The 72,089-nt window shown below is 45.3% G+C and overlaps 2 protein-coding genes across 4 annotated transcripts; both read right to left on the bottom strand.

Annotated features, from left to right (window-relative positions):
* Positions 1–4,137: 4,137 nt before the first annotated feature.
* Positions 4,138–27,709, bottom strand: ccdc124 (coiled-coil domain containing 124). 3 transcript variants are annotated; one of them, XM_041205045.1, is made up of 6 exons: positions 27,448–27,498; positions 18,595–18,774; positions 16,965–17,137; positions 12,331–12,520; positions 11,058–11,169; positions 4,138–6,087 (listed from the first exon to the last, which is right to left on the bottom strand). In XM_041205045.1, exons 3-6 carry the CDS (start codon positions 17,121–17,123, stop codon positions 5,886–5,888), a joined length of 663 nt encoding a protein of 220 aa, XP_041060979.1. In that variant the 5' UTR covers positions 17,124–17,137; positions 18,595–18,774; positions 27,448–27,498; the 3' UTR covers positions 4,138–5,885. The 3 variants fall into 3 exon arrangements, with proteins under 3 accessions (XP_041060979.1, XP_041060980.1, XP_041060978.1); XM_041205046.1 differs by lacking the exons at positions 18,595–18,774; positions 27,448–27,498 and adding an exon at positions 27,620–27,709; XM_041205044.1 differs by lacking the exon at positions 18,595–18,774 and having other exon boundaries at positions 27,448–27,518.
* A 4,179-nt stretch (positions 27,710–31,888) lies between these two features.
* Positions 31,889–60,270, bottom strand: LOC121286808 (colorectal mutant cancer protein-like). The gene is made up of 15 exons (XM_041203858.1): positions 60,144–60,270; positions 58,869–59,035; positions 55,280–55,422; positions 52,786–52,937; positions 51,390–51,596; positions 49,940–50,083; positions 49,589–49,737; positions 44,199–44,339; positions 42,056–42,162; positions 40,151–40,307; positions 38,928–39,228; positions 37,034–37,213; positions 36,612–36,688; positions 34,259–34,381; positions 31,889–33,166 (listed from the first exon to the last, which is right to left on the bottom strand). The coding sequence occupies exons 1-15, from the start codon at positions 60,147–60,149 to the stop codon at positions 32,992–32,994; spliced, it is 2,229 nt and encodes a 742-aa protein (XP_041059792.1). The 5' UTR covers positions 60,150–60,270; the 3' UTR covers positions 31,889–32,991.
* Between the last annotated feature and the right edge of the window lie 11,819 nt (positions 60,271–72,089).

Raw genomic sequence — 72,089 nt, forward strand, 5'->3', positions numbered from 1 at the left:
CTCTTTGTGGAATGTGCCTTTGCAAAGGTGTGGAGAGAGATGCAGCGGTTTTTGTTGAGGTGCTGTGACACAGGACTCTGTGTTCTATGGGCTGTTCCCAGGGACACACACCGAGGCAAACATCAACTGCAGCTGGAGGATTATCAATTCGGTGAAAGGCGCTCCTTGGTCTGCCCAAAACTTGTTGGTCGTCCAGTGCAGAGAGTTGTCCCCGAGTGTTGTAGACTGGCATATTCCAAGGTCCAGGACTACGTGCTGAGGGACGCACTAAAGTTTGGGGAAGCCACTGCAAAGGTCCAATGGGGGAAAGTCACTGTTTAAGACCTTTCTGCCATAGTGCACCGAGGGGCTGGGGTTTGTATAGGCCCCTTGGGCTGTATGACTCACAAGGAATGTATGCAGTGAGTACTAAATGTATCATAATTGTATTGAAGCACCTCAGGGTGCAACATGATCTACGTCGATAACTTGAATACCATTGCACTGTCTGACTGTCTGTAATGACCATATTGAAAATGTCTGTAATGTACATTGATTGTATTGAAGCACCTCATGATCCATGTGGATAAGTTGAATATGATTGTACTTTTTTATGATGGCCATTTTGAAATGTTTTGTAACGTTCCTTCAGATATTTTATGAATAAAGTATATTTTTCCAAAAAAGAACTCTCCGTCCTTTCACCCACTTGCCCAGAGCCTGCTTTCTGTTTTTAATCAGTGTCTCAACAAACCTCCTAATCCTTATTAAATTTTACATAATTATGTTATCAGAGATAACATTCATGAATTATGCTAACCCCATCTAGGGTTACATATTCACATTCCATTAATTAAAAGCAAACTTTACATAATTAAAATGAAAAATAATTAGTGCTTTAAATCTCTACCCCGTATTTCTTAAATTTATTTTTAGTTTTATTTATTACTATTAACATTTCCAAGGTGAGTAAAGCAATTGTTTTTCTTCAAAGCTCTGCACAGTGACTACCTTGGGCTGCTGTGATATAGAGGGTGTTTTCTGAGTGAGTGGTTGGACTGCATTCTCCGATCTCTGCTCTCTCCAATGCCCACCCCCTTGACATCACCCTAGCTCAGCTCAGGGTGGTGAAAGAAACAACAACCCTGTATTGATGCTGCACTTTATCAGCCCAGAAACCTCCATTGTTATAGCACCATCACAATTTCAGAATATCTCAAAGTGCTTCACAGCCAAAGAAATATTTCTGAAACGTAGTCACTGTTGTAATGTAGGGAATGTCGCAGGCAGCCAATTTGCACATAGAGAGATTCCACAAACAGCAATGTGGCAATTGACAAGATAATCCATTCTAGTGATGTTGGTTGAGGGATCGATATTGGCCAGGACACTGGGGTCAAGAATGTTACCAACTGAGCCAAGCTGAGAGCTAATGGATTTAAATAGCACGCCAATATATTTAATAATTGCTGGAATGAGATGCAAAGGGTTACCTCCACACAATGATTACCTTGGAGCTGACTTTGGCTGAGTTTGGTGTCAAGGGTACTGACTGTCAGGTGATAACTCACCAAAGTGGCCAAGCCTCATGTTCAACCTGAGTGCCAGAGTACCCAATCTTGTCTTCACCCAGCACTCATGCACAGGCATACTGGCCACCAGGGGTCAGTAGCTCATACTCAGATACCAGCAACTCTAGCTGCTATTTTTTTCCCCGCCATAGTGCTTGGGCACTGAGGCCAACTGAGACACCGAAACTATTGCCCAAGCTGAGGTCTTTCTGTACAGAACCCAGCTCATAATTCTTTGGAAACTTGAGTGCAAGCTAGCAGGATCCAAGGGTTTGGCAGGCCCAGGAGGCACCAGAGATTTAACCTGCAAAATCGTAGACATGAATAAAAGAGTTTCATTTTGGTGGTATCCCTCATCACCCTCACAACATCCTAAAGCTCTTTACCACCAATGAAGAACTTTTATTGAAGCTTGTCACTGTTGTAATGTAGAAAATGCAACAGCTAATTTGTGCACAGCAAGATCCCACAATCAGCAATGTGATAATGATCAGAAAATCTTTTTTTAAGTGATGCTGGATGAGGATTAAAAATTGGCCCTAGGGAAAACTCCTATGCACTTTTCCAAACAATACCATGTGATTTTTATTTTGCAGCAACCTGAGTGGGCAAATGGTTTAATGTCTCAGCTCAAAAGATGGCACTTCTGACAGTGAAGCACTCCCTCAGCACAGCAGTGGGAATATTATCCTGGATTTTGGGCTCAAGTATTTGGAGTGGGGCTTGAGTCCACAACCTTCCACTTGAGAGGTAAGAATGCAGTCCACAGGGCTACAGTTGATATTTGACCACTCAGCTTATAAAGCTTGGACTATTCTGATTGAACAGATTTATGTGGAATCAAGGGAAGATTCCTAACCTTCAGATTACTGCATCAAATAAATAATGGCTTGTCCATCATCAATTAAACCGTGGAATATTGCTCAGCTACAGATTGGCATTGATGACCAACTCTGCTCCAATCTAGACAAATACGTTAGTGTAGTGGTTATGATACTGGTCTGGTAATACACAGAATGTGGGTTCACATGCCACCACCGAGAATTTGAATTCAGTTCAGAGGCCTTGAGGCTGTCGGACTGTTGTAAGAATACAACTAATTCACTGCTATCCTTTAGAGAAGGAAACCTGCTTACCTGACTCCCACACCACAGAATCACAGAATTGTTACAGTACAGGAGGGCACCTGTTCGGCCCATTATGTCTGCACCAGCTCTCCAAATGAGCAGTGCCAGTGCCCCACCGTGTAACCCTGCACATTTGCTTCAATTGAACTTACAACCACCACATTCTCAGGCAGTGCATTCCAGACCTTCACAATCTGTTTGACTTTTAGTCACCCTCTGTAATGACCTAGCAAACCACTATAGTTGGATTAAAGTTAGACAGCATTTCAAAAAAGCTCACGATCACCTTCGTGGGGCAACTAGAGACAAGCAATAAATGCTGGTCTTACCAGTGACACCCACATTCTGAGAATTAATCTCTCAACAGCAAGTTACAAAGGACAATGGCAGCAGATGCATGGGAGCATCACCACGTGCAAGTTCCCTCCAAGGCATTCACCATCCTGACTTGGAAATATATTGCTGTTCCTTCACTGTCGCTGGGTCAAAATCCTGAAACTCCCTCCCTAACAGCACTGTGGGTGTATCTACACCACAGGGACTGCAGTGGTTCAAGAAGGCAGCTCACCACCACCACCTTCTCAAGGGCAATTAGGGATGGGCAATAAATACTAGCCCAGCCAGTGACACCCACATTCCATAAAAGAATAAAATAAAAGTTAGAGCTGCATTTCACCCCTCCACCACCCCCAATCATATGGGATGGAATGGGAGAGAAGGCAATGGATTGGAAGAATGAACTGAGGCAATTCAGCTGATACTGGACTTTGTGGCTGTTTTCCAACCATTGAAAGGTTTGTAGTGAAGAGGAAGGTGTCAGCCAAGCATCTCATAACAAGTCTGTCACTTTGCATTCTGCTTTGATGCTCAGTGGTCCATTTATAACTCAGAACACCCTGTAAATCATGTCACGTTTTATATATAATATATAGCTGATACCTCAGGCAATGTCCTGACATACATATCCAAGAATGAATGGTGATATTTTCTGGCCTCTTTCTTTTCCAACGTCTCATTCACAGCCAGCTGGTTCCAGGCAACAAAACATGAAAACAGCAACAAGGGCAAAAGGACTCGCACATGAAGTAAAAAGCAGCTATTCTGTATTTGGACCAGGGAATGTGTTCCATTACTTCACCGATTAGTTTAAAAGAATTCCACAGAACAGTTCAAAGACATTCTTTCCCACTTTCCTAACCCCATTCTCAATGCAAATTTACTCTGTCTAACCCATGCTGTACCTGCCCTGGGACTGTTTGATGGGACAATGGGCTACTGAAATGGGGACAGGGTTCCACTCTGCTGCATCAACAACCCTCACTTTGCCGAGTACAAAAATTTACCAGAAAACCTTCTGATTTGGACTGAAGATTGTGGTTCAGTTGTCTTTGTGTCTGATTTTAAGTGTCTCTTCATTTAGCACCTTCATTATGACATGAGCACACAAAAAGATCAATTTATTCACTTTAGTATTTAATTTCATTTAGGAATTGACACACACCAGACATTCTCCAATCTCCCCATTCCCCAGTAAGATTCAGCGAGATGTTCCACAATCTGGACCAATGCAATCACCTCATTCTTTGCAAACCCGTTGCATTCTGGATTTTGGCAACATTGATGAATTTCTTACTCACCAAAGCCCGCTCTGTGTATCAGTAGTTTGCTATTCCCTGCTCCTCAACCACGTTCTTATGCAGATTTAAATCAAGTGTCAAAAAAGACCCAGCACTCTTAGGGACTAACACAGCAAATAAAAAAACACCCAACAGGGGCAATTTAGATTCAGTCTCTACACAATTGCCTTGGTTTTGGTGGGGTGCAGGGCAAGGAGCAGATCAGGACAATAGTAAAGGCTGATAGGGGGCTGGGGAAATTGGGGTGGTGGGTAACAGTCCAAAGGGATCTGGTCACTCAAACTTTCAAACACAAGTTTTACCTCAGACTGGCCTCACCTAGAATCTGAAAGTAGAGTGAAACATCAGCTCCCCACTATCTCACATGTCCCCTGGTAGTCAAGTGATTTAGGGAGCCAATAAATTCTCAGCATCGGCAAAGCACCATTTAGAACTCAAAAACTTTCACCCTTGGGCTTTACCCCCTCTCTGACACAGCCAATGGTAGCAGATCTCAAAAACACAGCCCCCTCTTCACCTCCAGAGTCAGAATCTACAATCCTCCTGTGCATTCCCTTGCAGAGTCCCAGGGAAATCGCTTTCAGCCTCAATATCTGGGAAGGAATTGCAAAGTAGCTCATTAATCAACTTTGTGGAAGCTTTAGAGGGAGATCCTTCACACTGCAACCCAAGGTAAGGAAAGCCAATGGTGCATCCCCTCCAAACACTTCAAATTAAACCAAACTTGTGCAACTGCAGCCCCTGCAACCTCCACACCAGCCAACCGCTGACGTCTGAACTCTTCCAACTACCTCTGAACTGCCCCAACACTGACCACCCACTGATCCCTGAATTCTCTGTAAACCAACCACCCACTGACCCCTGAACTCCGAAACATCGACCATCCCGATCTCACCCAACCACCTCCTGACCCATGAAATCCCTGACCCCTGAAATCCTCCCAAACCAGCCACCCACTAACACCTGAACTCCCCCAACCTCTAAACTGCCCCCAAACCAGCCTCCAGCTGACCCTGGAACCTTTCAAGATCTGCCCAAGTTTATCTTTAAATTGGGAAATAAAATGGGAGTTTGGGTTAGCAACACATTCTGATGCAGGTCAGCTCCTTTAACTTTGCCACTTATGCCTCAGTTGTGTATCAGGGTCAAGCCTCCCCACTCCTCCTTCCCTCCGACCCAGCCTTCAATCTCATTTCCCTTCCCCCAACCCCAACCTCACCCATCCCAGCCGGGGTGGGGGGACATGCTTTGCCCAAGGAAATGGTACTGATCCTGAAACCAGTGCTGGTGTTTATGGTATATTGAGGGTGAGGGAGGGTGGAGAGTGTTTTAAATGGGGACGGATGTTTGGCAGCCACAAGTACACTGATGGAAGCTTGGCAGCAGAGGATGTCTAGGCTGTAAACAGATGGTTGTAAGGGAAGCTCAGCCACTGGGATAGTGACACAGTTTCTTTTATTTTATGCTGAATTTTTTTAAATGATGATGCCCAATTGATATCACATTCACGCTACTGACTCAAAGTTCATACTTGGGTTAAAGTTCACAAGAGACACTTCCTCTTGGGCTTGCTACTTGGTGTTGTAGGCTCCATGGAGCTGGTTCATAGGGTTCTCGGGTGATTTCATCCACTCCTTCTTCAGCATCTGCTTGAGCTGAGACAAGCGCATGTTGGGATTCTCCATTTTCAATCGCGGCAAGTTTGCCTCTTCGAAGGCAGCGAAGGCAGCTCGCAATCGTCGCTCAGGATGATGATCCACACTCTGGTCCGTGCTGAAACCACAGCAGGAACAATTAATAGTGTACATTTTGCACAGAGTACACGTGAGTGAGAGTGTGTGTGTGAGATTACTAACAAGCATTTGTAAGTGCACAGGTGTGTAAGCAAGTATGAGAGTGTATTTGCACAAGTATCACAGTATCTTTAGAGTGCAGGAGGAGGCCAGTTAGCCCATCAAGTTTGCAATGGCTCTCTGAAAGAGCATCTAACTAGTCCCACTCCCCTGCCTTATCCACGTAATCTTGCACATTCCCTCTTTTCAACTCTCTTTTGAATACCTTGATCGAACCTGCCTCCACCACCCTTTCAGGAAGCTTGTTCCAGACTCCAACCATCCTCTGGGTGAAAAAAAATTACCTCACATCACATTTACTCCTTTTACCAATTATTTTGAATCTGTGCCCTCTAGTTCTTGATGTCCCCTTGAGTTGGAACAGTTTCTCAAGAGTTACCCTGTCCATACCCCTCAGGATCTTAAATACGTCCATCAAGTCTCCTCTCAGCCTTCTTTTCTCCAAGAAAAACAGTCCCAACCTCTTCAATCTATCCTCATAGCTAGAGTTCTTCATCCCATGAGTCATTCTTGTGAATCTTCTCTGTACTCTCTCCAATGCCTTCATATCCTTTCTCAAGTATGGCACCAAGAACTGGACGCAGTACTCAAAATGAGGTTTAACTAGTGTCTTATACAAGTTCAACATGATCTCCTTACTCTTGTACTCAACGGCCCTATTAATAAAGTCTAAGGTACTATATACTTTATTAACTGTTCTCTCAACATGCCATCATCTTCAATGACTTATGTACGCATACACCAAGATCCCTCTGTTCCTGCACCTCCTTTACAGGCTCTCCATTTATCTTATACTGTCTCTCCATTTCTCTCCTGCTAATACAAATCACCTCTCACTTCTTAGCATTGAACTTCATCTGCCACTTACCTATCCAATCCACCAACATATCTATGTCCTTTTGAAGTTCAAAACTATCCCCATCACAGTTGACAACATTTCCAATCTTCATAGCATCTGCAAATTTTGAATACATACCCTGCACACAGTCTAGGTCAATAATATATATCAGGAGGACCAAGGGCCCCAACGCTGACCCCAAAGGACTCTACTACAAACCTTCCTCCAATCTGAAAAACAACAATTTATCACTACATTTGTCACTCAGCCAATTTCTTATCCAAGTGCCTACTTTCCTTTTGATTCCATGACCTAGAATTTTGCTCACAAGTCTGTTGTGTGGCACTGTATCAAATGCCTTTTAAAAATCCATATACACCACAGTGTGGAAGGATGAAGTAAAAATGGAATTTAGGAAAGCAAAGAGAGGATACGAAAAAATATTGGCAGGTAAAAAGAAAATCCTAAGGTGTTTTGCCAATACATTAAGAGCTAGAGAATAACTAAGGAAAAGGTAGGGCCTATCAGAGATGTACATAGTAACTTGTGGGTTGATGCAGAAAATTGGGCAGGATTCTCAACGAGTACTTTATCTCTGTCTTCACTAAGGAGAGGGATGATGCAGACATTCTAGTTAAAGAGGAGAAGTGTGAAAAATTAACAATAAGCATAGTGAGAAAAGAAGTACAGGAGGGACTGGCATCCTTGAAGGTAGATAAATCACCAGGGCCAAATGGATCGTATTCCAGGCTACTGAAGGAAGCCAGGGAGGAAATAGTGGATGTTCTGAGGATAATTTTCCAATCCTCACGAGATACAGGCAAGGTCCCAGAGGATTGGAAATCTGCGAGTTTTGTACCATTATTTAAAAAGGGCACAAGGGACAGGCCAGAAAATTATAGGCTGGTCAACCTGACTTCAGTGGCAGACAAATTGTTAGAAACAATTGTGAGAGACAGGATAAACTGTCACTTAGAAAGGCACAGATTGATCAGGGATAGTCGGCGTGGTTTTGTTAGAAGATCGTGTCTTACTAACTTAATAGAATTTTTTGAGGAAATAACAAGGAGGATTGAGGGTAGTGCAGTGGATGTTGTCTACATGGATTTCATTATGGCATTTGACAAGTCCCATATGATAGGCTAGTCAGGAAAATGAAATATAGGGGAAAGTGGCAGGTTGGATCCAAAATTGGCTCAGTGACAGGAAACAAAGGGTAATGGTCATTAGGTGTTTTAGCGAATGGAAAATGGTTTCCAGTGGTGTTCCACAGGGCTCAGTGTTGGGGCCTTTGCTGTTTGTTGTATATATTAATGATTTAGACTTAAATGTGGGAGACATGATTGGGAAATTTGTAGATGACACAAAAATTGGTTGTGTAGTTGATAGTGAAGAGGATAGCGGTCATCTCCAGGATGATATCAATGCTTTGGTTGAGTAGGCGGAGAAGTGGCAAAGGGAATTCAATTCGGAAAAGCGTGAGGTAATGCCTTTGGGGAGGGCAAACAAAGCAAGAGAATACTGAATAAACAGGAAGTTATTGAGAGAGGTTGAGGAAGTGAGAGACCTTGGAGTGCATGTCTGCAGGTCCCTGAAAGTGACAGGACAGGTGGACAAGAAAGCATACGGAATGCTTTCCTTTATTGGGCGAGATACTGAATACAAAAGCAGGGATATAATGATGGAACTGTATAAAACGCTGGTTAGGCCACAGCTGGAATTGTGCGCGCAGTTCTGGTCACCATATTACAGGAAGGACATAATTGGTCTGGAGAGTGCACAAAAGACATATACAAGAATGTTGCCAGGGCTTGAAAATTGCAGCTATGAGGAAAGATTGGATAGGCTGGGGTTGTTTTCCTTGGAACAAGGGAGCCTGAGGGGTGACCTAATTGAGGTGCACAACATTATGAGATGACCAAATAGGGTAGGCAGGAATGACTTGTCTCCCTAGCTGAGGAGTCAACGAGGAAAAACTTTTTCACCCAGGAGGTGGTGGACGTCTAGAATTCACTGCCCAAGTCGGTGGTTGAGGCTGAAATGCTCAACTCATTTAAGATACCCGGACCTGCATCTGAAGTGCTGTAACCTGCAAGGCTATGGACTGGGTGCTGGAAGGTGGGATTAAAATGAACGGCTAGTTTCTTTTTTCTCTTTTGGCCGGCACAGACACGATGGGCTGAATGGCCTCTTTCTGTGCCATAACTTTTCTATGGGGGGGGGGAGAGGAGGGCACACAATGTGTGTGTGAGTGAATGTGTATGTTAGGGTGTAATCATGAGTGTGAATGTGTGTATGTGCTGGTACACATGAGAGTGTGCACATGCACACACGCAAGGGTGCAACTGCGTGAATTTGAGACTGTGTGCGTTTATGTTCAAGTGAATGTCACGTGTATGTCAATGTGAGAGAGTGCTAGATTTCTGTTTTTAATAACCCACAGCATATGTCACTATCCCAATGGCTGAGCTTCCGAGACTCAGGGGAGGTGTCAGAGGACTGGACAATTGCAAATATTATACCGTTGTTCAAAAAATGTTGTAAGGATAAGCCCCGCAATTACAGACCAGTCAGTTTAGCTTTGGTGGTGGGGAAGCTTCTAGAAACAATTATTCAGGATAGAATTCATAATCATATGGAAAAATATGGGTTGATTAGGAAGAGCCAGTTTGGATTTCTTAAGGGAAAATTTCATTGAACTAATTTGAAGTTTTTTGAAGAGATAACAGAGGGAGTTGGTAATCATAATGCTGTTGATGTGGTGCACGTGGACTTCCAAAAGGCATTCGATTCAGTGCCGCACAACTTGTGAGAAAAGTTATAGCTCATGGAATAAAAGGACAGTAGCAATGTGGATACAAAATTGGCTGAGTAATAGGAAACAGCGAGTAATGATTAATGGATATTTTTGGGGCTAGAGGCTGGAGTTCCCCTGGGGTTGGTATTGGGACCCTTGCTTTTCCTGATATATATTAATGATCTAGATCTTGGTGTGCAGGGGACAGTTTGCGGATGATACAAAACTTGGAAACATTGTAAACTGTGAAGAAGACAGTGTAGAACTTCAAAAGGACATAGCCAAGTTGGTGGAGTGGGCAGATAGATGGAGTTCAATGCAGAGAAGTGTGAGTTGATTCATTTTGGTAGGAAGAACATGGATAGACAATATAAAGGGTACAACTCTAAAGGGTGTGCAGGAGCAGAGGGACCTGGGTGTATATATGTATAAGTCATTAAAGGTGCCAGGACAGGTGGAGAGAGCGATTAATAAAGCAAATAGTATCCTGGGCTTTATTAATAGGAGAAGTGAGAACAAGAGCAAGGAGATTATGCTGAACCTGTATAGGACACTAGTTAGACCTCAGCTGGAGTATTGTACATAGTTCTGGGCGCCATGCATTAGGAAACGTGTGAACGCACTGGAGAGAGTACAGAAGAGATTTGCAAAAATGGTTCCAGTTATGAGGAAAGATTGGAGAAATTGGACTGTTCTTCTCGGAGAGGGGAAGGCTAAGAGGAGATTTGATAAAAAGGTGTTCAAAATCATGAGGGGGCTGGACAGGGTCGATAAGGAGAAACTGTTCCCACTCATAAAAGGATCAAGAACGAGAGGGCACAGGTTTAAAGTGGTTTGCAAAAGAAGCAAAAGCGAAATGAGAAACAACTTTTCACACAACGACTGGTTCAAGTCTGGAATGCACTGCCTGGAAGTATGGTGGAGGCAGCTTCAATTGGGGCATTCAAGAGGTCATTAGATTATTATTTAAATAGAAACAATGTGCAGGGTTACTGGAAAAAGGCAGCCGAATGGCATTGAGCATTAATGCTCATTTGGAGAGCTGGTGCAGGCATGATGGGCTGAAAGGTCTCCTTCTGCACCGTAACAATTCTGTGATTCTGTGGAACCCCTAAGCTTTGTCTGACTGCCAAACAGCTCGAGATTGCTTCTGATCTCCGCTGCTTCCCTCACATATGAAGTTTAAAGCCAGGAAGGATACTGTAGATACTGATCTAATTCAGCTGACAAAACAGAACAACGTCACTCCACTAACCTCAATGCAGCAATGGCATCCTCGATGGTCCTGGCATCTACATCACCCTCGTTGGGTACAATACGGTTAATATTCTCCTCCAATGGCATCTCTAGGTGGCTGATCGGTTTGACTGTAATTCACAAATCAATAAGTACCAACAATCAGACCCTGTCCTCAACAGGTTACTTTAAAAAAAAAAGACATAAAATTCCCATACTCCCTTCACTGTACAAATTAATATTATGTTGACCACAGCGAGGGGTGCTGAATTGGGAAAATCCTCCCAAGGCATGTACTGCATGATTTACAGACAGAATAAAGCTCACTCTATTCTCCTCAGACTGGGTCATCTATCCAATTTTGTCTGGCGTTTTCATAAAAAACGCTGAGGTCAATCAGCCGAGGAATCCCTGGAACTATGTTCCTGTAGTGGTTCTGCAGACATATGAATAAATGCATTCCATCATCAGAAAGTGGAGGCAGCTCGATGAATCATTCAATAGGAAGGGAGAAATAAGCCCTATACTGAGATACAGCAGGCCAGACAGAGGAGGTGAAGCATTCTCTGATGACTGATCGGATGGTGTTACTCGATGCACACTGATTCTTCACCTCTAGCACCAGACTGGGTCCAGCCTCGAGAAGACAGCGCTGAACCTTGCGGCTAAACTTACATTTACATGACACCATTATTGTACTAAAATCTCCAAAGGAGTTTCACAGGTGGGTAGTCTGTTTGACCGTGAGCTGAAGGAGACATTATGAGAGATGACCAACAGCTTAGCTCAAAAAAGTGGAGTGTTCAAGAGTATCTTAAAGAAGGAGGGAAAGGTAGAAAGGCAGTGAGATTTTTTTTCAAGGGAGGAAATTCCAGAGTTTAGGCCCAGGCAGCTGAAGGCACAACTCCAGCGATGCAGCGAAAGAAATCTGTCTTACACAAGAGGCCAGAATTGGAGCAGCGCAGAGGTATAGGGGATGCAGTGAGATGTAGGGGTGAAGAAGGCTGCAGAGATTGGGAGGGGACAAAACCATAGAGGGAATTTGAACAAATAGTAGAGGCGTTTGTGGACGAATGTAGGCTCAGGGGGAGTCACACCTGTCCCAGACAGGGACTGCCTGGCCCATTGCTGAGCGTGCAGCACGAGATCTATCCCAGAAGCTATCATAATACCTGAAATAAAATCAGAAAGTGCTGAAAAAACTCAGCAGGTATGGCAGCATCTGTGGAGAGAGAAACAGAGTTAAATTTCGAGTCCATGACTTCTTCAGAGCTCCCCCAAAGCTACAATACCTTTTCCTTCCTCTGTGCTTTGCTCTACATTTTCCTTTTTAATTGTTTCCTCGATCTGGGCTCGTGTTATCTTGGCTGGTGTTATTGGTTTGGAGACTTTTGGTTTTATTCTGTTTCCCTCCTCTTCCAGGAGCCGTTGAGTCTCTTTCTTGCGCTCCAGCTGTTCCACTCGCTTCTTCTCCTTTTCGATCTATGGCCAGAGGCCAAAAGGGGAAAGGTCAAAATGCCAATCAGCCAACAACTCAAAGGACAATGCGGCAATAAAGGTCTAGAGGTCACCACTCATGGCAAGGGTCATTGGACACATGCCTCACTTGACTTGGGGGCTCGAGGGAGGAATAAGGTGGCCTTAAATTCCAAACAGTGCCAAGTGATAATTATACGAATATACAAGGCAGAAATAAAGAAGCAAAATAAGCAGAATTTTGGGGGGGTGACCAGAATGTTAAAAAAGTCACCAATAAATCCATTTCGGAATTCAGGAGAAACTTCATTATCCAGAGAGTGGTGAGAATGTGAGACTTGCTATCACAGGGAGCGGTTGAGGTGAATAGTATAGGTACATTTAAGGAAAAACTGGATAAATATGAGAGAAAGCATATGCTGAAAGGGTGAGATGTCAAGAGGTGGGGGGCTCATGTGGAGGATAGACACCAGCACAGACCAGTTGGGCTCAATGGTCTATTTCTGTACTGTAAATTCAATTGTAATATTTTCAGTTAAAAACAGAGTACCTAAGGGCTTCTCCCACACAAAGCACCTCTGGTCTCCCCTGACCCCTGGCATCATCACCATGATGAGTATAAACAATGCTCAGAATGGAAGATTTTCCATCTCAGGCACTCAATGTCCCATCAAACATTCCCAGGACAGGAACAGCACAGGGTTAGATACAGATTAAAGCTCCCTCTACACTGTCCCCATCAAACATTCCCAGGACAGGAACAGCACAGGGTTAGATACAGATTAAAGCTCCCTCTACACTGTCCCCATCAAACACTCCCAGGACAGGAACAGCACAGGGTTAGATACAGAGTAAAGCTCCCTCTACACTGTCCCATCAAACACTCCCAGGACAGGTACAGCACGGGGTTAGATACAGAGTAAAGCTCCCTCTACACTGTCCCATCAAACACTCCCAGGACAGGTACAGCACGGGGTTAGATACAGAGTAAAGCTCCCTCTACACTGTCCCCATCAAACGTTCCCAGGGCAGGTACAGCACGGGGTTAGATACAGAGTAAAGCTCCCTCTACACTGTCCCCATCAAACACTCCCAGGACAGGTACAGCACGGGGTTAGATACAGAGTAAAGCTCCCTCTACACTGTCCCCATCAAACGTTCCCAGGGCAGGTACAGCACGGGGTTAGATACAGAGTAATTAATCTCAATGTGCCCTAGTGTCTTTCTGCAAGGAGCTATTCCTATTTGACCTTGGGGGATAATCTCAGCAACCCTACCTCAGTCTCTCCAATTAGATTGACAATTTGGTGCTAAATTAGTTATTCTTGTACATGGGAACCAGGACATTCATTGAAACTGTTCAAACGCATTTCACATTGGGCTCTTACTTACAGGTGGTGAACAGCATTTCCTAAAAGCATTGTGGCGGGTTTGGAGCTCAGGCTATGAAAGGTCAGTGTCAGCTCACTGGGCATTCAGCCCTTCCAATACATTCTCGAGAATTCTTGCTCTACCCCTTCAAGATGCCCCCTATCTTGCTACTCCAAACTCAGCTCGTCTCCTTGAGTAGCACTCGTCTCCGAGTCAGATGGCAGCGATGGATTCTGGGACAGGAACCAATGCTCCAAGCTGATACACCCAGTACAGTACTGAGGGAGTGCTGCACTATCAGAGTGTTGTCTTTAAGGAGGGATGTTAAGCTGAAGTCATGTTTGCCCTCCTGCCCTCTCAGAGGGATGTAAAAGATCCAATAGTCACCATTCAAACAGCAGCACTGGGGGTGGGGAGGGGGCGAGAGAGAGAGAGAGAGAGAGAGAGAGAGAGCGAAAAGAGTTCTCCCTGGTGTCCTGGGGCCAATATTTATCCCTTAAACAATACTGCTAAAACAAATTGTCAGGTCATTATTGCTTTGCTTTGTGTGGGAGCTTGCTGTGTGCAAATTGACTGCTGTGCTTTCTACATTACAACAGTGACTACACTTCAAAAAAGTACTTCATTGGCTGTAAAGCACTTCTGGGCATCCCGAGGTTCTGTAAGGTGCCGAAGAAATTCAAGTCCTTCTTTATATATATATAAAAAAACTGGGGCTGGAATTTGAACTTGATGGATGATGGAAGCAACAAGCAGGGAAGTAGTGCCTGAGGATGGGTTAGCGACTCTAGAAGGGCAGAGTGCCCAGTCTGGGTTAGATTGCACCTTTTTAATTTGGTGAAGAGGAAATGTGGAGCGGGTTTGTTGGAATCTGCATTGTATATTCATGAAGGGAAGGATCAGTTGCACAAAAGGTTGGATGTAACATGAGACTCCTCTCTTGGATTCACTGCTTCTTAAACCCAAGACTATGGAGTGATTAAGGAAAAGCATTGGTCAAAGCTCATTAGCATAACAAGGAGCAGAAGGGGCAGCTTCCTGAAAAATTCAAGAGTGACACGGTTAGAGGATTGTCACTAGCTGTTTATTGTAACATGGAGCCAGCTTCCCCGCTCTATCTGGGCTTGATTGGATAGCCACTCTCCTCTGCTCTAGTTTCCAGCCTGAGAGCAGGCAGAACAAGTGCATTCTCTACTCCATTCCAGTGAGTGGATCTGCTTGGTGGATCCGAGCTGCACCCACTCTGAGCCGATCTATCTGACCAGCTGAATGCAGTTGTCCAGGTGAGAAGGGAAAATAAGCCAGGGTCCCTGCTCCTGGTCACTGTCCAGTGATCCTGGGTTTGAGCGGGAGGGGAAATTAACAACCTGTCTTCAGCCTTTGACACAGTTTGACCACACTATCCTCCTCCAACCTCTCTCCACTGTCGTCCAACTGGGTGGGACTACTCTCACCTGGTTCCATTCTTATCTATCTAATCATAGCCAGAGAATCACTTGCAACAGCTTCTCTTCCTGTTCCTACACCGTTACCTCTGGTGTCCCCTGGATTTATCCTTGGCCCCTCCTCGGCGACATCATCCGAAGGCACAGTGTTAGTTTTCACATATATGCTGATGCCACCCAGCTCTACCTCACCACCACCTCTCTCGACTCCATCACTGTTACTAAATTGTCAGACTGCTAACCTGGCATCCAGTACTGGATGAGCAGAAATTTCCTTCAATCAAGTGTTGGGAAGATTGAAGCCATTGTTTTCAGTGCCCGCTCCAAACTCTGTTCCCTAGCTACAAACTTTATTCCTCTCCTTGGCAACAGTCTGAGGTTAAGCCAGTCTGTTCATAACTTCGGTGTTACATTTGATCCCAAGATGAGCTTTGACCTCATATTCATGCTATCACTAAGGCCGCCTATTTCCCCCTCTGTAATATCACCCAGCCATGCCCCGTCTCAACTCTGCTGCTGCTGAAACTCTCATTCATGACTTCAATATCCTTGTTACTGCACTGACCACGAATAGCAGACCCTGCCAATGTCTTCAACAGTTGAAGCAGCTCTGCCACCCGGTGGCAATTGTCTGTAGCTGCAAACATGCACAAATCTGACTTGCAGTTAGTGATACTGCAAAGCCGATAGTTGCAGCAGTGGGTTTTCTTAACTGCCTTTGACTACTGGTGATCAGATGTGCTGCCTCCTGGCGTTTGTGTGCCACAGAGAGACTGTACTAAAAATACTGCAGCTGGCATGAAATGACTTACATTTATATACAGTAGCACCTTTCACAGCCTCAGGATGATCCAAAGCAGTTCAGGGCCAATAAGTTTTTTAAAGTCCAGGAGCTGTTATGCAATGCAATCATGGCAACCAAATGGGCTACAGCAAGAGCAGCTGAACGACGATGAGGGTTTTGGAAGAGGATGGTGCGGTCAACTGTGTCACAAACAGAAAATGAATGAATGTTTCAGTACTGCTGGTTGAGAAATAAATATTGACTTCAGGATTAAGGGGGATTTTCCCTGCTCTTCTTTGAAATAGTGTCATGAGGTCTTTTACCTCCATCCGAGTGCGCAGATGGAGCTTCAGTTTAATGTCTCATCCAAAAGATGGTGCCTCTGACAGTACAGCAATCTCTCTGTAACTCCACCTGTCCTGGGCGTGTTTGATGGGGACAGTATAGAGGGAGCTTTAATCTGTATCTAACCCCGTGCTGTACCTGTCCTGGGAGTGTTTGATGGGGACAGTATAGAGGGAGCTTTAATCTGTATCTAACCCCGTGCTGTACCTGTCCTGGGAGTGTTTGATGGGGACAGTGTAGAGGGAGCTTTACTCTGTATCTAACCCCGTGCTGTACCTGTCCTGGGAGTGTTTGATGGGGACGGTGTAGAGGGAGCTTTACTCTCTATCTAACCCTGAGCTGTACCTGTCCTGGGAGTGTTTGATGTGGACAGTACCACAATGGGTGAGATCAGTGAACCCAGCACAGACTGGAATCTGGGCTCTCAAACGTCGGCGTGAGGCTCAGCCTGGAAGAAAGGACACAATGTGTGAGGTCGGTGGAGTTTTGAGATCAGGTGATGCACCTTTCGCTGTTCTTTCCTCGCAACATGCTTGTCATCGTCTTTCCAGTAGGCGTCTTCAAGCTCCTGCTGCCGCTTTGCATCCGCTGCTGCCTTCTGCTCTGCTTTCCGAGCCCTGGCAGCTGCTGATTTACTGTTTTCTCCCTGAAACTTCTTGGGCATCCCTCCGCTGCCACCTGTTAGAAGGAAGGGCACAGGATTCAGACCAGAAACACTGGGGCTGGGGAGATAATGGGGAATGCTCTTTTGTTGTGTAGGGCACAAGGTCAGGGTCCATGGCTCACACAACAGATGACAAATGCTGTCTGATTGAATCAGTAACCACTGGGAAAAAAAGACGTGTATTTTTACAGCATTTTTCCTCAACCACTGGATGTCTCAAAGCACTTTACAGCCAATGAAATGCTTTTAAAGTGTAATCACTGTTGCATTGTAGGAATCATAGCAGCAAATTTTCACACAGTAAGCTCCCATAAACAGCAATGTGTTAATGACCAGATAATCGGATTGTGTGATGTTGATTGAGGGGTAAATATTGGCCACAACATGGGGGAGAACTCCCCTGCTCTTCTTCAACATCGAGGCTCTTTACTTCCACCTGAGACAGCAGACGGGGCCTCAGTTCTAATGTCTCATGTGAAACGCCACCTCCAACTCACAGGTCCAAGTCCCACCCCAGGAATTGAGCACAAAATTTAAGGCTTACACTCCCTCATTACAGCACTGGAACGTCAGCCTTGAATTTTGTGCTCATGTCCTGGTGTGGGACTTGAACCTAGAACCTCATGACTCAGAGGCAAGAGTGGTACCCACCGAGTCACAGCTAACACAAAATAACAGAAGTTAAAGCAACCGCACAGTTGGGGAGATCCAAAAGGATGCAGTGACATTCAGAACATGCAATCACTGGGTTAACCCCAGATTCTCACAGCTCACAAGGATGGTGGGGGGGGTGGGGGGGTCAGGAAAAGTCAGATCCTGAATTTAAAAAAAAATTAACAAGGAAGTTACAGCAAACTTTTTAAAAATCATCTAGGTTAGATCCCCACTGGATTAATGTGTCCAATTCTAGGCTTTAGGACTGGGAGATGTTGCAGTGGAGATTTACCAAAACTGTGCTAGGGATGAGGACTTCAGTTACGTAGAAAGACTGGAGAAGCTGGGATTGTTCTCCTTAGAGCAGAGAAGGTTAAGGGGAGATTTAATATAGACCTTCAAAACTATGAGAGGTTTTGATAGGTCAAGTGGAGAGAAACTGTTCTGGAATGTGGATTGGTAACCAGAAGAGAGATGAGGAAAGATTTTTTTTCACCTAGAGGGTACTTAAAATCTGGAAAGCAATACCTGAAACTTTGGTGGAATCAGATTCCACTGAAGCTATGAAAAGATGGATCAATAGAAATGTGAAGAGGATTAATTTGCAGGATTATGGGGAAACGCTCGAGGGAGGGACTAAATTGGATAGCTCTTTCAAAGAGCTGACACAGACACAATGGGCTGAATGGCCTCCTTCTGTGCTGCAATATTCTCAGATTCTACCTTTAACACCCCCTAAAATTCACAGGATCGGTGATGGGAAAACCTTCATTCACACAAAGCGTCTCAAAACTTCTGAAAATGATTACCAGATTACCTTGAGTGCAGTCACTGCTGTTACATAGGTAACAAGGCAGCCATCTTGCGTTGATGCTGGGTACAATCAGTAAGATGAATGACCACTTGTGCTGTCTTTGTTTGAGGGAGAAATGTTGGCCAGGGCACCAAAAGCACTCCCTGCTGCTCTTCAAATATTAGTGGGAGTCTTAAAATTCAACTGAATGCAAAGTCAGGAAAGGCGATATCATAGTCAATGCAGTGATTACTCAGGATAATAACCAGCATTTAAGGGGCACCTTTAAGTTAGTTAAACACATCAACAGCAGAGTGATGATTCATTAAAAGAGAAGTTGAGAAAAACACTATAAAAATGCAAGTCATTCGCCTTCCTGCTGCCTGAGAGAAGATACATAGAAACATAGAGAAAGGAGGCTTTTCAGCCCCTCGAGCTTGTTCCACCATTCTATCATGGCTAATCTACATTACAACTCCATGCTCCACATTCCTTAAAAGCCTTACTCAACTAATGACAATGGTCTTGAAAATTTTAATTGACCCATATCCTTGTGTGGAATGAGAGCTACAGAATTTCACTCCTCTTTGTAAATTAAAATATATTTCCTAATTTCTCCTGAAGGGCCTAAATTTCACTTTATGGTTTCTTCCTCTTATACTGGATTTCCCCCAGCAGGGGAAGTAGTTTAACTCTATCGACCCTATCAAATTCTTTTATCATTTTAAACACCTCAATTAGATCACCCCTCAAACTTTTAAACTTATCAAAACACACACGTGACCGAATAAACTCAAGTCAGATTCCAGGACTCACCAGGATCCGTTTGGAGGAGGAAGACAGCAGGAAATTGGAAAGGTTATAAAGTGTGGTATAAGACACAGACATAAATGAGGAAACTCAACAAACAGAGCTAGGTCAGACTGAAGCCAGGCAGCTCAGAATGAGTTGGCACTATTGACAAATCCAAGACTGAAAGAAGGCAGGGTGGGTCAAGAGGGCAAACATCACCAACCTTAGAGAATTTTAATTTAGTGTGCAAAGCACATACATCAAACATCATGAAAGAAATGGAAAATATAGGAACAGATGAATAAAACAATTTTACAGGGCAGGAGGACATTCGGCACATCGTGCCTGCGCTGGCTCGTTGAATGAGCTATCCGATTAGTTCCATTTCCTACTCTTTTGGGAGGGGATGGAGTGGTGGTGTTGCCACTGGACTAATAATCCAGAGACCCAGGTTAATTTTCTGGGGACCCGGGTTCAAATCCCACCACAGCAGATGGTGGAATTTGAATTCAATAAAAATCTGGAATTAAAAGTCTAATGATGACCATGAAACCATTAAGATAAAAAGCAAAATACTGCGGATGCTGGAAATCTAGAACAAAAACAAAAATATCTGGAAAAACTCAGCAGGTCTGACAGCATCTGCGATGGGGGGGGGGGGGAATACAGTTGACAACCGTATGACCCTTCTTCAAAACTAAGAAATATAGAAATAGTCTCTTTGGCAATCTCTTCTTGGCCTCCATCTATCACTGGCCCCCTATTGAGCTCTCCTGTCCCACCCCCTTCTACCAGCTTATATTTCATCTCATTTCTATATGTCTTAATTCTGATGAAGGGTCATACGGACTCGAAACGTCAACTGTATCCCTCTCTGCATACGCTGTCAGACCTGCTGAGTTTTTCCAGATATTTTTGTTTTTGTACCATGAAACCATTGTTGATTGTTGTAAAAACCTATCTGGTTCACTAATGTCCTTTAGGACCAGTAAGGTCGTCCTTACCTGGTATGGCCTACACGTGACTCCAGACCCACAGCAACATGGTTGACTCTTAAGTGCCCTCTGCAATGGCCGAGCAAGCCACTCAGTTGTAACAAACCACTACAAAGTCACAAAAAAGGAATGAAACCAGACGTCCACCTCGCATTGACCTAGGCATCCAAAAAGACAAGGGCAAACTCAGTCCTGTCGACCCTGCGAAGTCCTACTTAGTAACATCTGGGGGCTAGTGCCAAAATTGGGAGAGCTGTCCCACAGACTAGTCAAACAACAGCCTGACAAAGTCACCCTCACAGAATCATACCTTATAGATCATGTCCCAGACACCACCATCACTATCCTATGTCCTGTCCCACCAGCAGAGGTGTCAGTACAGTGGTATACAGTCAGGGAGTCCTCAACATCGACTCCGGACCCCATGAAGTCTCATGGCATCAGGTCAAAGATGGGCAAGGAAACCTCCTGCTGATTACCATTTAACACCCTCACTCAGCTGATGAATCAATGCTCCTCCATGTTGAACACCACTTGGAGGAAGCACTGAGGGTGGCAAAGGCGCAAAATGTACTCTAGGTGGGGGTTCAATATCCATCACCAAGAGTGGCTCAAAGCACCACTACTGACCGAGCTGGCCGAGTCCTAAAGAACACAGTTGCTAGACTGTGGCAGGTGGTGAGGGAACCAACAAGAGGGAAAAATGTACTTGACCTCATCCTTAGCAACCTGCCTCCCACAGATGCATCTGTCCATGACAGCATTGGTAGGAGTGACCACCGCACAGTTGTTGTGGAGACGAACCCAGCTTCACATCGAGGATACCCTCCATTGTGTTGTGTGGCACTACCACCGTGCTAAATGGGATAGATTTCAAACAGATCTAGCAACTCAAGACAGGGCATCCGTGAGCTGCTGTGGGCCATCAGAAGCAGCAGAATTGCACTCGAACACAATCTGTAACCTCATGGCCCAGCATATCTCCCACTCTACCATTACCATAAAGCCAGGGGATCAACACTGGTTCAATGAAGTGTGCAGGAGGGCATGCCAGGAGCAGCACCAGGCATAGCTAAAATGAGGTGTCACCTGGTGAAGCTGTAGTACAGGACTGCTTGCGTGCCAAACAGCATAAGCAGCAAGTGATAGACAGGGCTAAGCAATCCCACAACCAACGGATCAGATCTAAGCTCTGAAGTCCTGCCATATCCAGTCGTGTATGGTGGTGGACAATTAAACAACTCACTGGAGGAGGCGGCTCCACAAATATCCCCGTCCTCAAGGATGTGGGAGCCCAGCACATCAGTGCAAAAGATAAGGCTGAAGCATTTGCTACAATCTTCAGCCAGAAGTGCCGAGTGGATGATCCATCTCGGCCTCCTCAGGAGGTCCCCAGCATCACAGATGCCAGTCTTCAGCCAATTCAATATCAAGAAATAGCTGAAGGTACTGGATACTGCAAAGGCTATGGGCCCTGAAGACTTGTGCTCCAGAACTTGCTGCACCCCTAGCCAAGCTGTTACAGTACAGCTACAACACTGGCATCTACCCGACTATGTGCAAAACTGCCCAGGTATGTCCTGCCCACAAAAAGCAGGACAAATCCAACGTGGCCAAATACCGACCCATCAGTCTACTCTCGATCATCAGTAAAGTGATGGAAGGGAGTCATCAACAGTGCTGTCAAGCAGCGCTTGCTTAGCAATAACTTGTTCACTGACACCCAGTTTGGGCTCTGCCAGGGCCACTCAGCTCCTGACCTCATTACAGCCTTGGTTCAAACATGGACAGAAGAGCTGAACTCCCGAGGTGAGGCAAGAGTGACTGCCCTTGACATCAAGTGTGACTAAGAGTGGCATCGAGGAGCCCTAGCAAAACTGGAGTCAATGGGAATCAGGGGGAAAACTAGCATAACTAGCACAAAGGAAGATGGTTGTAGCTGCTGGAGGTCAGCCATCTCAGCTCCAGGCCATCATTGCAGGAGTTCCTCAGGGTAGTGTCCTTGGCCCAACCATCTTCAGCTTTTTCATCAATGACTTTCCTTCCATCATAAGGTCAGAAGTGGGGATGTTCGCTGATGATTGCACAATGTTCAGCACCATTCGTGACTCCTCAGATACTGAAGCAGTCCATGTCCAAATGCTGCCAGACCTGGACAATATCCAGGCTTGGGCTGACAAGTAACATTCATGCCACTCAAGTGTCAGGCAATGACCTTCTCCAAAAAGAGAGATTTTAACCATCGCCCCTTGACATTCAATGGTGCTACCATCACTGAATCCCTCACTATCAACATCCTGGGGGTTACCTTTGACCAGAAACTGAACTGGACCAGCCTTATAAATACTATGGCTACAAAAGCAGATCAGAGGCTAGGAATCCTGTGACGAGTAGCTCATCTCCTGACTCCCCAAAGCCTGTCCACCATCTACAAGGCACAAGTCAGGAGTGTGATGGAATAATCCCCACTTACCTGGATGAGTGCAGCTCCCACAACACTCAAGAAGCTGGACATCATCCAGGGAAAAGCAGCCTATTTAACTGGCACCCCATCCACAAACATTCACTCCCTCCACCACCAATGCACAGTAGCAGCAGTGTGTACCATCTACAAGATGCACTGTAGGAATTCACCAAGGATCCTTAGACAGCACCATCCAAACCCACGACCACTACCATTGAGATGGACAAGGGCAGCAGATAGATGGGAACACCACCACCTGGAAGTTCCCATTCAAGTCACTCACCATCCTGACTTGGAAACTTCCTTCACTGATGCTGGGTCAAAATCCTGGAACTCCCTCCCTAACAGCGCTGTGGGTGTACCTACACCACATGGACTGTAGCGGTTCAAGAAGGCATCTCACCACCACCTTCTGGAGGGCAAGTAGGGATGGGCAATAAATGCTGGCCCAGCCAGCGAAGCTCACATCCCGTGAATGAATGAAAAAAACATCCTGTATTTTCCTTTTCAAGTATTTATCCAATTTTTGAAAGTTGCTCAATTCTTTAAAGTAATGTCTATTCAAAGTTCAGTCCATTACCATCCAACCTGTGTACAGAACACAACACAAAGACCTCGTACTGTCTGCAGTGGCCTTTCACACTATGGTGCACTGGGGCCAAAACTTCCCAAGACTGGATCGAGGGAACACTCGCTACCACACTCTGTGCTTACACGTCCACTAACACTAGTGGAAATGGCTTCGATTTCGCACCAGCAGTCACACACTGGCCCCCGGTTCCTGTCAGGATAGGCTCTGAAGCAGGGAGGTGTCGGGTGCAACAGGTAGGCATTCAGCCCATTGTGTCCGTGCCATCTCAAACCAGCCTGGATTCAGGCCGCGTGCAGCAACAACTGCAGTTTCATTGTGAACAGACATAATTTAGCATTCTGGCAAAAGCGCAAGGGTACACAAAACCTCAACAGATCACCTCAAATTGGTTCCATGTCCAGTGACAGACCTGCCCCACCAGTACTGTTCCCCAGTGTTATACAATGACAGATCTGTCCCCACCAGTACTGTACTCATTATACAGTGACAGGCCTGTACCCACCAGTACTGTACCCCTGTTATCCAGTGACAGACCTGTCCCCACCAGTACTGTACCCCAGTGTTATACAGTGACAGACCTGTCCCCACCAGTACTGTACCCCAGTGTTATACAGTGACAGACCTGTCCCCACCAGTACTGTACCCCAGTGTTATACAGTGACAGACCTGTCCCCACCAGTACTGTACCCCTGTTATCCAGTGACAGACCTGTCCCCACCAGTACTGTACCCCAATGTTATACAGTGACAGACCTGTCCCCACCAGTACTTTACCCATGTTACACAGTGACAGACCTGTCCCCACCAGTACTTTACCCGTGTTATACAGTGACATACCTATCCCCACCAGTACTTTACCAGTGTTATACAGTGACAGACCTGTCCCCACCAGTACTGTACCCCAGTGTTATACAGTGACAGACCTGTCCCCACCAGTACTGTACCCCAGTGTTATACAGTGACAGACCTGTCCCCACCAGTACTGTACCCGTGTTATACAGTGACAGACCTGTCCCCACCAGTACTGTACCCGTGTTATCCAGTGACAGACCTGTCCCCACCAGTACTGTACCCCAATGTTATACAGTGACAGACCTGTCCCCACCAGTACAGTACCCATGTCATACAGTGACAGACCTATCCCCACCAGTACTGTACCCCAATGTTATAGTGACAGACCTGTCCCCACCAGTACTGTACCCCAATGTTATACAGTGACAGACCTGTCCCTACCAGTACTGTACCCCAATGTTATACAGTGACAGACCTGTCCCTACCAGTACTGTACCCCAATGTTATACAGTGACAGACCTGTCCCCACCATTACTGTACCCCAATGTTATAGTGACAGACCTGTCCCCACCATTACTGTACCCCAATGTTATACAGTGACAGACCTGTCCCCACCAGTACTGTACCCCAGTGTTATACAGTAACATAACCCTGAAGTACTTTGAAATATGTCTAGGATGTGAAGGGTGCTGTATAAATACAAGTTTGTTTTTTGTTTGAACATAAAAAATACCAAACAGGAGCCCATTCCACGCCATGGTGCTGGTCCTAGTGTTTGGAATATATTACGCACCGCTTTCTCTCGTTTGAATTGCATTCCCTGCCAAATACCTATCTCCTTTGTGAAATATTAAACACCATATGCCTCGCAAACATCTTGTTAAATAAATTCGATAGTTTTGTTAAAACCCTCCACGCAAGACACACCTGGGTGTCGTGTTTGTTTCCAAGGTGAGCTTCCTACCAGATATCGGCACCATCACTAAGGTCGTCCCCTTCCACCCTCTGTAACACTGGCAGACTCCATGCCTGCCTCAGGTCGTCTTCCCCCTGGCCTTTGTTACCTCAGGGCCTGACAATTCCAATACGCACCCGATTGGGTTCATCGAAAATATTGTTGCCCATGTCCTTACCCACACTGAGTCCTGTTCACCCATTATCTCTGTGCTCGCTGGCCTACACTGACTCCTGGTTAAGCAACATCTTGATTGTAAAATTCACATTCTTACTTACAAATCCCTCCATGGCCTTGATCCTTCCCCATCTCTGTAACCTCCTCCAACCACACAACCCCCCAAGATATCACCGCTCCTCCTATTTTGGCCTCTATTTTAATTGCCCCATTGTCGGTGGCTGTGCCTTCAGTTGCCTGGCCCCTAAGCTCTGGAATTCCCTCCCTAAACTGCTCCACCTCTCCTCCTTCAAGACGCTCCTTAAAACCTACCTCTTTGACCATGGTCATCTCACCAAATACCTTCCTATGTGGCCCAGCATCAAATTTTGTCTGTTAATGCCTCTGTGAAACACCTTGGGATGTAGAATTGTTAAAGGTGCTATATAAATGCAAATTGTTGTAATAAACTGAATTAGTGAAGCGCTGCAAGATGCTGGATGATTTGCATCAGTCCACTGTTAGAAAACGGGATCTTGCTGTCAACCTCCATGTGAGTTTCACGAAAATGCCAGATTTGCATTGTAAATTAGCACTCTTAAACCTGCAACAGAAACCTAAGGCTAGTATTTCACAGTGTAAGGACCTAGTTAATCAGGTCAGTCCCGCCACTTATCCTCAGAGGCCCAGAAAGAGGTCAATTGGAATTGTAAAGTCTCATTCCTGCAGTTAGGAAATTGTTCCTGGAAGATTTAAAAATATATATATTTTTAAGTTATTTATCTTGCTTAATTCAATCTTTCTTTATTTATTTCCCTTTCTGTATCTAATTTGAGTCTAAATCGCCCAATTTCCTTCTCGATCATTCCTCTGTTTCTTTCTCAATCCTTATATCTCATTGGTTAGGAGACAGACTGTTGGTTCTGTTGTTTACCAAGCACCAGATAACTTATGATCACACCTCCAACAAGTTATGCTGCAGAGTTGGAGCTGATGGGTGATGATTAAAATCCAACTCACGAACTGACCACCTCCAGAAAAATTTCGAGCATTGTTAGACTTCTATTTATCAATAACCTTAAAATAACAAATACCCAATAAGATCCTTCCTGAGCCTTATTATTTCCAGCACCAACATTTACTGAAGCAAACTGCCTGCTTCATAATTCATATTCCGATCTAAGGTTTGGTTGACCTTCCAACTTTCTCCATTTTTGTCTATTTCATCCGATTATGCCTTTGTGAAACACCTGGAAACTATTTTCTATTTTACAGACACTAACTAAAGACAAGCTGTTGTTTTAGAAATTTCCTGCAGAACCTGCTGCCTAAAAGGCAATGTGCTGTGGAATCCCAGAATTACTTGAAGTTTAAAGCACAGCCTTAAAAGAGCAAGGAGAAAGACTTTCATTTTTATAGTGCCTTTCACAAATTCAGGATATCTGAAAGGGTTTTACAGCCCATCATATTAGCATATGAGGAAACACTGCAGCCAATTTGTACACAGCAAACTCCCACAAACAGCAATGAAATCTGTTTTACTGATATTAATTGAGGGAGATTGGGGAAAAATCCCCTCCTCTTCTTTGAAATAGCAACCATTGGATCTTTTAAATCTACCTGCGACGGCAGACAGGGCCATGGTTTAACGCCTTATTGGAAAAAGGCACCTCCAGCAATGCAGCACTCCCTCAGTACTGCATTGGGAATGTTGGCCTAGATTATGCGCTCAAGTCTCTGCAGTGGTACTCAACCCCATAGCTGTCTGACTGTGAGGCAAGAGAGCTATCCAGTGAACAATGCCTGGTAAGTCTGAGTTGCAGCCAAGATAGGGAACTCATTGGCAGTCAGATATAGGGGAAGTGGCAGGTAGGCTCCTTGCCCCCTTCCCTAGCTGGACCACCTTTGGCATCTTGTAAAAATTGATGAGGTCAAACTGAAAGCTCCCATGCCATGCCAGGGTGGTGAGGAAGCAAAGAGGGTTCTGAGCTCAGCCCACCTGGTAGCCATGGCAACAACCTGTCCTCCATAGAGGGGCACTTAGGAGCCAAACCTGCTGATAGAACATATGATCCCAAAAGAATGACGTTTAAGATTAAAATCTAAAGTTACTAAAAGGCTAAATTACTCACTGGCTCAGTGCACCTCAGCATCCAACAGCTGACTCGCTGTCAATGGCGCCTGATGAAGATGTAATGAGCCTGTCTATTCTGCTGCCTGCGCCCAATAGCCACAGCTCAATAAAACAAGGCTTTTATTCTCAAACGTGTTTAAGAGCAATAAACGCAATTATTTGTTTTATACCTGTACTTTCGCTGTAGATTTGTGGATGGTTGTGAAGGTAACGCGGTGGTCACAAGTTTAGGTCCTCAGGAAATCTGCCGCTTAGTAGGTGGACGCCGTCGGTGGCCATCTTTGTGAGGGGCAAGTGTCTGAGGGAATTATATTAGGGAATTGGCGGCCATCTCTGTGAGGAGCTAGGTGCTTGAGCTTGGTCGCCACGTTTGGGAATTTATCGACATCTTTGTGAGGGTCAAGGGATCTGAGGGGAGCCACTATGTTGGGGCTTTGTGGCCATCTTTATGAGGGACAAGTTGCAAGCAACCCCGGGCTAATCGCCATGTTTATGAAGGGCAGTGCAAAGTGTCTTAAAAAGATGTTCAATAAGTCTCTACATCCTTTATTCCCAGTTTGAAGTAAAATTTATTACCCATTAACTGAACCGTTATTAATTATATGAACTTCTATTTTCGGCCTGAGGGTGACAAACATAAAGTGAGTAATTTCTTATTGTAGACAAGTTAAATAGTTTTCATTTGCCTAATAAATGAAAAACAACTCTAGACAATTGGCAGCATCTGCCATGTTTAGCTTCCCTTGCAAAAAGTAGACTTTTTTGTTCCATTGGAAGTTTTGTTCGAGCACTTCCGGTCGCTTCGCCCCGCACAAAGATGGCGCCTGTTTCAACAAACTTTATTGTCAGTCGCTCCGGCCTCGCCCTGGCTCGAGATGGAGAGGACAATGGAGGAAGACACGAGCAAGGTTGATGCACAAGAGGGTTCTAGGCCTCCCTGCAGCAATGACACTAAGAGGCACAAAGAGATGGAAAATGTAGCCCTTCAAACAAGCCTCAACTTAGGCCACAGGAAGGGTCAAGAGGAAGAGCAGAGGCCAAGCACCCCAAACCAAGAGCTTGAGGAGAGCAGACATGGGCCAGATGGGGAACTGGAGCTCACTCAAACAGACCACCTCAATAAACGTCTCCTCACTTCCTTCCTGGAGAAGATCAACCAGCCCAACTTCAACTTCCCCAACCTTCAGCAGCTCAATAGCCAGCCTGAGGATTCCAACAAGATGCAGGAGGATTGGTGAGCACCAAGGAGTGGAGTTGGACATCTGGCTCCTAAATTAAGTGCTTGTGGTTATAGAAATTCCCTTTAATCCTTAAAAAAAACTCCTGATGTTCTTTTGGACTGAACAAGATGAGAACTACAGCCCATGTCCTAAGTGAACTGTTTAAAGTTGCGTATAGATGCTCAAAAAACCCCACAACAGAGTGGCCATAGACAATGGATACCTTTCACATCACGGTTCACAGGCATGTATCAGAAGACTGATGGATTCCTTTTCATCTTCAACGTCTTGCTGCTTGATCTGTTTCAGACCACTTTATAGTTGGGTCACTGAATCCAATCACTGAATGCTGTTTTGAGGGGTAGTTTTGAAGTTTTGCCTGTGTTTTTTAATATGATTTTAATATTGTATTTTCATAATCAAAGCACCTGATAGGTTGATCATTTTTGCTGAAAAATCACAATAAATGTTTTATCTAGAATTTGAAGTTTGCTATTTTATCAAATTAATTATTAGTTTAATCTTATTGAGCTTGGAAGTCTTTGTGTTTTTAAGGTGTGTTGAGTGAGTAAATAGGGGTAAAATGCTTCCAAGGTGTCAGCTGTGGCTCAGTTGATGGTACTCCCACCTCTGATTCAGAAGGTTGTGGGTTTGAGTCCCATCCCTTGAGCACCAAACTCCAGGCTGACACTCTAGTGCAATACTAATTAGTGCCATGTTTCAGATGTGATGTGAAATCGAGGTCCTGCCCACTCACATGGATGTAAAATGTCTCATGACCCTATTTCAAAGAACAGAGGTGGTGTCCTGGGGCCAATATTTATCCCTCAATTAACATCACAAAAACAGATGATTGGTCATTATCACATTGCTGTTTGTGGGAGCTTGCTGTGCACAAATTTGCTGCTGCCTTTTCTACATTACATCAATGGCTATACTTCACTGTTTTAGTAATGGTGATTGACGGGTACATGTTGGCCTCAGGACACCAGGGAAAACTCCCCTGTTCTTCTTTGAAATAGTGCAATGGGATCTTTTCCATCCACCCCATAGGCACACGAGGCCTCATTGGAAAGACAGCACCTCTGGCAGTGCAGCACTCCTTCAACACAGGGGTGTCAGCCTAGCAGTTTAGTGTATTAAACACGTTATTAAACTAAATGTCACATTTGAAAATTCAAGCTGTGGGCCTGGGAGTGGGGATCGAGACTGGAACCTGTGCCATGGGCCCATGGTTTGGGTTGCGAGGTGGTTCCTAGTTGAATGTGTGAGTGCACTGGAGAGGGAGCTGCTGGTGAAAGCCCCTCCCTCTGCCTTCGAGTCACTCAGTCAGACTGACCATTAGACAGCTCAACTGCCAGGTGGCACAGCTGCTCCCTCGCGGACCACCAGACAGCTTGTATTATTAAATGTACCATCCTGCTTTATCAATTCATTCCTATTAGCTGAGAGGTAGGCTCAATGTAGAGAGGAGGATAAACCTCTGGACTGTCCTCCTTAGAGGAGGAGGCGAAATGTCCTAAATCAAGTGCAAGGTGAGAAAAAACTTTTTCAAACAGCGAGTAGGGTTTGGAATGCACTGCCTGGAAGTGTGGTGGAGGCAGATTCAATTGAGGCATTCAAGAGGGCATTGGATGATTATTTAAGTAGAAACAATGCGCAGGGTTACGGGGAAAAGGCAGGAGATTGGCACTAAGTTAAAATGCTCAGAGAGCTGGTGCAGACACGATGGGCCAAATGGCCTCCTACACCGTAACAATTTATGTAATCATCAGGAGGGTAAAAAAGGAAAAACCGTTTCCAGTGGCAGCAAGCTCAGGAACCTTGGCGGAGATGGTGGCGTAATGGTAATGTCATCCCGAGGCCCGGGCTAAAGCTCTGGGGATCAAAACAGAAAATACTGAAAAAACTCAACAGGTCTCGCAGCATCTGTGTTATGCAGACGTTTCAGATGCTGCCAGGCCTGATGACTTTTTCCAGCAATTTTTGTTTTCAGATTTCCAGCCTCCGCAGTATTTTGCGTTTATTTTAATGCTCTGGTGACACAGGTTCAAATCCCACCGCAGCAGCCTGGGGAATTTAAATTCCATTAATCAATCTGGAATATAAAGCTAGTCTCAGAAAAGGTGACCATGAAACCATCATCAAAGATAAAAGCAAAATACTGCAGATACTGGAAATATTAAATGAAAACAGAAAATGCTGGAAAAGCACAGGTCTTACAGCATCTTTGGAGAGAAACAGAGTTAACATTTCGAGGCCGTTTGACTCTTCAGAGCTAAAGAGAAGTAGAAATGTGATGAAATTTATACTGTTTGGCGGGGGGGGGGGGGAGGTGGAGAGCAGGTGAAGCTGGGTAGAAGGTCAGTGATAGGTAGGGGCTGAGGAGAGACTGACAAAGATGTCATGGACACAAGGCAAAAGGAGTGTTAATGGTAGTACTAAGGGCTAAAGAAGGTGCTGATAGTGGTATAAAGATAAGAGAGCAGAATGTGTTAATAGCAGAATAAGAGTCAGCACTTTGTGAAAGAATAACATGGAACAAGTAACAGATGGCCCTTTGGGGGTGGTGTAGGGGGAGAGGGAGGGGGGCGGTGGTTCTGCTGTTGTTCTGCTGACCCTTGTTCTGCCATTAACACATTCTGCTTTCTTACCTTTATGCCACTATCAACAGCTTTTTAGTCTTTACCACTACCATTAACACTCCCTTTGTCTTGTGTCCATGACATCATTGTCAGTCTCTCCTCAGCCCCCACCTATTGCTGATCTTCTATCCAGCTTCACCTGCTCCAGCCTCCTTAAATAGTATAAATTTCATCACATTTCTACTTCTCTGTAGCTCTGAAGAAAGGTCATACAGACTCAAAATGTTAACTCTGTTTCTCCCTCCACAGATGCTGTCAGGCCTGCTGAGCTTTTCCAGCATATTCTGTTTTTATGAAATTATCATCGATTGTTGTAAAAACCCATCTGGTTTACTAATGTCCTTCAGGGAAGGAAATCTGCCGTCCTTACCTGGTCTGGCCTACATGTGACTCCAGACTTACAGCAATGTGGTTGACTCTTAACCTCTGAAATGGTCTGGCAAGCCCTCAGTTCAAGGGCGATTAGGGATGGGTAACAAATGTTGGCCTTGCCAGCAACACTCACATCCCATAAAATAAACAAAACCAGAGGGACACAAATTTAAGATTTATTACTAAAAGAACCAGAGGGAGTTATAAGGAAAAATTTATTTACGCAGTGAGTTGTGATCTGGAAGGCGCTGCCTGAAAGGGCGGTGGAAGCAGATTCAAGAATAACTTTCAAAAGAGAATTGGATAAATACTCGGAGGGAAAATTTACAGGGCTGTAGGGAAAGAGCAGGGAGATTGGGACTAACTAACTCAATAGCTTTTTCAAAGATCTGTCACAGACACAATGAGCTGAATGGCAGCCAAGTGTCATTCTGTAAATTCTAATCCATAAATACAAAAGAAAATAGAGAAAAGAACTTGGGGAGAAAGAAGAAATCTCTTGCTTGTTGCTGCCTACTCTCCCTCACTGTCCACTGAATCCTCAATCCCTCTTACATCACTTCAGCTCGGTATCTCTTGACTTTGTATTTTTTTAAGTGCTTGGAGTTACAATGGAGATTTAAACATTTTTTCCCCATGTTTTAGGATTAGCTTTCCCATAAATTGTGAGCATTTAAAAAAAATCTTCCACGGGTTATAGGATTCATTGTGATTGTTGGGCAGAGAGGGACCTGCTGTTCCACTTCCCCAAACACCCCCCTCCCAAAAGTTACTCTACCATGTAACAACCCCTCATCAAATTTATATCATTTACCTGAATCATATATCATATAATTATATATAATCAAATTTATATCATTTTGCTGAATTAGATGAAACCTTAATGACTATCTCGCACCTATGCTGACTGAGGAAGTTTGTCAAAACTGTCAATATAAAATCACTTTTGTGCAAGACTGAAGTAGACATTTTGGAGATCACCACAGAAAGTGAGAGCTGGGGGAAATCAATTCATCCCAGATTCCGTGAACAAGCTTAGGAAACTGAACGAAAGAAGATCATTTGGTCCGTTAAATCCAATCCTTACCCAGCTAGGATACACTCTACCCTATCATGGATTCCATCCAACCATCAAATCTCTTCCCACAGCCAATGTACGCTCTTACCCATTGTGAAATTTGCCCCCCTACCCAGTTCCTCTCTCTCGAGGGTAAGTTCTGTTTGAATGCTCTGTAAACACCAAAGATTATCACAGTTTGTGGAAATGCAGAAGACCCCGGGGTTGTCCTGATTCAGAGATCTCTGTTACAATGGTGTGCCATTGGCATTGTTCAGCTCCTCTTGAAGCCTCATCACTTTCTCCTCCAGTGCTTGAATCTGAGCGGCCTGTCGCTCAGACATGGTGCTCACCTGCGACTGCAGTTTGCTCAGCTGGTTCTCGTACTTCCTCTTGGCGTTTCTATACGCTGTCGACATGTCGCTGCACCAGAGAAATGAGAGTTTTAGCCAGAGCGTTGTTTAATCTGATAATTAAATTCAGAAATCACACTAAATGGTAGATGGACAGGTACAAAAATAATTTAAAAGCTAATGGAATGTTGGTCTTTATCTAAAGGGATCAGAATACAAAGGGATGGAAGTTTTACTATCGTTGTAAAATCTTTGGCCATACCCACTGCTGGAGGGACTGTGTTCAGTTCCGGGCAACACATCTCAGGAAAGAGATATTGGCTTTGAAAGGGGTGAAGTGCAGATTTATCAGAATGACACTGGAGTTTAAAGGGTTAAATCATGAGGACAGGTTGAATAGGTTAACCCTGTATCCCCTGGTGTTCAGAAGATTAAGGGATGATTTAATTGAGGTGCTTAAGATAATTAAAGGATTCAATATGGTCGACAGAGAGAAAGTATTTCTTCTGATTGGGGGTTGGTGGGTGGTTTGGGAGGGGGATGCAGCGGTTGTTGGGGAGAGTCCAGAACAAAGGGACAGAACCTGAAATTTAGAGCCAGGCCATTCAGGGGTGATGTCAGGAGGCCCTTCTCCACACACAGGGGAGTGGAAATCTGGAACACTCTCTTCCAAAAAGCTGCTGAGGCTGAAGGTCAGTTGGAAATTTCAAAATTTCAAAACAGATTGATAAATGTTTGTTGGGTAAGAGGATTAAGGGTTAGGGAACCAAGGAAGGGAGATGGAGTTAGTATACAGATTAACCATGTTCTGTTTGAATGGCAGAACAGGATAGAGAATGGGGCCTCCTCCCGTTCCTGTGTAGATTCAGATGAAGTGCTGGAAATGAGAAGGATTGAAAAGAGTGAGAAAGAAAATGATACAGCTGAGGAAGTGAAGCTCTGGTTGAAAATTGAAGATGGTTGACAGAGTTGCTTTCCCTGATCCTTGCACCTCACCAGCTGCTGAGCTTGGCAGGAAAATGCCCACCATTTCCATACACAGAGCCTGGGATCTTACAGATATAATGTGGTTAGACCATAGTTGGAACATTATACACAGTTCCGGTCTCCATATAAGATCAACAGCCCCGTTCTAGCCCAGTAACCCTGTTTCCCCGGATACCTGTATGTTTTCCTCAGCTCACTGGTTAGTTCCTCAGACCGTTCCTTCTCAGTATTATTGTTTCTTATCATTTTCTCCAGTGATATCACCAACTCCTCAATACGTTCTCTCAGTTGTTTCTCCCTGTGGGACAAGTCAGATCAATTTTACTCCTTAAACTTTCACAAACGTCAGCTTAAACCACAGCAACTATACTCGGTGAGTGAGTGTCGAAGAGGGTTAGGAGGGGTACTGTATCTCTACACTGTCCCCATCAAATGCTCCCAGGTCAGGTACAGTACGGGGTTAGATACAGAGAAAAGCTCCCTCTACACTGTCCCCATCAAGCACTCCCAGGTCAGGTACAGCACGGGGTCAGATACAGAGTAAAGCTCCCTCTACACTGTCCATTCGTGGTAAATTATATACAGAAAGTGCTTCATAAAAACCAGATAAAAATTTGACACCAAGCCAAATAAGGAGATACTTGGAGAGGTGGCCAAAAGCTTGTTCAAAAAATTATGTGTCTTTATAGGATCGTCACTACATTTTGCATCTGTATCAGTTTATTCTTTTAGTTTTATATTGCCCCTCACCCTCTGGTAAGCAATGACTTCAGCCTTCCCAATATTTAATGTGGGGTATTTCTGTTCCTCCAATACTGGATGTCAGATAGACATTGTGACTAATCAGAGGCAGTGGAAGGGTCAAGAAAATGACCTAATCCTGTGACTAGGGAACACACCCAGAACAGAGCGACATGGAGGGTCAAGAGAGGTGATGGAGAGGTAGGGTTGAGTATCCTCAACAAAACAATAAAAGTTCAGCTGGAAGCCACAGATAATGTCACCCAGGGTCAGTGTGTGGAAGAGGGTTTAAGACAGTAAGATAACCCACTGCTTTACGTGCATTGTCACATTAATAAATCAACTTACTTTGTACTTCCTTTTCGTCACTGGATATGACAAGATGACTCTCATGGGGATGCAAGCGAACATTCTAATTTGATAGATATTAAGAGCCCAGCTATTCCATCAGACCTGGCCCATATACCATGATGACCTCTCTCTCCCCTGCTATCATCTCCCCTGCCATTTAATCTCCTGGGAGAGGACACAAAGTCCCAAAGAGAAAAACCCCGGGCCAAATTGGGCAAAAAATTATTCTGGGAAAATTCCTCACTGACCCTCTCAGACAATGGAAACCTGTACAGAGGATCACATAGAGCAAATGTTCTCGATAAAGACACTAACCTTCTTACTGTGCACTCTCTGCTCCTGTCGGAAGCAGTCCTGCTTCCTATTGAAGATACAGACTCAGCACCCACCACACCAGTTGGCAAGTCAAAGTCACTCCACACAAGTACCAAGGAATGACCCTTTCCAACAAGAGAGAGTCTAACCATCTCCCCTTGATTTTCAATGGCATTATGATCATTGAATCTACTGACATCAACATTCTGGGGGTTACCATTGACCCGATACTGAACTGGACCAGCCATCTAAATACTGTGGCTACAAAAGCAGGTCAGAGGCTGGGAATTCTGCAGAGGGTAACTCACCTCCTGACTCCCCAAAGCCTGTCCACCATCTACAAGGCACAAGTCAGGAGTGTGATGGAGTACTCTCCACTTGCCTGGATTAGTTTTTAAAATATTTGTTCACAGGATGTGGACGTCACTGGCTTGGCCAGCATTTATTGCCCATCCCTAATTGCCCTTGAGTAGGTCGTGGTGAGCTGCCTTCTTGTGCAGTCCATGTGGTGTAGGTACACCCACAGTGCAGTTAGGGAGGGAGTTCCAGGATTTTGACCCAGTGACAGTGAAGGAACGGCAATATATTTCCAAGTCAGGATGGTGAGTGACTTGGAGGGGAACTTCCAGGTGGTGGTGTTCCCATGTGTCTTCCGCCATTGTCCTTCTAGATGGTAGTGGTCATGGGTTAGGAAGGTGCTGTCTGAGGAACCTTGGTGAGTTGCTGCAGTGCATCTTGTAGATGGTACACACTGCTGCCACTATGCGTCAGCAGTGGTGGAGGAAATGAATGTTTATTGTGGTGGATGGGGTCCTAATCAAGCGGGCTGCTTTGTCCTGGATGGTGTCCAGCTTCAGCAGTGTTATTGAGCTGCACTCAGGACAGATGGTGGGGTAGAGATAATGTCACCAGACTAGTAATCCAGAGACCCAGGATAATGGTCTGGTGAAATGGAACCACCCACCAGCTGGTCTATTCCGATTCTTGCAGTTTAAACTGCCCTCTTCTGGGCCTCCCCAATCTATCAAACTGGAATAATCAATAGGCACACTGTCCAGATCTATAATGAATTTATAAAGTTTTATCAGATCACCTCTACGTCCAGGATATTCTGTGCTTACCGTGTGGAGGCTGCAGTAAGTTCAGACACTAGCTGGTCACTGCGGATTTCAAGTTCTTTTGATGCTGGAGCAATCACCTAAGAATGGAGCAGAGTCAATCAGACCTTGACAAGAGCTTCATGTAAAAGTATACAATTCTGACACGCACTGATCTATTCCGTCATTTTCTCTCTCCTCCTGCCCCTGAATTATGATCTCTCACTGGGATCCACAGGGGGTCCAGTGGCCATCTCCAGCAGTCTCAGCACATGACCAGATTTTGTCTGTAAGCCAAGATTGAATGTTGCATCGTTTTGAGGCCACAGACCAAAACATTACATTTTCCAGCAATGGTCCCCAGATAGTGGTCAGGAGCAGGAATACTAAGACCCCCATTAATAAGATATCTGTTCACTGACTGGTATCTCTGTTCTTGGACGTACCTCCTTGATACAATCTGCGATGGGTTGCTCTTGCAGACACTCCTCTCGCTCTGCTTGCCAGTGTACGAGGAGTAGGATTGCAGCCTCATCCCGTGACTCCTGGGATCGCAGCTTCTGCTCCAGGTTTCTCCTCTCCTTCTTCACCCAACTCAACTGACCTTTCAGCCATGACAAATCATCCTGATAATCCATCAAGGAACAGCAGAACACAGAGACTATCAATATTTAATTAGATATTTGACAACAAGTAACTGTTGCCTAGGACAATGAAGTTCAAAGGTCGCTCAAAGAAAGCTGCAAGAAGGGGGTTGAACCCCTTTAAGGTTTGCCTTTATTTCCACGCCCTCAATCCCTCAAACCCCTGACTGTTACTGAGATATAGATTTCACCAATCAACTTGTACTACTTGAGCTACAAGTGAACCTGGGTCAGTGTGTTGCATTCTTGCTTCTGGGTCAGAAGGTCATGGGGTTTGGGCCCCCACTTTGCAGAGTTAAGCCTCTAGTCTAGGCCATCATGCCCAGTGCCAGAGCTCTTAGAGTGTTGCACTGCCAGAGGTGCCATCTTTTGGATGAAACGTTAAACTGTGGCCCCGTCCACTCTCTCAGATGGACGATAAAGATCCCATGGCACTATTGGAAGAAGAGCAGGGGGGGAGTCCTCCCCTGCGCTCTGGGGCCAATATTTATCCCTCAACCAAATCACTAAAAACATGCTATCTGGTCATTATCACATCGCTGTTTGTGGGATCTTGCTTAGGGAAACTGGCTGCTGCGTTTCCTACATTACAATATTTACTGCACTTCAAGAATACTCAACTGGTTGTAAAGCATTTTGGGACATGCTGAGGCTATGACAGGTGCTAACAGTAACAATCCTGCTGCTCCCATCAGCTAATCCACTTGCAGAAACTGGCCATTCAGCCCATTCTGTCTGTGTTGGTCATTTTCTTCCCCACAAGTAGTATCCTAAACCCATATGCTCACCCTCTGTCCATATTCCTTTATTCCTGTCAACCAATGTGACAAGCTGCTTTTTCTATGCGTCTTAGTGTCTGTTTACAAGGCTCATGAGAGACAGGAGGAAACATAGGAGAATGTAGAGAGACTGGAGAAGCTGGGATTGTTCTACTTAGAACAGAATAGGTTAAGGGGGGATTTAATAGCGGTGTTCAAAATCATAAATGGGTTTAGATTGAGTAAATAAGAGGAAACTTTCCAGTGGCAGGAGAATCAGTAACCAGAGAACACAGATTTAAAATAATTGCCAAAAGAACCAGAGTAGGACATAAGGAGAAATTTTTTACAGAGTTGTTATGAGTTGTTTTGATCTGGAACGTGCTGCCTGAAAGGAAGGTGGAAGCAGATTTAATAGGAACTTTCAAAGTGCTGGAAAAGCTCAGCGTCTGTGGACAGAGAAGCAGAATTAATGTTTCGAGTCAAATATGACTCTTCTTCAGAAGTGAAGCAGAGTCAAGTTGGACTCGAAATGTTGCCTCTGTTTCTCTCACCACAGATGCTACCAGACCTGCTGAGTTTTTCCAGCACTTCCTGTTTTTATTTCAGATTTCCAGCAACTGAGGAATTTTGCTTTTACTTTCAAGAGGAAATTGAATAAATAGATAAGTGAAGGGGAAAAAATAAGAGCTATGGGAAAAGAGCTGGGCAGTGGGAGTTGGCACAGGCACGATGGGCTAAATGGCCTCTTTTTCTGCTGTAAGCTTCTAGAATTCAGCAGGATCAGGAGGAGTCCATTCACCCCCTTGAGCCTGTCCTGCCATTCAATTAGATCCTGGCTGATCTGAATCTGAAGTCCATCTACCCACCTTGGTTCTGTAACTCTTAATACCCTTACCCGATAAAAGTCTATCAATACCCTCACCAGGGGCACTCACCCTGACAGTCACAAGTTCTTGCAGAACTCCCTTCTTTCCCTTTTTTTGTTGATGAACCATCCCAGTTGAACGTGCGCTGATCCCAAGCACCACCTGTGTAGCTGTTCTAACCTCGCTGCTTCGTGACCTGGCCTCACCATCCCAGGGGGTAGGGAGATAGTGCTTCAGGTGGGGTGGTGTGTCTCCCAGTTCCAGGATGGTCTGCGCTACCGCAGCATGGCTGACTCTGAGCCTTGTAATGTCTCCTCTCAGACGAGTTACAATGTCATCAACTTCTGGCTCCCCTGAGATATTGTAAGTCCTGCAATTTAGAACATAAGAATTGAATCTGGAGTAGGCCATTCAGCCCTTCAATCCTTCTACACCATTCCACAAGATCATGGCGGAATTGCTGCCTCAACTCCACCTTCCCACATTATTCCCCTGTCTCTTAACTCCCTCAGTGTCCAAAAATATATCAATCTTGGTCTTGAATATAGTCAACAATTGTCATCCATAGCTCTCTGAGGTAGAGAATTCCAGAGATTCACAACCCTTTGAGGGAAGAAAATTCTCCTCGACTTAGTCCTAAATGATCGACCGTTTGTTCTGAAACTGTGACCCTGTGCTCTAGCTTTCCCAGTCAGGAGCAATATCCTCCCAGCATCTACCCTGTCAACAGCCTTAAGAATTTTATATGTTTCAATGAGATCACTTCTCATTCTTGTAAACTCTGGGGATATAGGTCTAGTCTACGCAATCTATTTCTTTACCTAAATAACCATCATTCATGCATAAAGGGTTAAATTATGAGGACAGATTGAAAAGTCTAGGCTTATATCCCCTTGAGTTTAGAAGATTAAGGGGTGATACAACTGAGGGGGTTTAAGATGACTATCTCTGTAACTTCCTTCAGTCCTAAAACCTACTGAGATCGCTGCCCTCCTCCAATTCTGTTCTGTCGTAATTCCTCAATTTTACTCTCTCCACCATTGGTGCCTTCAGCTGCCTCAACACTAAGCTCTAGAATTCTGTCCATAAGCCTCTCCACCTCCCTCTCCTCCTTTAAGATATTCCTTAAAACATACTCTTTTGATCAAGCTTTTGGTCACCTGTCCTAATATCACCTCATGTGTCAAATTGTGTTTGGTTACACCACTGTGAGGCACCTTGGGATGTTTTACTGTGATAAAGGTAATAAGAAAACGTAAGTTGTTGTTGAGACGCACAGTATTTAAACTCACTTGTGCTGCATGTGTTCTGATGGGACCTGATGGTGATGATCAACAGTCATTGAACAAATACCATGAGCATTCTCTGTTGGTGTCCCAGCATCAGCCCCTGGCACTCCTTCTGTGCCCTTACTGCCAAATCTACCATCTTTGTCCATGCACCAATGTACTGAAGAGAAAGCAGAAAAAAACAATTAGTCACGGTTGATCTGCCCATCCATGACCCACACACAGCAGCTTACATTTATCTCATGGAGCAATACAACTCAGAGAGAGGCCATTTGCCCCATTGTGCCAATGCTAACTCTTCAAAAGAACTAATAAAACATTCAAGGTCACTTCACAGGAGCATTATCAAATAAAATTTGAATTTCTCTGCTCTTCTTCGAATAGTGGAACATTTGACATCCATCTGAGAGGGCAGAAGGCCTTCAGGTAAACATCTCATTTGATAGATAGCCCCTCAGACAGTGTAGCACTCCCTCAGTACTGCCCTCCAACAGTGCAGCATTGCCTCGTTACTAACCCTCCGCCCCTTCGACAATGCAGTGTTTCCTCAGTACTGAGTCTCCGACAGTGAGTATTCCCTTGGTACTACCCCTCCAACAGTGCAGCATTTCCTCGGTACTACCCCTCCAAGAATTTTCTAAAGCAATATATTTCTAGTCCAATAAGAAAGGAGGCACTGCTAATCCTGGTTCTTGGGAATGAGGTGGGCCAGGTGGATCAAGTGTCAATAGGGGAATGTTTATGGGACAGCGATCATTGTATCATAAAGTTTAGGTTGGCTATGGAGAAGGACAAGGATCAATCCAGAGTAAGAATAATCAGCTGGGGGAAAACCAACTTCAATGGGGTGAGAATGGATCTGACCCAGATAAATTGAAATCAACCATTAGCAGACAAAACTGGAACTAACAAAGGGCTGCCTTTAAAGAAAATAGAGTTTAAGTGCAGTTAACCCTTATCCCCACGAAGGAGAAAGGCAGGGCAAACAAATTCAGAGCTCCCCGGATGATGAAAAAGATAGAAATGAAGAAGAAAAAGTGTGTTTATAACAGATGTCAGGTGGATAATACACTGAAAACCAGGCTGAATATAGAAGGTTCAAAGGGGAATTGAAAAAGCAATTTAGAGAAGCAAAGAGAGAGTATGAGAAGAGACTGGCAGCTAACATAAAAGGGAATTCAAAAGTTTTCTAAAGGCATATAAATCGTAAAAGAATGGTAAAGGATGAGTGGGGCCAAATGTAGGGACCAAAAAGGGGGATTTACCCATGGAGGAAGGGGGCATGGCTGAGGTATTAAATGAATACTTTGCATCTATCTTTACCAAGGAAGAAAATGCTGCACAGGTCATGATGAAAGAGAAGATAATTCTGACACTTGAATGGCTTAAAATTGATAAGGAGGAGGTATTGGATAGGCTGTCTGTACTTAAAGTTGATAAAGCACCAGAACCAAATGAGATCCATCCAAGGATATTGAAGGAAGTGAGGGTGGCAATTGTGGAGACACTGGCCATAAATTTCCAGTCTTTCTTAGACTTAGAGATGGTGCCAAAGGACTGGAGAATTGTACACTTTACACCCTTACTCAAAAAAGTGTGTAAAGATAAGACTAGCAAATAGTCAGTTTAACTTCAGTGGTGGGGAAGCTTCTAGAAACAATAATTTGGGACAGAATTAAAAGTCACTTGGGCACATGCAAGTTGATTAAGGAAAACCAGCAGGGAAGCTCCCACCCCACCCTGTCCCTCTCTCCCTCTGCCGCTTTGCCTGGCCCCATGCCCTCCTCCCATTTCTCCAGTGAGTGGGGTGTACATGCAGAAATGAGCTATTTGAGGATGGTGAACCACATTAACAAAGCTTCTCTGGTCTAGTGCACACTCTCAGATGTGTTCATTTAATTTGCTTACCCAGGTCTTTGAGGAGCCTGTTTCCTGCCTCAAATTGCCTCTGCATGGAGCTCCCTTTAGTTTCAACCTCAGCCAGGAGCAGTTCATAGACGTCAACGCATTCCTCACTATATGAAACAAAAATTCAAATGTTCATTTCTAGAAGAATAGCATTGATGAAGTGTTCTGTTAAATTTCCATCAGACCTTGGAACACAGTTTTGCTCTCCATATACCTTGGTTAGATCAGCCTCGGAATACTGTGCATAGGTCTGGTCTCCATATTACAAAAACAGACAAAAGGATACAGGTTACAAGGATTTAAAATAGATTTACAGGGCCAATACTAGAATTGAGAGGTCATAGCTGTCAGGAAAGACTGAACAGGCTGGAGCACCTTTCTCTAGAAAAGAGAAGGCTTCGGATGACTTAATAGAGCTCTTAAAATCAGGTCAATGTAAAGAAAATGTTTCTATTTGTGAGGGACGTCAGAACAAAGGTCACACATATTGGATAGGCACTAATAGATCAAATTAAGGATTTAAGAGAAATTTGGTCACCCAGAGAGTGGTGTGAATGTGGAACTATTCTAGGAGAGGGAGTGGTTGAGCAGAATAGTATCGATACAATTTAGGGGAAGCTGGCTGAATTCATGAGGGGGAAAGGAGTAGAAGGAGATGCTAATAGTGTGAGATGAAGATGGGTTGCATGAGGTTTGGGTGGAACATAAAAACCTGAATTTAGGCTGAATGGCCTGTTTCTGGACTGCTGTTTATTGGAAGCTTTCCACAAAATGAATCAACACTGCACTGTCTGGGTTGAGTTCACTGATCTGAGGATAATGGGTGAAGGTCTTGGACTCTCTGCATCCTCATCACTGCCCGGAGTGAGTGCAGGAATTCAGGCACGAACCAAGGCCTATCTCCGCCATGCCAGTCACCATCTAAACTGATACCCCATGTGCGGGCACCTGGGTGAGGCATCAGACTCAGGCCTGCAACTCTGGAAAATTCAGTGAGAGTCAATGCCATTGAGGGAATCATAGAATCTCACAGCACTGAAGGAGTCCATTTGGCCCGTCATGTTTGTGCCCACCCTTTGAAAGAGCTTTCCGATTAGTCCCACTGCCCTGCTCTTTCCCCATTACCCTGTACTTTTTTCATCTTCAAGTGTCTATCCAATTCTCTTTTGAGAGTTACTATTGAATCTTCTTCTGCTGCCCTTTAGTGAATTAAATTTATAAGTGCTGCATTTCACAGCACTGCCTGGTAAAGAAAGACCTCGCATTTCTGTAGCACCTTTCATTATTTTAGAAGAAAGTGTTTCACAGCCAATGAAGTACCTTTTTGAAGTGTAGTCACTGTTGTAATTTAGGAAACACAGCAACCAATTGCTCACAGCAAGATCCCACAAACAGCAGTATATTAATAACCAGATAGTCTTTTTTTCTTAGTGATGTTGATTGAGGGAAAACATTGGCCAGGACGCTGGGGAGAAGTCCTCCGCTTTCCTTTGAAATAGTGGCTGTGTGTTCTGTTACGTCCAACAGAGTGTGCAAACAGGGTCTCGGTTATCATCTCAGCTCTAAGGCGGTACCTCTGACAGTGTAGCACTCCCTCAGTACTGACCCTCCAACAGTGCAGCACCCCCTCAATACTGACCCTCCGACAGTGCAGCGCACCCTCAGTACTGACACTCCAACAGTGCAGCACCCCCTCAGTACTGACCCACCGACAGTGCAGCGCACCCTCAGTACTGACCCTCCAACAGTGCAGCGCACCCTCAGTACTGACCCTCCAACTGTGCAGCACTCCCTCAGTACTGACCCTCCAACAGTGCAGCACCGCCTCAGTACTGACCCTCCGACAGTGCAGCGCACCCTCAGTACTGACTCTCCAACAGTGCAGCACCCCATCAGTACTGACCCTCCGACAGTGCAGGGCACCCTCAGTATTGACCCTCCAACTGTGCAGCACTCCCTCGGTACTGCCTCTCTAATATTGCAGTGAGCTCTCAGTTCAGGAAGCATGAAAGTATCAGTCTACATTTTGTGTTCAAATCTCTCGAATAAGTCATGAACCCACAACCTTCTAACTTGGAGACAGGCTGCTTGGGATGAATACGGTATGGATGAATGGGTTGGGGGTGGAGACGGTCAGCCTTACCTGTACTGTAGGGCCAGTCGCAGTGCGGTGCCATTGGATTCATGTTTCCCGAGTAGCATGCTCAGCCTCTCGCAGTCACCCTTGCATTCCTGCAGGACCACTGACAGCTGCTCATTGTGGCCTTTCCACTTGTCAATGCAGCTGTAGGAAAAGCAAATATGGCAGCAAGAGAACAATTATTAAACTTTGGTCACTTCCAAAGTCACTGGCCACATCTCAGCCATTCCTTCATCGCTGGGTCAAAATTCTGGAACCTATCAGCACAGTGGGAGCATTTGCACCAGAGACTGCAGACGACTAAAAGGCGTTTGACAATGCACTTCATAATAAACTTGTCAGCAAAATTTGAAGCCCGTGAGATTAAAGGGGCAGTGGCAGCGTGGATACAGAATAAACTCAGGGACAGAAAGCAGGGAGTAGTGGTGATCAAATCTTTTTCAGACTAGAGGGAGGTATACAGTAGTTTTCCACAGGGATTGATATTAGGGCCTCTGCTCTTCCTGATATATACTAATGGATATACACAGCATAATTTAAAAGTTTTCAAATGATACAAAACTTGAAAATGTAATAAAGAATGAGGGTAGCAACAGACTTCAGTTGGACATATAATGGCAGACTTTTTCTTTCATTGGATGTGGGTGTCGCTGGCTAGGCCAGCATTTATTGTCCATCGCTAATTGTCCTTGTTCAAAGAGCATTTAAGAGTCAACCACATTCTTCTGGATCTGGAGTCACACATAGGACAGCAGATTTCCTTCCCTAAAGGGCATTAGTGAACCAGATGGGTTTTTACAACAAACGACAATGGTTTCATGGTCATCATCAGACTTTTAATTCCAGATTTTAATTTCATCATCTGCCATGGTGGGATTTGACCACAGGTCCCCAGAGCATTACCCTTGGTTACTAACATACTAGCTAGTGACAATACCACTATCCCACCACCTCCACCGGATAAAATTTAATGTACAGGAGTGTGAAGTGATACACTGGTTGCAGAATGAGATGAGGCAATATAAACTAAATGGCAGAACTTTAAAATGGATGCAGGAACAGAAAGACCTGGGGATGTGTTTACACAAGTGTCTAAGGGTGACAGGACAAGTTGAGAAAGCTGTTTAAAAAAACATATGGGATTCCTGGCACTAATAGAGACAGGAAATTAAAAAAGCGAGAACATTATATTAAACCTGACTGGTTAGATCTCACCTGGAGCATTGTATTCAATTCTGAACAGCACACTTCAGGAGAAGGTGCAGAAGCGATTTACTAGAATGGTTCCAGAGATGAGGAACTTCAGTTATACAGAGACTAGAGAAGCTTTGATTGTTGTCCTTAGAACAAATAAGGTTAAAAAGGGATTTGATAGAGGTGTTGAAAATTATGAGGGTTTCAATAGAGTAAATAAGGAGAAACTGTTTCTGCTGGCAGGTGGGTTAGTAACCAGAGGGACACAGATTTAAGATAGTTGACCAAAGAACAAGAGGGAGAAATGAGGAAATATTTATTATGCCTCCAGTAGTTGAAATCTAGAACACACTGCCTGAAGCAGATTCAATAATTGGAATAAATGGATAGCTCTTTCAAAGAGTTGACATAGGAATGATGGGTAGAATGGTTTTCTTTTTGTGTTGTCTGATTCTATGGTTGAGGATCAAGGGCCACCACTACCTTCCTAACGGAAACTAGAGGATCAGCAATAAAAACCAGCCTTATCAGCGATGCCATATCCCGAGAATAAACAGAAAAAGCAAATTTTACATCAATGAAGAGTGCAGGAGGGCATGCCAGGAGCAACATCTGGCATACTAAATTGAGGTGTCAACCTGGTGAAGCTATAACCAGGACTATTTGCAAGCCATCAGTGGAAGCAGCAAATGATAGACAGGGCTAAGCAATCCCACAACCAACAGATCAGATCTGAGCTCTGCAGTCCTGCCACATCCACTCTTGAGTTGTGAATGGTGGTGGACAATTAAACAACTAACTGGATGAGGAGGGTCCACAAATATCCCCTTACTCAATTATGTGGGAGCCCAGCAAATCAGTGCAAAAGATAAGGCTGAAGCACTTGCAACAATCTTCAGCCAGAAATGCCGAGTGCAAAGGCGGATTTGCAGTTATTGGGGCCCCGTGCTCAGCTTCATTTTTGACTGAGCTGTATATAAACACATACAGCTCCTTCACATCTATACCGCCCTTCTTACTATCAAATTCCCAATGTGCTTTATTAGTGTTACTTCTAGTTTTAATTCAAATGCCAAGCGAGACTACCACACAGAAACAACGAGTGTCGAAAGCAGTGAATTAAGGAGCCTGACAGTAAACGAGTCCGATGGGGAATGCGCAGAGCACAAAGATTATAAAGCAAAATTCATTTTTGGGAAACAGTTGCCGCCTTGGCGCCTCAGCAAACCGAGGACAGGTGACAGCTAACACCAAGGATCTTACGGGGCTCAATCAGAACTGACCAAAGGTTTTGCAGAAGGAAGGGATTTCAGGACAGTTTCACCTGAAGCGATCTTGTAAATCCAGTTTCAATCTGTTGAAATGGACATTGGAACAGACATTCAGAACGTGGAAGAGTTCCAAACATTGAACAAATGAAATTACTTTTGGTTTGTGGAAAGGGTGATGTGGGAGCTGATATAAACAATGCTGTTACTTGTAACATATTAACTAGAATATTCATCATCCTTAACATGCAGTCCTTTACAAATAAAATGCAATCTAAAAAAAAATTGCAATCTAAACATTATGTGTAATATTTCCAAAGCTGCAGCTGCCAGTTTAAAAAGAGAAACTGCTTCTTTATAGGTTACAGCATTTAAAGTGTGTTTATATAGGCATCTGTATATATTCCTACAGACATTAAGGAACTTTATTTGGAGAAATGTTTTAAAAATGTATAACTCAATATCCCACATAATATCTTGTAATTTAATGTTTAATATGTTTGAAGAGCTGGTGAAAATATTAAGAGACATTTGCTTCTGTGGGGTTTTCTATATAGCTCATATCTGTTTGGTACTGTGTGTTATACTGGCAGCCTACCTTGTAGTCGGGGGGCTGTTGAAAAATGCTGTCACTTGTCCAAATCTTGAGTGACATTGAGAGTTATAGTTTCCCTGTATTCGCTAATCATTCAGCTAAAATTCAACACTGAATGATTTGTAACCAGAATGAATCATTTCAAAAGCCCACCAACTCTCTGGTATTCTTCTTGTCATTACATGTAGCTTTTTAAAAAATTCATGTATAGGATGTGGGCTTCGCTGGCTAGGCCAGCATTTATTGCCCATCCCTAATTGCCCTTGAGAAGGTGGTGGTAAGCTGCCTTCTTGAACCGCTGCAGTCCCCGTGGTGTAGGTACGCCCACAGTGCAGTTAGGGAGGGACTTCCAGGATTTTGACCCAGTGACAGTGAAGGAATGGTAATATATTTCCAAGTCAGGATGATGTGTGGATTGAAGGGGAACTTCCAGGTGGTGGTGTTCCCATGTATCTGCTGCCCTTGTCCTTCCAGATGGTAGCGGTTGTGGGTTTGGAGGCTGCTGCTTAAGGAGTTTCTGCAGTGCATCTTGTAGATGGTACACACTGTTGCCACTGTGCATCAGTGGTGGAGGGAGTGAATGTTTGTGGATGGGGTGCCGATCAAGCAGGCTTTTTTGTCTTAGATGGTGTCAAGCTTCTTGAGCGTTGTTGGAGCTGCACTCATCCAGGCAAGTGGAGAGTATTCCATTATGCTCCCGACTTGTGCCTTGTAGATGGTGGACAGGCTTTGGGGAGGCAGGAGGTGAGTTACTTGCCACAGGATTCCTCGCCTCCGACCTGCTTTTGTAGCCAGAGTATTTATATGACTAATGCAGTTCTGTTTCTGGTCAATGGTAACCCCCAGGATGTTGATAGTGGGGGATTCAGTGTTGGTAATGTCATTGAATGTCAAGGAGAGATGGGTGGATTCTCTCCTGATAGAGATGATCATTACTTGCCACTTGTCCTGTTTCATTCCTTTTTTGAGACCTTGTAACAGTTTGAAACAACTGAAAGGCTTTGCTCGGCCATTTCAGAGGGCATTTTAGAGTCAACCACATTGCTGTGGGTCTGGAGCCACATGTAGGCCAGACCAGGTAAGGAGGGCAGATTTCCTTCCCTAAAGGACATTAGTGAACCAAATGGATTTTTACGACAATCGACAATGATTTCATGGTCACCATTAGACTTTTAATTCCAGGTTTTTATTGAATTCAAATCCTATCATTCGAACCTGGGTCCCCAGAGCATTACCCTGGGTCTCTGGATTACTGGTCCAGTGACAATACCACTACACCATCGCTGTGACTCCACACGCAATGGTATCTCTAACCCCAGAACCACCTCAATGCCTTAACCCAGGCTTGTCCAACCTTTTTGCTTGTCGGGGGTCAGGGGTGGGGGGGTGGACGGGGGTGGACGGTGGTTGTGGGTTGGGGGGGGTGGTTGGCCACATTTCCATTTTTTTCACACTCAAGGGGCCGGTGAACAGATTTTGGAAAGATGAGGTTTGGCAGAATATTAAACTGAATTTTTTTTAAAAAAATATGTGATATTAGGAAAAGAAACAATTGCTGAGCAAAAATAAAGCAATGTCAAAGCAATAAATTGTTAAGTTAAAAAAAGAGTAATTAATAAAAATGTCCAGAGTGTGAGAGGGTCAGAGTTTGTCCAATTCACTCCTAGTCTCCAGGTGCGCACCCTCACCCACTGTGTGAGTGGGTATGAGTATGTATTGGTGTGTAATGGTGAGAATGAGTGAGAAATCTGAGACTGGGGGTGAGACAGACACTCACACTCCCACCCACACACCCACTCTCACTCCCACACACTCTCACTCCCACACACTCTCACTCCCACACACTCTCACTCCCACACACACACCCACTCTCACTCCCACACACTCTCACTCCCACACACTCTCACTCCCACACACTCTCACTCCCACCCACACACCCACTCTCACTCCCACCCACTCTCACTCCCGCACACTCTCACTCCCGCACACTCTCACTCCCGCACACTCTCATTCCCACCCACACACCCACTCTCACTCCCAGACACTCTCACTCCCACACACTCACACTCCCACCCACACACCCACTCTCACTCACTCTCACTCCCACCCACACACCCACTCTCACTCCCTCACACACACACACACACACACATACACTCTCACACTCTCAAGGCCAATTAGGGATGGGCAATAAATTTTGGCCTACCCATCAATGCTCACATCCCATGAAAGAATTTTTAAAAAATTTGCCCATAAAATATTTAAACGAGAAAATGCAAGAGAATTCCAGATATCCCAGTGCTCAAGAATTCTCTGGAATAAATCCAGTTTCTTACTTCCTAAGCTGATCCGCATCGATTTCTGAATCCCGGATCCTTACTCTGGCCACATTGGAACCGTGTGCATGAAGGAGTTGGGAAAGATTTTGGACACTGGAGCACTCCTGGAATGACCGGATCAATCGTTCAAGCACAAACCCTGGATCCTGCAGCAGAGACGAGAGCAAGGAATGAAGGAATTCCTTCCAGGAATAAATGACTCTGGTTTCTTAAAGGACTGACACCCGGCCCATAAATCCAGGCTGCCATACAAAACCACAGCCAGCATCTTCAAAGTCATTGACAATTTGATTAGTTTGGAATGAACATTTCTAAAACCCACATTCCCCTGTTACTCCTGATACTTACAGTGTGCACAAATTCCTCACACTCGGTATTGATAGTGCTGGATCCAGCTGTGATTGCCGCCACGATACTGGGGAATGGACTGGGAGGCGGACTGGCTGTCACACTCTGTTGCAGACTCTGGAGACATGCGAGCAAGCCATCAGCCTAACATAGGAACCAAGAACAGTGAGTGAGGATCATATTACACTGAGACCTCCCACACTGCACACAAGAATATACGCATGCACACATGTACACAAGAGCATGCATATGCCAACAAACACACACCAACATGCACACTCACATAAACATGCAAAGCATTGACAATTTAGTTAACAAACAAAAAACTGAAAGTGAAGTGACCTTGATTCACAGACACTGCCCACTGATGGGATACTGCCAGTCAAATCTTGATAGGACAATTTAGAGGGAGATTTACTCTGTATCTAACCCTGTGCTGTACCTGTCCTGGGAGGGTTTGATGGGGACAGTGTAGAGGGAGCTTTACTCTGTATCTAACCTTGTGCTGTACCTGTCCTGGGAGTGTTTGATGGGGACAGTGTAGAGGGAGCTTTACTCTGTATCTAACCCTGTGCTGTACCTGTCCTGGGAGGATGTGATGGGGACAGTGTAAAGGGAGCCAGTCACTGTCGGACATTCTCTGAATCTCCTGGCCCCTCCTGCACTACTTCATTCATCATAGAGCACAAAAGGAAGGCCTTTTTTAATGCATTCATGAGATGTGGGTATCACTGGCAAAGCCAGAATTTGTTGCCCATCCCTAAACATGCTTCTGGTATAACTGATTGGATTGCTCGGTCATTTTAGAGGGAAATTACACTGTGCAGGTCTGGAGTCACTTCTGGGCTACACTGGGTAAGGATCGCAGATTTCCTTCCTGAAAGGGCTTTGGTGAACCAGGTTGGTTTTTATGACAATCCTGGTCATTTCCTGGGCACCATTAATGATGTGAGCTTTTTATTCCAGATTTATTTAATTAATTAAATTTAAATTCCACAGCTGCCTTGTGGCATTTAAGCTCTGGTCTCTGGATCATTTAGCCAGATCTCCACGTTACTAGTCCAGTAACATAAACCACCATGCTAACATACCATCGAGATATCTAATTAATCCCCCTCCCACTGCCCTTTCCATATAGTCCTGCAAATGTCACCTTCAAGTATTTATCCAATTCCCTTCTGAAAGTTATTAGTGAATCTGTTTCCACCGCCCTTTCAGGCAGCGCGTTCCAGATCACAACAACTCGCGGCAGATTAATTCCCGCTGATTCGGCGCAGTCTGTCAATGTCTCCCTGTGCTACAGCACAGAAGCAGGCTATTCAGCCCATCATATCTCCACTGGCTGACAGCACCTGGAGACAGATGGAGAGCATAATAGCCAGCGACTTGCAATAAAAACAAAAAATACTGGGAAAAACTGGAAAAAGCTGGAAAAAAGCAAGTAACTTGCCTTTAGTTGGAGCTTGTCTCTCTCCCGCTGAATCCCATCGAGAGCAGCTGTGACTCGCCACAGTTCCTGGTCCTTGTCGAGGAGTTGGTGTGCAAGGTGCTGATTTTTCTCTCTCAGGCAATCCAGTTCGGCTTCCCACTGACTCCTTTCCTCCTGCAGCTCTGCGGTCAGGTCAACCCCCAGCTCTCGTTCCACCCCCTCGATTGTCTGGAGTGAGGGTTGAAGGGGGCGTGCTTACAGCGATAGTAACACAAGAATAAAATGCTCAGCACAAGCACCAGCGCACAGGTCAGCGGAGTCTCAGCTGGTAATCTGATCTCTTACTGTTTACTGAATATCTCAGTTCTCCAGGGCAGGTAAGGGCAAGGGGCTGCTCACAAACTCCATTGGGAGCTACTGACAGGGTGGGGCAGGGCCACAGTGGGGAGAGGGACAACTGGTCCAAGGGGCACTCGAACTCTCCCCTCTCCCCCCCGCCACCCTCTCCTCCGCCCCCTCCCCACCCCCACTCCTGCCGGTGCTGGGGGAATGACAATGCAGAACTACGAGTAGAAATGTTACATTGGAATAGGAGGAGGCCATTCAGTCCCTCAAACCTATTCCCCCATTCAGTGAAATTATGGCTGATCTGTGACCTATAGCCACCTTTATCCCATATTCCTTAATAAATCTGGTTAACAAAAATCTATCAATCTCAATTTTAAAATTAATAATTGATCCAGCATCAATTGTCATTAACGGAAATCTCCCACCCTTTGCGTGTCACAGTGTTTCCTAATTTCACTCCTGAAAATTTGACTCCAATTTTTAGACATTGCCCTCCTAGTCCTAGACTCCCCAAGCAGCCGAAATAGTTTCTATCTATTTACTGTATCTGTTCCTCTTAATATCTAGAAAACCTCAATCAATTATCCCTTAACCTTCTAAATTCCAGTGCCTACAGCCCGAGAATCCCCCAGCCATTCTAAGTGATACTAGAGCAGTGAGTGCTGCAACCAGTGTCCAGTCTGTGACTCAGTGTCCAGACACCTGAACCAGTTATCCAGTCTGTGACCCAGTGTCCATACCCCTGACCCAGTTTCCAGACCCCCGACCTAGCGTCCAGACCCCCGACCTAGTGTCCAGAGTCTGTGACTCAGTGTCCGGAACACTGACCCAGTGTCAAGTCTGTGACCCAGTGTCCAGACCCCTGACTGAGTGGCCAGACCCCTGACCCAGTATTCAGGCCCCTGACCCAATGTCCAGAGCCCTGACCCAGTGTCCAGTCTGTGACCTAATGCCCAGAGTCTGAACAGCACCCAGAATCTGACCCAGTGTCCAAACCCCTGACACAGTGTCCAGTCTGTGACCCAGTTTCCAGACCCCTGACCCGCTGTCCAGATCTCTTGACTCTTACTTGAGTGACCAGCTCCCAGTGGGCGAGTGCTGCCTCCTCTTCTTTGGTGGGGTCAGTGCAGCGATGTGGGATTTCTGTCCTCCGGGTGCGCACTGAGTCCTCGAGTTCCGTCAACACCCGGTGCAGTTTCTGCGACAGCTCACCCTGTTCACCTGAGACAGGAAACAGAGCCGAGGTGACAGCAATGAGTGAGCAATGCATGGCCAGACATCAGGAGCAGCAAAACTCAACCACAAGGTGGGAATATACTTTTTTGACTATGCTTCAACCCCCAACAACAACAACTTTCATTTATAAAGCGCCTTTAACATGGTAAAATGTCCCGAGGTGCTTCACACAGTGTTATCAAACACACAAACAGCCACTTAAGGAGATATTAGGGACACGTGACCAAACACTTGGTCAAAGCAGTAGGATTTCAGGAATGTTTTAAAGGAGGAGTGGTAAGTAGAAGGGTGGAGTGGTTTAGGGAGGGAATTCTAGATCTTAGGGCCCAGGCAGCTAAAGGCATGGCCGCCAATGGTGGAATGATAGAAATCAGGGATCTTGGAGGATTGTGGGGCTGGAGGACGTCACAGAGATAGAAAGGGACAGATCCTGATTCATTCTAATAAAGGCTGAAATATTAATCTGACTTCACTCTCAGAAATAATTACAGAAAATCTCAACACTTCTTCAGTCCTCCTGTAAAGGGGAAACCATTGGTTTGAGCGTGGATGACCCAGAGTTGATTTGTTGCCTGGATTTGTACCCCACTGGGAATGGTCTGGACCGGGGAGGGGTGGTGGTGGGAGGTTGGGGATACCCCCACTATTCCAGTAATTGATCGTAACGTTAACTGTCTCCAACTCGGTTTGGAATCATTCCCACATGCAATGACTTAGTCATTTGACATCTGACATGATCGGGGGCTCAACGTCTCAGATGTCCCAAAACTTTCCAGCCAACGAAACACTGTTGGAAGTGTAATCGCTGTTTTAATGTGGAATAAGCAGCAACCAATTTACATACAGTGTTACAATCCCCATAAAGCCCTTTTAAAGAAAACAATCCTGCAATGCCAAAGGAAAGAAAACTACTTGAAAAAGATTCACTTTTTAATACTTTTACTGTAACAAATCAATTAAAATCAATATTATTCAAATATTATTTAACAGATGAAGGATAATTCAAACATAAAAAATATTTCATTTGAAATAGTCGATAAAACAAAGAAATGCCCCACATAGTTACAGGCACTCACATCACTTCCTGAACAAATGTGACACCACATGCAAGTTCACAGCCTGTCCAGCACAGCCATCATTTTGTAGGATCTCTCACTTCCCACACAAGCATTTCAGCCCTTGGGTCGCATTCACGAGCCACCGTATTCCATCTGAAGTCTCAAGACACAGTTACCACCAACAGGGTACACGTCTATGAACCATCTCACTTAGGTCATGAAGTCCTAATGACACAGAATCCCCAGAGACTCCATTCTCTCATCCCTTTAAACAGTCTGATTGATTCCGACAAAACTAAAAAAAAAGCAGCTGTCGTTACCAAATTTTTGTGCAGTGAAACTGGGGAGGTATTATGAAAGGATTAAGTGGGTTTCCTAGCAGACAGCTTAGTCCAAGAAATGCTCATATTACCTGAGTTTGCCATGGGGATGTAAAGCTAAGAAGCAAAGGATAAATAGAAAGTTAATTGCAATGATGCTTTCCAATCCACAAGCCCTGACCTTCCTGTCTTGCATACAGTTAATAGAGGGTGGGATTTTCTGGCCCCTACAATGGAGGGCATCATTGTGGGAGGGATGGGAAAATTTGGAGAGCCATTGACTTTTAACTTCTCTCCAAATTTTCCCATCCTGCTTGGGTTGATGCCGTCACTGATGGGACAAGAAAGTCCCAGCCATATGCCTTTGCTCTATTCTCAGAAACCTGCTTCAACATCAGGATTTGTCCTAAACATTCTGCCACAAAGACAGGGTGAACACAGCATCATTGCAATTAGCTTTCTATTTACCCTTTGCTTCTTAGCTTTACATCCCCATGGCAAACTCAGGTAATATGGGCATTTCTTGGACTAAGCTGTCTGCTAGGAAACCTACTTAATCCTTTCATAATACTCCCCAGTTTCACTTTGATCTTAAGGGGGACATTGCACAAAAAGAAAATACAGGCTTTTCCCAAGCCACATGGGTCATCTCAATAGCAAAGCTTCTACAAATAGCAATGTAGTAATGACCAGATAATCTGTTTTTGTGATATTGGTTGAGTGATAAATATTAGGCACCAGGGAGAACTCTTCTGCTCTTCTTTGAAATAGTATCAAGTGATCTTTTAGATCCACCCAAACATGCAGGTGAGGCCCTGGTTTCAGGTCTCACCCAAAAGTTGACACCTCTGAGACCTCAGCACCCCCTCAGTACTGGGCTTGAACCCATGAGCCACAGGTGACCCCTCCTATAAATCCGTGATACTCACGGATGGCCTTGCCTACGGACCTGTGATCCTCGATATTTGACAAGGTTGTCCTGGGCAGTCAGAGTCCGTGAGTTGATCTTGGCCTGGAGAGAGGCATGTGCTGGTCTCCAGGTAGTGACTGTCACTAAAGTCTGAGCAAGTGTCCAGATATTCATCTTCCTCCCTGCAAGGAAAATAAGGAAAAGTGATAAGAAAACAGGAGAGCAAAGAGCATGGGGTGCTTAGGTTATGTAGAGACAGGTAACCAGCCAGACTCAGTCCCTCAGGATTCCAAGATCGAATAGATGCAGCAGAACACTGCAATAAGCAGCTCCCACCACAGGAGGCTGCCGTTTCCTGTGATTTCTGCACTGACCCGGCCTGGGGGAAAGGGGGAATCTCTGTGAATGCAGTGGTCAGTCTGAGCTGGTCACTTCAAGGTGGTCAGTCCAAGTCATTCACTCCAGTCCAGAACCATCACTGTCGGCTGATCACTCTGGGCTAGCCACTCTAAAGTGGTTGCTCTGGACAGAATGATCAGTTGCTCTGAACCAGTTAATCTGAAATGGTCACTCTGGGCTAGTCATTCTGGGTCAGTCACTCTGGGCTGGTCACTAAACTGGTCATTCTAGGCTGTCATTCCTGGTCTGTCACTCTGGGTCAATTACTCTGTATTAGTCACTCCAAAAGATAGTGACATTAAAGGTAGCAGGGTATATCAGGGAGAGTTAGCAGTTATGGGATGGTCTTGCTTGTTGGAGACAGGATGGTTTATATTTTGCATGAGAGAGGGATGGAATTCCTGGTCAGATTCTCGCTCTCCTTCCTTCTTGTTGGAATAAGTAATGGGGAACACTGAACAGTAACTCTACAAAACCCTGTTGAATGTACTTGGGGGAGTCTCCAGCAGAGGTGACTGCTCCCTCAGTGCAATTATTCCACAGTAATTTCTAGAATAGTCACTTGGTGGCACAGAGCTTGAATGTTGCTGAAAAAAGAGACCTGCTGTCGAATCTTTTCATCTTGCACTCATCAGGACAGGTGCAAGAATACCACATTTCAAAAGGAGCAACAATTTATACTGCATGAGAAAAGGGTGTTGATTATTTGGCAAGCTGACTCTGATTAGTCAAAGCATTGCCATGGAGAATGCACCAGAGAGCTACAGATATTATCCCACAGGATAATGGCTACCCCGATCGGATCATTGCTCTGTGTAATGCGCATATCCACTAATGGGCCTAAGGCCGCCACTATGCTGAAAAGTGCCCAGTCTACCTCAAGTTACCCTGGAAGGGCAAGGTATCTCAAAAATTTGAGCAACAGGTGAAACTAGCTGTTTCACGCTGTTAGAATGCATTAGAAACACAAGTGATAATCGCCACTAACAGGATGCTGCCGTCAAGCCAAAAAGATGTTCTGTCTACCACACAAATGAGTAATGTGGTGTATAAATTTCAGGGCTGGTGTGGATAACACAAGGAACCTACAGAGGGATACAGGCAAGTTAAACTAGTGGGCAAAAACTTGGCAGATGGAATACAATGTGGGAAAATGTGAGATTATGCACTTTGGCAGGAAGAATAGAAGAGCTGAATATTATTTAAACGGAGAAAGACTGCAGAAGGCTGCAGCGCAGAGGGATTTGGGAGTCCTTGTGCATGAATCACAAAAAGCTAGCATACAAGTTCAACAGGTAATAGGGAAGGCAAATGGAATGTTGGCCATTATTTCAAAGGGAATGGAGTATAAAAATAGGGAAGTCTCACTAAAACTATACAAGGCACTAGTTAGACCACCTTGAATACTGTGAACAGTTTTGCTCCCCTTATCTAAGGAAAGATATTCTGGCATTGGAGGCAGTCCAGAGAAGGTTCACTAGGTTGATCCCGGTTATGGAGGGATTTTCTTATGAGGAGAGGTTGAGTAGGTTGGGCCTGCACTCATTGGATTTTAGAAGAATGAGAGATGACCTTGTTGAAATATATAAGCTCCTTAGGGGTCTTCACAGGGTAGATGCTGAGAGGCTGTTTCCCCTTGTGGGAGAGTCAGAGGGCATAATCTCAGAGTAAGGGGGCGCCCATTTAAAACAGAGATGAGGAGGAATTTCTTCTCTCAGAAGTCTGTAGAATTCTTTACCACAGAGGGTTGTAGAGGCTGGGTCATTAAGTATATTCAAGGCTGAGATAGACAGATTTTTAATTAGTAAGGAAATCAAGGGTTATGGGAAAGTGGAGTTGAGGATTATGAGATTAGCCATGATCTCATTGAATGGCGAAGCAAACTCAATGGGCCGAATGGCCTACTTCTGCTCCTATGTCTTATGGTCTTTTGGCTTATGTGTAATGTCAGGTACATGGGCTGTACATCCTAATGACTGGTGGGTCGTATCAAACAGTACATCCCTTTGGTTGTTTGCAATAGGCAGAGTGCATACCGTACTCAACATGCCCGTGGTGGCAAAACTCAGAACTTAATGTCTAATGCTAAATGTGATTCCGCGATTGGGCAGCACTTGCTGAACAACCCCGAGTCTGTTAAGAATCACACTAACAACCAATTTAAGATTATCATTTGGGCTCGCAATGTAGCTCATTTGCTACATATGCAGGGACCTGTCCTCTGCAGGCAAAAGGAATATGCCCAGGCATTGCACCTTTTTTGAATTAACAAAAGCATGAGGGACAATAGCTCCCTGGTACATTTGCCATGGCAATGTCTTGACCAACCAGAGCTGACTTGCCAACCAATCAGCACCCTTTTCTCATGCAGTATAAATAGTTGTTGCCTTTGAAATTTAGCATTCTTGCATCTGTCCTGATGAAAGTAAGATGTAAAGCTTCAACAATATGTCTTTTTCTTTTAGCAATACTTAAATTCTGAAATGTTAGCCTTGGCTTAGTGGTAGCATTTTCTCTCTCTCTCTCTCTCTCTCTTTCTCTCTCACTCTCATCACTGAGTCAGGAGTTTGCAGCTTTAAGTTCAACTCGGTGAGTTGAGCACAAAAACCCAGGCTGACACACCCAGTGCATGTCTGAGTGGGTGCTGCACTGACAGAGGTGCTGTCATTTTGGGTCAGATGTTAAAACAATGCCCCGTCTGCAAGCGAATGTAAACAATCTGATGATGGCTATTCTGAAGAAGACCAGGGGATTTCTCTCCCCGGTGTAGTGACGAATATTCATGCCTCAATCAACATCATTTAAATAGATTTTCTGGTAATTATATCACATTGCAGTTTGTGGGAGCTTGCTGTGTGCAAACTGGCTGATGCATTTCTTACAGTACAACAGTGATGACATTTCAAAAAAAGTACTTCATTGGCTGTGAAATCCTTTGGAACATCCTGAGGTGATGAATGGTGCTATAGAAATGTACATCTTTCTTTCTTACAGGCCTGATTTTAACTGTTGATTTGCCCTACAGCTGAATCAGGCCTGAGGGAGTAAATGGATGGAACTTGGGTCATGAGTTGAGAAATGAGAGGGAGTGAAGTTGATGTTTCATTAATTGTCAAATTGATTCCTTCTCGCCAGTGGGACTCAACTCCCCATCATCCCCCACCCAGGATGAATGATCATGAGGAAAGGAGAGGGCCAGAAATCTGGAACAATCATTTACTATGCACACCTGATAGTTGTCACTGTCAGTCTGTCGATCTTCCTGTTCAATTCAGCAATAACAACAAGTAACTCTGTGATCTGTTCCTCGTAATGTAGCACAGCTAATGCCTCCTCCTCCTCTGGCACCTCCAGCTTCACTTCTGTGTACTCAGCAGTCAAAAGAGAGTCTGGACACTGTACAGACAGAAAAAAAACAGTACTCATACCACTGCACAATGTTATGCAATGAGATCATGTGACAGGGGTGTGTGATGGATCCACATGTGATGCGTCTGTGTGTGACTGGTTCCCGTGTGACGGGTCCGCGTGTGTGACTGGTCCCTGTGTAATAGGTCCATGTATAATGAGTCTGTATATGACAGGTCCATGTGTGACAGGTCCATGTCTGATGAGTCTGCGTGTGACAGGTCCATGTGTGAAAGGTCCATGTGTGACGAATCTATGTGACAGATGTGTGTGACAGGTCAAAGAGTGATAGGTCCATCGCTGTGTAAAAAATTCTCACCCCCTCCTCTGGTTAATCATCTTGCCCTGTGGTTTATTTACTCTATCAAGACCATTCATGATTTAAAACACCTCCATTAAATCTTCCCTAAACCTCCTCTCTAAGGAGAAGACTCCAGATTTAAAATGTCACTAAAAAACAGATTATCTCATCATTATCAATTGCTTTTTGTGGGATCTTGCTCTGGGCAAATTAGCTGCCTTGTTTCCTACATTATAACAGTGACTACGCTTTTAAAAGTAGCTGTAAAGCCCTTTGGGACTTCCTGAGGCCATAAAGGTGCTAGAGAAATGGAAGTCTTTTTTTCCTAGTTTCTCCATGTGACGGAAGTCCCTCACCCCTGGTAGCATTTTATCAAATCTCCTCTTAACCTTCTCTGCTTTAAGGAGAATAATCCCAGTTCGTCCAGTCTCTCCACATTAACTGAATTCCCTTATCCCCTGACCCAGTCTAGTATCCAAACTCTTTCTGGAATGAATGCTGTAATAGAAAGAGACCAACCCCTCCATCTGCCTCCCCATGATTGAACCCGCTGTCTGTGCACACACATCAATAATGTCCACCAGATCCAGACCCTTTATACAAACAGCAGCAACATGACAAGCAGGACATAAAGACAGCAGGACAGCCCTTCGGGAAAACTCTCCATCAGAGCTAACAGCCCCTCACGTTATATCTGAACATACTCAGTGCAACAGCGTAGGGATCGAATGATTCCTTTATTGAACAGATCAATGAAGTTGAGGGAGGGATTCAGCATTTTCTGTCAGACTGTACCTCCATTCCGGTATGGCAATTCTACCTCCGAAGGTCTGGCTCTTTCCAGTTGTTTCCTTCCTTTCTCCACAGAGATGGTTACTGTGATGATGAAGGGTAAAAGTTGGGTAGGAATTTGCTAGCCTCTCACTGTTTCTATTCCTTGGTGTCGCTGGATTTAAGGTCACGTAATCAAACTCGGGATTTTTTTTTGAACTTGGCAAACAAGATCCTGGGAATTAGCAGCATCCTAGATTTCCTGTCTCGGTAAAAGTCGGAATCGCCCTTCCTCTGGTGCTGCTGCAAGTCAACATCCTTTGGATTCTAGTTTCCTCTCTCAGGTTAACCCTTAAAGCCGTCATGTAAGAAACACATCAGTGTAGTATTTACACCAGATAACCAGGCCATTCGGCCCAAATGCTCCTTGCTGGTCATTAGGCTCCACATCAGCCTCCACCCACCCGGTCTCCATCTCACCCTATCACCATTCCCATGTCTCCCATATCCGCTTCCGCTTAAATGTTTCTACCTCAACCATTCCCTGTGGTAGCGAGTCCCACATTCTTACCACTCTCTGGGTAAAGACATAATAAATGTGTCCTTTTACAACACACAGTCAGTGCTGGGACACTCAGTCCTGTTACACATGCACAGTCAGTACTGGGACACTCAGTCCTGTTACACATACAAAGTCAGTGCTGGGACGCTCAGTCCTGTTACGAACACACCGTCAGTGCTGGGAAATTCAGTCCTGTTATATACACACATCAGTGCTGAGACAATCAGTCCTGTTACATACACACACAGTCAGTGCTGGGACACGATGTCCTGTTATACACCACAGTCAGTGCTGGGACACTCAGTCCTGTTACACACACACACAGTCAGTGCTGGGATACTCAGTCCTGTTACACACACACACAGTCAATGCAGGGACACTCAGTCCTGTTATATACATACAGTCAGTTCTGGGACACTCAGTCCTGTTATATACACACAACCAGTGCTGGTACACTCAGTCCTGTTACACACACAGTCAGTGCTGGGATATTCAGTCCTGTTACACACACACAGTCAGTGCTGGGAAATTCAGTCCTGTTATATACACACAGTCAGTGCTGGGATACTCAGTGCTCACACATAGTCAGTGTTGGGACACTCAGTCCTGTTACACACACAGTCAGTGCTGGGACAATGTCCTGTTACACACACACAGTCAGTGCTAGGATACTCCGTCCTGTTATATACACAGAGTCAGTGCTGGGACAATCAGTTCTGTTACACATACAATCAGTGCTGGGACACTCAGTCCTTTATACTCACACAATCAGTGTTAGGATACTCAGAACTGTTACACGCACATACAGTCAGAGCTGGGACATTCAGTCCTGTTACACACACACAGTCAGTGCTGGGAAATTCAGTCCTGTTATATCCACACAGTCAGTGCTGGGATACTCAGTGCTGTTACACACAAAGTCAGTGCTGGGACACTCAGTCCTGTCACACATGCACCGTCAGTACTGGGCACTCAGTCCTCTTACACACACACAGGCAGTGCTGGGAAACTCAGTCCTGTTATACATGCACAGTCAGTGCTGGGACACTCAGTCCTTTATACTCACACAATCAGTGTTGGGATACTCAGAACTGTTACACACACGTACAGTCAGTGCTGGGATATTCAGTCTTGTTACACACACACAGTCAGTGCTGGGAAACTCCATCCTGATATACACACCGTCAGTGCAGTCAGTATTGGGATACTCAGTCTTGTTACACACACACAGTCAGTGTTGGGATACGCAGTCCTGTTACACATACACAGTCAGTGCTGGGACACTCAGTCCTCTTACACACACAATCAGTGTTGGGATACTCAGTCCTGTTACACACACATACAGTCAGTGCTGGGATATTCAGTCTTGTTACACACACACAGTCAGTGCTGGGAAACTCCATCCTGATATACACACCGTCAGTGCAGTCAGTATTGGGATACTCAGTCCTGTTACACACACACAGTCAGTGTTGGGATAAACAGTCCTGTTACACACACACAGTCAGTGCTGGGACACTCAGTCCTCTTACACACACAGTCAGTGCTGGGACACTGTCCTGTTACACACACATAGTCAGTGCTGGGATACTACGTCCTGTTATATACACAGAGTCAGTGCTGGGACACTCAGTTCTGTTATATACACAGAGTCAGTGCTGGGACACTCAGTTCTGTTACACACACAATCAGTGCTGGGACACTCAGTCCTTTATACACACACAGTCAGTGCTGGGACACTCAGTCCTGTTACACACACACAGTCAGTGCTGGGATATTCAGTCCTTTATACACACACACAGTCAGTGCTGGGAAACTCCATCCTGTTATATACACACAGTCAGTGCAGTCAGTGTTGGGATACTCAGTCTTGTTACACACACACAGTCAGTGCTGTGACACTCAGTCCTCTTACACACACAGTTAGTGCTGGGATACTCAGTCCTGTTATATACACAGAGTCAGTGCTGGGACACTCAGTTCTGTTACACACACACAGTCAGTGCTGGGACACTCAGTTCTGTTACACACACAATCAGTGCTGGGACACTCAGTCCTTTATACACACACAGTCAGTGCTGGGACACTCAGTCCTGTTACACACACATACAGTCAGTGCTGGGACACTCAGTCCTGTTACACACACACAGTCAGTGCTGGGACACTCAGTCCTGTTACGAACAAACCGTCAGTGCCTGGAAATTCTGTCCTGTTATATACACACATCAGTGCTGAGACAATCAGTCCTGTTACATACACACACAGTCAGTGCTGGGACACTATGTCCTGTTATACACCACAGTCAGCGCTGGGACACTCAGTCCTGTTATATACACACAACCAGTGCTGGTACACTCAGTCCTGTTACACACACAGTCAGTGCTGGGAAATTCAGTCCTGTTATATACACACAGTCAGTGCTGGGATACTCAGTGCTGTTACGCACATAGTCAGTGTTGGGACACTCAGTCCTGTCACACACGCACCGTCAGTACTGGGCACTCAGTCCTCTTACACACACACACAGTCAGTGCTGGGAAACTCAGTCCTGTTATATACGCACAGTCAGTGCTGGGACACTCAGTTCTGTTACACACACAATCAGTGCTGGGACACTCAGTCCTTTATACTCACACAATCACTGTTGGGATACTCAGTCCTGTTACACACACATACAGTCAGTGCTGGGATATTCAGTCTTGTTACACACACACAGTCAGTGCTGGGAAACTCCATCCTGATATACACACCGTCAGTGCAGTCAGTATTGGGATACTCAGTCCTGTTACACACACACAGTCAGTGTTGGGATACGCAGTCCTGTTACACATACACAGTCAGTGCTGGGACACTCAGTCCTCTTACACACACAGTCAGTGCTGGGACACTGTCCTGTTACACACACACAGTCAGTGCTGGGATACTCCGTCCTGTTATATACACAGAGTCAGTGCTGGGACACTCAGTCCTTTATACACACACAGTCAGTGCTGGGACACTCAGTTCTGTTACACACACACAGTCAGTGCTGGGACACTCAGTTCTGTTACACACACAATCAGTGCTGGGACACTCAGTCCTTTATACACACACAGTCAGTGCTGGGACACTCAGTCCTGTTACACACACATACAGTCAGTGCTGGGACACTCAGTCCTGTTACACACACACAGTCAGTGCTGGGACACTCAGTCCTGTTACGAACAAACCGTCAGTGCCTGGAAATTCTGTCCTGTTATATACACACATCAGTGCTGAGACAATCAGTCCTGTTACATACACACACAGTCAGTGCTGGGACACTATGTCCTGTTATACACCACAGTCAGTGCTGGGACACTCAGTCCTGTTATATACACACAACCAGTGCTGGTACACTCAGTCCTGTTACACACACAGTCAGTGCTGGGAAATTCAGTCCTGTTATATACACACAGTCAGTGCTGGGATACTCAGTGCTGTTACGCACATAGTCAGTGTTGGGACACTCAGTCCTGTCACACACGCACCGTCAGTACTGGGCACTCAGTCCTCTTACACACACACACAGTCAGTGCTGGGAAACTCAGTCCTGTTATATACGCACAGTCAGTGCTGGGACACTCAGTTCTGTTACACACACAATCAGTGCTGGGACACTCAGTCCTTTATACTCACACAATCACTGTTGGGATACTCAGTCCTGTTACACACACATACAGTCAGTGCTGGGATATTCAGTCTTGTTACACACACACAGTCAGTGCTGGGAAACTCCATCCTGATATACACACCGTCAGTGCAGTCAGTATTGGGATACTCAGTCCTGTTACACACACACAGTCAGTGTTGGGATACGCAGTCCTGTTACACATACACAGTCAGTGCTGGGACACTCAGTCCTCTTACACACACAGTCAGTGCTGGGACACTGTCCTGTTACACACACACAGTCAGTGCTGGGATACTCCGTCCTGTTATATACACAGAGTCAGTGCTGGGACACTCAGTCCTTTATACACACACAGTCAGTGCTGGGACACTCAGTTCTGTTACACACACACAGTCAGTGCTGGGACACTCAGTTCTGTTACACACACAATCAGTGCTGGGACACTCAGTCCTTTATACACACACAGTCAGTGCTGGGACACTCAGTCCTGTTACACACACATACAGTCAGTGCTGGGACACTCAGTCCTGTTACACACACACAGTCAGTGCTGGGACACTCAGTCCTGTTACGAACAAACCGTCAGTGCCTGGAAATTCTGTCCTGTTATATACACACATCAGTGCTGAGACAATCAGTCCTGTTACATACACACACAGTCAGTGCTGGGACACTATGTCCTGTTATACACCACAGTCAGTGCTGGGACACTCAGTCCTGTTATATACACACAACCAGTGCTGGTACACTCAGTCCTGTTACACACACAGTCAGTGCTGGGAAATTCAGTCCTGTTATATACACACAGTCAGTGCTGGGATACTCAGTGCTGTTACGCACATAGTCAGTGTTGGGACACTCAGTCCTGTCACACACGCACCGTCAGTACTGGGCACTCAGTCCTCTTACACACACACACAGTCAGTGCTGGGAAACTCAGTCCTGTTATATACGCACAGCCAGTGCTGGGACACTCAGTTCTGTTACACACACAATCAGTGCTGGGACACTCAGTCCTTTATACTCACACAATCACTGTTGGGATACTCAGTCCTGTTACACACACATACAGTCAGTGCTGGGATATTCAGTCTTGTTACACACACACAGTCAGTGCTGGGAAACTCCATCCTGATATACACACCGTCAGTGCAGTCAGTATTGGGATACTCAGTCCTGTTACACACACACAGTCAGTGTTGGGATACGCAGTCCTGTTACACATACACAGTCAGTGCTGGGACACTCAGTCCTCTTACACACACAGTCAGTGCTGGGACACTGTCCTGTTACACACACACAGTCAGTGCTGGGATACTCCGTCCTGTTATATACACAGAGTCAGTGCTGGGACACTCAGTCCTTTATACACACACAGTCAGTGCTGGGACACTCAGTTCTGTTATACACACGCACACACAGTCAGTGCTGGGACACTCAGTCCTGTTACACACACACAGTCAGTGCTGGGATATTCAGTCCTTTATACACACACACAGTCAGTGCTGGGAAACTCCATCCTGTTATATACACACAGTCAGTGCAGTCCGAGTTGGGATACTCAGTCCTGTTACACACACAGTCAGTGCTGTGACACTCAGTCCTGTTACACACACAATCAGTGCTGGGACACTCAGTCCTTTATACACACACAGTCAGTGCTGGGACACTCAGACCTGTTACACACACACAGTCAGTGCTGGGACACTCAGTCCTGTTACGAACACACCGTCAGTGCTGGGAAATTCTGTCCTGTTATATACACACATCAGTGCTGAGACAATCAGTCCTGTTACATACACACACAGTCAGTGCTGGGACACTATGTCCTGTTATACACCACAGTCAGTGCTGGGACACTCAGTCCTGTTACACACACATACAGTCAGTGCTGGGACACTCAGTCCTGTTACACACACACAGTCAGTGCTGGGAAACTCAGTCCTGTTACGAACACACCGTCAGTGCTGGGAAATTCTGTCCTGTTATATAAACACATCAGTGCTGAGACAATCAGTCCTGTTACATACACACACAGTCAGTGCTGGGATATTCAGTCCTTTATACACACACACAGTCAGTGCTGGGAAACTCCATCCTGTTATATACACACAGTCAGTGCAGTCCGAGTTGGGATACTCAGTCCTGTTACACACACAGTCAGTGCTGTGACACTCAGTCCTGTTACACACACAATCAGTGCTGGGACACTCAGTCCTTTATACACACACAGTCAGTGCTGGGACACTCAGACCTGTTACACACACACAGTCAGTGCTGGGACACTCAGTCCTGTTACGAACACACCGTCAGTGCTGGGAAATTCTGTCCTGTTATATACACACATCAGTGCTGAGACAATCAGTCCTGTTACATACACACACAGTCAGTGCTGGGACACTATGTGCTGTTATACACCACAGTCAGTGCTGGGACACTCAGTCCTGTTACACACACATACAGTCAGTGCTGGGACACTCAGTCCTGTTACACACACACAGTCAGTGCTGGGAAACTCAGTCCTGTTACGAAAACACCGTCAGTGCTGGGAAATTCTGTCCTGTTATATAAACACATCAGTGCTGAGACAATCAGTCCTGTTACATACACACACAGTCAGTGCTGGGACACTATGTCCTGTTATACACCACATTCAGTGCTGGGACACTCAGTCCTGTTACACACACACACAGTCAATGCAGGGACACTCAGTCCTGTTTTATACATACAGTAAGTGCTGGGATAATCAGTCCTGTTATAGACACACAGTCAGTGCTGGGACACTCAGTCCTGTTATATACACACAACCAGTGCTGGTACACTCAGTCCTGTTACACACACAGTCAGTGCTGGGAAATTCAGTCCTGTTATATACACACAGTCAGTGCTGGGATACTCAGTGCTGTTACGCACATAGTCAGTGTTGGGACACTCAGTCCTGTCACACACGCACCGTCAGTACTGGGCACTCAGTCCTCTTACACACACACACAGTCAGTGCTGGGAAACTCAGTCCTGTTATATACGCACAGTCAGTGCTGGGACACTCAGTTCTGTTACACACACAATCAGTGCTGGGACACTCAGTCCTTTATACTCACACAATCACTGTTGGGATACTCAGTCCTGTTACACACACATACAGTCAGTGCTGGGATATTCAGTCTTGTTACACACACACAGTCAGTGCTGGGAAACTCCATCCTGATATACACACCGTCAGTGCAGTCAGTATTGGGATACTCAGTCCTGTTACACACACACAGTCAGTGTTGGGATACGCAGTCCTGTTACACATACACAGTCAGTGCTGGGACACTCAGTCCTCTTACACACACAGTCAGTGCTGGGACACTGTCCTGTTACACACACACAGTCAGTGCTGGGATACTCCGTCCTGTTATATACACAGAGTCAGTGCTGGGACACTCAGTCCTTTATACACACACAGTCAGTGCTGGGACACTCAGTTCTGTTATACACACACACACACAGTCAGTGCTGGGACACTCAGTCCTGTTACACACACACAGTCAGTGCTGGGATATTCAGTCCTTTATACATACACACAGTCAGTGCTGGGAAACTCCATCCTGTTATATACACACAGTCAGTGCAGTCCGAGTTGGGATACTCAGTCCTGTTACACACACAGTCAGTGCTGTGACACTCAGTCCTGTTACACACACAATCAGTGCTGGGACACTCAGTCCTTTATACACACACAGTCAGTGCTGGGACACTCAGACCTGTTACACACACACAGTCAGTGCTGGGACACTCAGTCCTGTTACGAACACACCGTCAGTGCTGGGAAATTCTGTCCTGTTATATACACACATCAGTGCTGAGACAATCAGTCCTGTTACATACACACACAGTCAGTGCTGGGACACTATGTCCTGTTATACACCACAGTCAGTGCTGGGACACTCAGTCCTGTTACACACACATACAGTCAGTGCTGGGACACTCAGTCCTGTTACACACACACAGTCAGTGCTGGGAAACTCAGTCCTGTTACGAACACACCGTCAGTGCTGGGAAATTCTGTCCTGTTATATAAACACATCAGTGCTGAGACAATCAGTCCTGTTACATACACACACAGTCAGTGCTGGGATATTCAGTCCTTTATACACACACACAGTCAGTGCTGGGAAACTCCATCCTGTTATATACACACAGTCAGTGCAGTCCGAGTTGGGATACTCAGTCCTGTTACACACACAGTCAGTGCTGTGACACTCAGTCCTGTTACACACACAATCAGTGCTGGGACACTCAGTCCTTTATACACACACAGTCAGTGCTGGGACACTCAGACCTGTTACACACACACAGTCAGTGCTGGGACACTCAGTCCTGTTACGAACACACCGTCAGTGCTGGGAAATTCTGTCCTGTTATATACACACATCAGTGCTGAGACAATCAGTCCTGTTACATACACACACAGTCAGTGCTGGGACACTATGTGCTGTTATACACCACAGTCAGTGCTGGGACACTCAGTCCTGTTACACACACATACAGTCAGTGCTGGGACACTCAGTCCTGTTACACACACACAGTCAGTGCTGGGAAACTCAGTCCTGTTACGAAAACACCGTCAGTGCTGGGAAATTCTGTCCTGTTATATAAACACATCAGTGCTGAGACAATCAGTCCTGTTACATACACACACAGTCAGTGCTGGGACACTATGTCCTGTTATACACCACATTCAGTGCTGGGACACTCAGTCCTGTTACACACACACACAGTCAATGCAGGGACACTCAGTCCTGTTTTATACATACAGTAAGTGCTGGGATAATCAGTCCTGTTATAGACACACAGTCAGTGCTGGGACACTCAGTCCTGTTATATACACACAACCAGTGCTGGTACACTCAGTCCTGTTACACACACAGTCAGTGCTGGGAAATTCAGTCCTGTTATATACACACAGTCAGTGCTGGGATACTCAGTGCTGTTACGCACATAGTCAGTGTTGGGACACTCAGTCCTGTCACACACGCACCGTCAGTACTGGGCACTCAGTCCTCTTACACACACACACAGTCAGTGCTGGGAAACTCAGTCCTGTTATATACGCACAGTCAGTGCTGGGACACTCAGTTCTGTTACACACACAATCAGTGCTGGGACACTCAGTCCTTTATACTCACACAATCACTGTTGGGATACTCAGTCCTGTTACACACACATACAGTCAGTGCTGGGATATTCAGTCTTGTTACACACACACAGTCAGTGCTGGGAAACTCCATCCTGATATACACACCGTCAGTGCAGTCAGTATTGGGATACTCAGTCCTGTTACACACACACAGTCAGTGTTGGGATACGCAGTCCTGTTACACATACACAGTCAGTGCTGGGACACTCAGTCCTCTTACACACACAGTCAGTGCTGGGACACTGTCCTGTTACACACACACAGTCAGTGCTGGGATACTCCGTCCTGTTATATACACACAGTCAGTGCTGGGACACTCAGTTCTGTTATAGACACACAGTCAGTGCTGGGACACTCAGTCCTTTATACACACACAGTCAGTGCTGGGACACTCAGTTCTGTTATACACACACACACACAGTCAGTGCTGGGACACTCAGTCCTGTTACACACACACAGTCAGTGCTGGGATATTCAGTCCTTTATACACACACACAGTCAGTGCTGGGAAACTCCATCCTGTTATATACACACAGTCAGTGCAGTCCGAGTTGGGATACTCAGTCCTGTTACACACACAGTCAGTGCTGTGACACTCAGTCCTGTTACACACACAATCAGTGCTGGGACACTCAGTCCTTTATACACACACAGTCAGTGCTGGGACACTCAGACCTGTTACACACACACAGTCAGTGCTGGGACACTCAGTCCTGTTACGAACACACCGTCAGTGCTGGGAAATTCTGTCCTGTTATATACACACATCAGTGCTGAGACAATCAGTCCTGTTACATACACACACAGTCAGTGCTGGGACACTATGTCCTGTTATACACCACAGTCAGTGCTGGGACACTCAGTCCTGTTACACACACATACAGTCAGTGCTGGGACACTCAGTCCTGTTACACACACACAGTCAGTGCTGGGAAACTCAGTCCTGTTACGAACACACCGTCAGTGCTGGGAAATTCTGTCCTGTTATATAAACACATCAGTGCTGAGACAATCAGTCCTGTTACATACACACACAGTCAGTGCTGGGATATTCAGTCCTTTATACACACACACAGTCAGTGCTGGGAAACTCCATCCTGTTATATACACACAGTCAGTGCAGTCCGAGTTGGGATACTCAGTCCTGTTACACACACAGTCAGTGCTGTGACACTCAGTCCTGTTACACACACAATCAGTGCTGGGACACTCAGTCCTTTATACACACACAGTCAGTGCTGGGACACTCAGACCTGTTACACACACACAGTCAGTGCTGGGACACTCAGTCCTGTTACGAACACACCGTCAGTGCTGGGAAATTCTGTCCTGTTATATACACACATCAGTGCTGAGACAATCAGTCCTGTTACATACACACACAGTCAGTGCTGGGACACTATGTCCTGTTATACACCACAGTCAGTGCTGGGACACTCAGTCCTGTTACACACACATACAGTCAGTGCTGGGACACTCAGTCCTGTTACACACACACAGTCAGTGCTGGGAAACTCAGTCCTGTTACGAAAACACCGTCAGTGCTGGGAAATTCTGTCCTGTTATATAAACACATCAGTGCTGAGACAATCAGTCCTGTTACATACACACACAGTCAGTGCTGGGACACTATGTCCTGTTATACACCACATTCAGTGCTGGGACACTCAGTCCTGTTACACACACACACAGTCAATGCAGGGACACTCAGTCCTGTTTTATACATACAGTAAGTGCTGGGATAATCAGTCCTGTTATAGACACACAGTCAGTGCTGGGACACTCAGTCCTGTTATATACACACAACCAGTGCTGGTACACTCAGTCCTGTTACACACACAGTCAGTGCTGGGAAATTCAGTCCTGTTATATACACACAGTCAGTGCTGGGATACTCAGTGCTGTTACGCACATAGTCAGTGTTGGGACACTCAGTCCTGTCACACACGCACCGTCAGTACTGGGCACTCAGTCCTCTTACACACACACACAGTCAGTGCTGGGAAACTCAGTCCTGTTATATACGCACAGTCAGTGCTGGGACACTCAGTTCTGTTACACACACAATCAGTGCTGGGACACTCAGTCCTTTATACTCACACAATCACTGTTGGGATACTCAGTCCTGTTACACACACATACAGTCAGTGCTGGGATATTCAGTCTTGTTACACACACACAGTCAGTGCTGGGAAACTCCATCCTGATATACACACCGTCAGTGCAGTCAGTATTGGGATACTCAGTCCTGTTACACACACACAGTCAGTGTTGGGATACGCAGTCCTGTTACACATACACAGTCAGTGCTGGGACACTCAGTCCTCTTACACACACAGTCAGTGCTGGGACACTGTCCTGTTACACACACACAGTCAGTGCTGGGATACTCCGTCCTGTTATATACACAGAGTCAGTGCTGGGACACTCAGTTCTGTTATAGACACACAGTCAGTGCTGGGACACTCAGTCCTTTATACACACACAGTCAGTGCTGGGACACTCAGTTCAGTTATACACACACACACACAGTCAGTGCTGGGACACTCAGTCCTGTTACACACACACAGT

This window comes from Carcharodon carcharias, chromosome 14 (genome assembly GCF_017639515.1).
Source record: "Carcharodon carcharias isolate sCarCar2 chromosome 14, sCarCar2.pri, whole genome shotgun sequence".
Lineage (NCBI taxonomy): Eukaryota > Metazoa > Chordata > Chondrichthyes > Lamniformes > Lamnidae > Carcharodon > Carcharodon carcharias.

Coding starts and splice junctions, on each gene's coding strand:
- ccdc124 (XM_041205046.1), bottom strand. CDS start 17,123: ATGCCCAAGAAGTTTCAGGGAGAAAACAGTAAATCAGCAGCTGCCAGG. Junction 12,521..16,964: donor CGAGGAAAGAACAGCGAAAG/GTGCATCACCTG, acceptor CTCTGGCCATAG/ATCGAAAAGGAGAAGAAGCG. Junction 6,088..11,057: donor GATGCCATTGCTGCATTGAG/GTTAGTGGAGTG, acceptor CTGTGGTTTCAG/CACGGACCAGAGTGTGGATC.
- LOC121286808 (XM_041203858.1), bottom strand. Junction 52,938..55,279: donor TCAAATATCGAGGATCACAG/GTCCGTAGGCAA, acceptor TTCCTGTCTCAG/GTGAACAGGGTGAGCTGTCG. Junction 39,229..40,150: donor TCAGAACACATGCAGCACAA/GTGAGTTTAAAT, acceptor TCTAAATTGCAG/GACTTACAATATCTCAGGGG.